Source organism: Pinus tabuliformis, chromosome J (genome assembly GCF_031772625.1).
Source record: "Pinus tabuliformis cultivar Carrire ecotype Pingquan chromosome J, CPIR1, whole genome shotgun sequence".
Lineage (NCBI taxonomy): Eukaryota > Viridiplantae > Streptophyta > Pinopsida > Pinales > Pinaceae > Pinus > Pinus tabuliformis.
Window position 1 is genome coordinate 714,868,068 of NC_142295.1, and position 72,089 is coordinate 714,940,156.

Here is a 72,089-nt window from a genome sequence, read left to right on the forward strand (position 1 = left end):
CTCCCTTCTTCCGGAATATGAAGAAGATACTCAAAGTGACCTTTATCACCCTTCAGTTTTTGAATTCCTAACAAATACTGTAAATACGTTGGATTCCGAGCGAAACTTATCCAATATTGAAGAGACTATAGCCATAAATATCTCGACTAAAACAAATGTTGTAGAGAATATTTATGTCAGCAAAGGTTGTTCCCCTTCAGAACTAGAAATATATAATGCTCTTTTTCACGAATTTAGAGATGTCTTTGCTTGGTCATATGATGAAATGCCAGGCATTGACTCGAGTATCGTTGAACATGAAATTAAAATGTATCCTGATGTCAAACTAGTAAGACAACGGCTTCGGCAGGTTCACCCCAAGAAAGCCGCTGCCATTAAGGCGGAAGTTGAAAAACTTCTCCATGCTGGATTCATCTACCCAGTTCCTCTAACCAATTGGGTATCGAATATTATCCCTGTTATGAAAAAACAAGGGACGATTAGAGTGTGTGTCGATTATAGGGATGTAAACCAAGCTTGTCCAAAGGACAACTACCCTACACCCTTCATCGACCAGATAATTGATGAATGCGCCGGATGCGAGATCTTTTCATTTATGGATGGATTTTCCGGGTATAATCAAATAAATATCCGCCCACAGGACCAGTCAAAGACTGCATTTATTTGTCCGTGGGGCACATTCGCTTATCGAAAATTACCCTTTGGTTTGAAGAACGCAGGGGCGACGTTTCAGAGGGCAATGAATTATGCCTTCCATGACATCAAGAACATCGTTCAACCTTATCTCGAAGACCTTCCGGCTCATTCGCGAAAGCGGACTGATCATCCGCAGCATTTAAGAGCGATATTTCTACGTTGCCGACACTACAAGATAAGACTCAATCCGCACAAATGTGTGTTTTGCATCGGTTCTAGTCGTTTACTTGGCTTTGTAGTCTCTAAGGATGAGATTCGTCTCAACCCCTGCAAGGTTCAGGCAATCATTAATTTGCCTCCACCTTCAAATTTGCTTCAGATTCAGAAACTCCAAGGGAAGGCGAACTTTCTGAGAAGGTTCATTCCAAATTACGCAGAACTTGCTAAAGGTTATACCCATCTTTTGAAAAAGGATGTACCTTTCGTCTGGGACCAAGTGGCGCAAGCTTCCTTTGATGCTCTGAAAGATTGTCTAGTAAAAGCATCATTAATGTACGCCCCAGACTATCAAAGAGACTTTAACCTGTATCTGGCTGCAACGGATATGACCATTGCGATGGTTTTAGTTCAAGAAGTCGATGGAATTGAACATCCTATATATTATTTAAGTAAAAACTTAAATGATACAAAAAGTAAATATTCTTATGTTGAAAAACTAGTGCTTGCAGCTGTTCAAGCGATTCAAAGGTTTCGACATTATGTCCTCTTTCGGAAAACTACTATTTTGTCATATTGCAACCCCATGACTTATATACTGTCGCGACAGTTACTGGGGGGCAAATATTCAAAATGGATAGCGATCCTTCAAGAGTTTGATCTGGAATTTGTAAAATCCAAATGAAAGAAAGCTCTAGTTTTCGCAGAATTATTATGCGATCTCCCATCGTCGTCCAACGATGAAATATCAGAAGAGTCAATCGTGGACGAAAGTTTGTTTCTGATATCTACAAGAAATGAGTGGTATGGAGATATCATAGTTTATCTCCAAACCCAAAAATTCAGGCCTAACACCTCTCACTCTGAACAGAAACGTGTACGATACCAAGCAAAAGACTACATGATCATCGGTGATACACTTTACCGTCGTGGTATCGATACAGTTCTGAGGAGGTGCCTTACCCATGAGGAGGCCGAAAAACCCCTGAATGAGTGTCATTCAGGCGCGTGTGGGGGGCATCAATCTGGATATGCAACAGCACAAAAAATCTTACGAGCAGGATACTTCTGGCCAACCATGTTCAAAGATTGCATAATCGCAGTCAGAAGTTGCCATGCTTGTCAAATTTTTGATAGCAAAACCAGAAGACCACCCGCACCTTTACAGCCAATAGTTGCTGTTGGGCCTTTCGCCAAATGCGGCATCGATTTCATGCAATTTAACCCCACCTCGACCGGGGGGCATGGGTATATTATAGTCGTTGTTGACTATTTTACCAAATGGGCCGAGGCGATGCCTACATTGGATAACACTGGTGAAACAGCTGCCCTTTTATTTTTCAATCATGTAGTCGCCAGGTTCGGCGTACCACAGGCTATAGTTACAGATCATGGATCGCATTTTCGCAATCACATGATGGTCGAATTAGCTGCCAAGCTAGGGCTATCTCATGACAGCTCTACCCCATATTATCCGCAATCCAATGGACAAGTTGAAGCAATCAACAAGGTCCTGAAGCGTATGCTGCAAAGGATGATCGGGGTTCATAAAAGAAGGTGGCACCTAATCCTCTACTCAGCCTTGTGGGCTTACCGAACGTCGGTAAATAACGCAACCGGGTTCACACCTTTTCAACTGGTGTATGGCCTGGAAGCAGTCTTGCCAATCCAGTGCGAAATTTCGTCGCTTAAACTCGCAATTGATCTCCTCCCCGGAACTTCAGAAGAAGAGGCTCGTTTCTTGGAATTAATCCAATTGGATGAAACCCATCGTGATGCCTCTTTGGCTAACGAAGCCCATAAGAAACGAGTCAAGGCTCAGTTCGAAAAAAATGTCAAACCCCGTGTCTTCTCAGAAGGTGATTTGGTCTTGCTTTATGACCAAGAATCCGATAAATTGGGAGCAGGTAAATTCAAATCCTTATGGATGGGCCCCTATATTGTTAAAAGTGTGTTAGCAAAAGGAGCCTACGAGTTAATGGATTATGATGGAATTCCACTGGCGCAGCCCCGTAACGGGTTGTACCTCAAGCGTTACTATGCTTAATAGTAACCTGCATGCTTTTGTTGTATTTTGTTTTCGCTAAAGTATTTGTTCTGGTCGAGTGATCCACCTTTTTCATTTGTTGCACATGTCGAACCTTCTGGAGACATGTGTGGGATATGCAGACGGAGCGAGTCGTAGTTCGCGGAACCTATCCTCCGCAGCCTGCGCCATTTTTGATCCAAGCGGCAAGTTAGTAAGTTTCAGAGGTGTGTGTATTGGGCAATCAACGAATAACATCACTGAGTATAGCGCGTTGATAGAACTACTCTCTGATGCCATCACACGTGGCATATGCCGACTAATTGTCAGGTTAGACTCACAGCTCGTAATACTAAAACTCAATGGTATATATTCTGTTCGCAATCCAGCTATTTATCGCATGTTCCTAAGGGTTAAGATTTTGGAAAGACAATTTGATTCGATTCAATACCAACATATTTCCAGAAACTTAAACAAATTAACCGACTCATTAGCAAATTATGTGTTAGATAGAAATTTGCGACATTTATAAAAGAGACACATCATCAATGATTGTACATATGGATCACATAACTCAACCAGAATAAAACTCGAAAATCAAAATATATATAAGTTGTTTATTGTTCATACATAATGTTCTGTAACCAAGACAAAATCGGTCATATGACCCAAAAACTCAAAAGTGCTAGGGGGCACCCTAGCCTAGTGGTGCTCATGATAGCACGTCACGGCCTGTGAAATCATGCGCAAGAGACGAGTCCATCGTCTAGGCACACCAGTAGTATGCCGCTGCAACTGTAAAGGTAACTCATCGATCCGTACATCCGGAATACCGAGAGTAAGGCTCTCAACCTGCTCCTGCACAGCTGTAAGGGTCTCAGCATCGTCAAGGTCGTGAAGAATAACTCTCCCAGCAGGCTCCACTGCCGGGGCAGCGACTGGCGGTCTCGGACGAACTGCTGGACGAATAGGACCAACATCTGCATGCACCCAAGAGTATGATTAAAAGTCTTGATAGAATAAAGCACAGAAACATTATGAATAAGAGCAGTAAACAGTGATATGGTCAAAGAGTTTACCAATAGCGCCCCACTGTTCGCCATCCGGTAACACCAAATCCGGATCACCTCGGAAATCCATACCCACATATGGATACTCGGAAAAGACCATCTCCTGGCGCTCGAACCACCTGAAGAAGGAATCAGTGAAAGTAATATGAGGTTGACCAGCATGCCTAGACATGTGATCGACCCACCTCTGCATGCGTGGCTCGGTCAGAGAAGGAAAGTCGAGTATAATATACTGAGGCTGCATCAGTGGGATTTTCTCCAAGGTGAAGGCAGTCAGAATAGAACCAAATCCAAAGTTCTTCAGCTTCCCGTCCTTTACCTTGGTCAACTGACTTTTCATCTGAACAAGTACTGCATCACACCAGTTGAATACTTTCGGTTGGAGATACTCCAAGGCGTGCTGCACATAAGATCTGTTGGCAACATGTAGAGCTGCGCTACCGGCCATCCTACCAATGGTATACAGAATGGACCTGAGAGACCTGTCAGTAATCTCACGGATAACAACCTTGCCGTCTCTGCTCAGCTGGGAACCTTCCCTGTAATACTGGCGGACATAATCTCTCACGGAGTTAGTCCCCCGGGCCGAACCTGACAAAGAAATGGGGGCACCTCGCCTTGACAATCCAGTCAAGAAGTAAATGTCCTCTATGGTCAAGGGGATGGATTTTCCCCTAATCTGGAATACTTGGTTAATGGGATCCCAAGCATCAAGCATATACTGCAACAAAGTGATCTGTGCTCTCATGCTAGAGATACGGAAAAACTTCAGTAGGCCACAGTTCCGCAGCACGTTCACCATGACAGGGTCATGGAGGGCAATCATGTCCTCCTCTTCATGCTCTCGTTCTCGCCATGTAAGGGACATTTTGTTCAAAGATCCCTGCAAAACAAACAAGAGAAGGAGTAAGTTCCTGAGTTTGATGAGAAACTGGCAAAAATTCATCAAAAAATGTGCTGAAAACTCAGTTTTCTGAGCCCAACGCAGGCAGAGAGTGTCCTACCTGCGTTGAAGGTCAGGCTGCCTTAAGGCAGCTTGACATTCAACGCAGGTTTCGAATGGGCAACCTGCGCTGAAGTTAGGGCGCCCTGGCAAAACCCCTGAGGCTCAGAAAGACTGGAAAACAGGCACAAAACTGAAAAAGGAAACCATGAAAAGAAAGAGCTAGAGTTTAGCTCCTACCTGGTCTAGACGGCACTGAAAATCGTCCGCAGAATCTCCCGGAATCAGTTGGTGAAAATCAAGGGAGAAGAGGCACCTCCAGAGCTCCAACAAACCAAATTCAAATGAAATGGTAAAATGAGAGGTAAAAACACCTTTTAATGGCTTTTTACATAGTTTAAAGTGAAATATTAGGGTTATAATCTCATTTTCATGCAAATATTATTCATTTTTTAACAAAGTTTGTTGCAGCAATTGAGAATGCAGTACTATCCTTGAAAAGAGAAAAGCTATTTATGGTAAAAATCAAAATTTGACTATATAATCGAGAAGTTTTAGCATAAAGTTCATGCTCATTAAAAAATAAATGCAAGATCCGAGCAGTTTTAACGCGGTCTTGATGCTCGTTAAAAAATAAATATAAGCAGTGAGCAATGTTTCCTCCAGAGTTTAAGCTCATTTTTAACTAAAAAATGAACCTATCCCAGTAAATAACCACTGTGATCATAAATTTATCAGCCATAAAAGCCTTGGTTGTGTTTGCACCTGCCACCTCCACTTTCATTTGGCCGATCGTTCACCTCCATATGATTGTTTACCCATTTTGAGGAACAGCTGCGAAGAGTGATTTCACCTAGCCATCCTTGTGACACTGCCGTGATTGGAAAATTCCAACCTGTACCTAGAATCAGTTGCTATCCTTGTTTATCACTCGTTCCTCAAAAGACGAGTCTTCTTTAAGCTCTTTTCAACTGACTCGTAAAATATGAAAAGATTGTCGAGTTTTGGCCTTCCAGCTCGTTAAAGGACCGAAAGATCTATCCCTCCTCTAGATTTTAATCTTTTTGGACCTGAGGGATTATTGCACAAAAAGGTCGAGCGCTTGTTTTATTCGGCTCGTTAAAGTTATCGAAAACTCATCCCTTCTGTATTGTTTTATACTTTTTCGGACTTAAGGGATTAGATGACGAAAAAGGAATTTGGGAGTTAACTTTATCTACCTTTTCAGACTCTCTAAAAATAAAAAGGACCGAGTTATCCTTGTCGTTAGACTCGTTAAAATGATTAAATAGCGACAAACTTGTCTTTAGACGAGAACGAGTTTCCCTATCGCTAAGCTCGTTAAAACATAGCGATAGGCTTGCCTGAAGGGCAGGTTATAGAACAAGCATATGTTATCCTCCTCAAGCTTGACAAAAATAAAGAGGTACTGGTCAGCAATGACTGGGGAAAAATTGTGAAAAATCAAGAAAACTTTGATGGTAGCAGGTCGCTCTTGAACATGACACTTTTCCTCCGTACCACATTCGGGTTGGGTTGTTTCATTCACCGGTCACATCACCATGGTCTTGCCATACCATCCATATTTGGGGTAATGCTACTGATCCATCACATCAGTGTCGCCATATGTTCAAGAGAAGTCGTTCAGAAAGATTCAACCGGGTCCCATCCACTGCCATACATTATCCTTCATCCATTCATGACCGCCACCCTGAATCATATGTCACAGATTGTTTTCACCTCCATTAAAATCATTAGCTCCGTTCCGTGTCACTGATGTGGGATTCATTAAGGCCCTCCTTTGACGGATCGCTCCTTGTCGACATCAGCTCATTATCCAAGGAGTTGATCTAGGAACAACCCCTTCAGTACTTTGAAGCTTGCATGCCTCAATGGGAAGTTTCTCACTTCCGGCGACAGGTATACATCAATGACCTTCGACCAGAAGATTTTGCGTGGTGTTCGACGCCAAGTCCTTTATTCACACCACGTGAATTGTACTGCAGTACCTTGAGGGTCATTATCATTATCGGTGATTCCTCTCGCGCTTGTTAGCGGTTTACATCATTGACCGGTAATCAAGCGATGTCTTTCCATGTTCGACTTCAGCGCAATTCTCACATGGATCGACTTGTACTTAGAGTGAAGATCGAACGAGTTTGAAGACCCCGGATCTAGTTTCATCCATCCGGGCTGTGATATATATTCAGAAAAAATAAAGACATTTGCCATTTACATCATTGCAACAGATGATCATCCTACTCAAAGGATGATAATTTTCACCAAAATTATCAGTCTACCATCAGACGATCGTCTGTTCTATGTACCAAAATGAATTTATAAAGCTGAGCATGGGAATGCCCGCCTCAGCTAGATCATGAAAGCAGAATGAATCATAATGTATTGTATTGTATTTTATTACAGGTCTCCTCCCAGCAGATGGATGAACTTCGGACCCTCCTGGATAAAGCATTTCACCCGATAAACGACCTCATACTTTAGGGGGCAACTGTTATAGACATTTTTGTGCCTTGCATCACTGAGCATGAAATGTCAATAATCAAGGGATCCAAAGTCCCTAAACATGTTGTTCCTACCCCTAGAAGAACAAGGCCAGCAAACCACAGCACTTAACAAAAGTTCTCCACCTGAAAACACTCAAAAACAAGGCAATTCTGGATCATGTCAACTGCTCCACTGAGCACCTGCGCTGAATGTCAACTGCTCCACTGTCTACCTGCATTGAATGTCAACTGCAAAGAAGGCTACCTGCGCTGGGCGAGTTTGGACAAGTGGCATAGTCATTCCTCAAGGTGTCAATGCCCAGGAAGCTTCCAAAATGACACTTGGATCAGAGAATTCGACTGGTGATGAGTAAGAGGTTCCAAATCTCCAAGTGGAAGCAAGAACCTCCAAGTGGACTCAAGAAATGAAGTGGGAGAGGACACTAGTCAGCTTCATACCAGCCTCAAGCTGACTCATCCTTTCTCCAAAACTCCTATATATAGATCTCTCTCATGAGGTCTAGGGAGGCTGGAATTTGGTATTTGCAAAGAATTGCTGTTGGTTTGTGGCTAGGAATATTGGGTGTGTTATGCTTTGAAAGGAGCTGAAGAAGGAATTCCATTCTACTGGGAAGGAGATGCTGGGTTGGAGCCCTATGGGTTGTATCTCTTCCTGAACCTTGTTACTTTCAATAAAGTTATCTCGATTCTTCCCTATATGCTGGTGTATTTTGTATAATTGCATTAGTATACTTGATTTACTTCTAATCCTGAATCATTTATGAATATGTATATTTGCCTTTGTATTGTGTTCTTCTCTTGTTGCAAGTAGTTGTTCTCTTGTCACAGGTAGCTGTTCTCTTGTGATCTCGTGGGATTCAAGTAGCTGTTCTCTTGATCGAGTGAGGAGGCAAGTAGCTGTGGACACACAAAGAGAAGAGGATCTAGTTCGAGGGACAACCGGAAGATAACGGTAAGTCTGCCGATCTCCTCTCTTTCATATTTCATAAAGGAAGAAATCATGATAGCTGTATTCGTTTGTTGCTAAGGCGCTGTCACACCTTAGGTGGATAGGATCGTCCTAAATAGGCATTTTTCCCCACAACACCATGAGAGGATTTAGTAACAAACCAGACAAACTAGTACAAAACTCTCCTAGTTTATGTTGAAAAATGCAAAGGGAGAGAGAGAAACCCACCTAATTTTGATGCTAAGAATGCAACCTTTGATGATAATCTCGATCCCTTAGCTTCCAAGCTCTCTCCTCACTATTCCTTGCATCTGAATACCTGTAAGAGAGATCAAAATACAACAAGAGATACAAGAGAATACATATTATAATTCAAACATAAACTACATGAAAAATAAAGGATCATCATGCTAAATGAATAAATATTTAGAAATTTATTGAAAGTAAACACCATATGTATATATTAATGAATAAAAATTTGAAGCATATAACCATTACCTTAATCTTTGAGACTTCCTTTGTAGTGGATTCCCAAGTCCAAGCCAAGACCATTCAAGCATTCCTTCTCCTTAGTTATATGGGTAGAATTTAGGCGTAGTTTCAGCATAGGAATGCAAGGAAACAATGATCAACCATTTGGGGATGGAAGGGAATTGATTTATAGGAAGGGAAAGGGACTTAGGGATCCACAAAATAGGGATGAAGGTCCACATCTCATGGGGAATATCCCTAAAGGTAGGATCAAGGAATCGAAACGGGAGAGCTCGACCATATCTCTATCCAACAACATACAACTCATTGTTCTCAAAGATTCTAGCAGGTGAAGCTTCTCATCCACTTTAGGAAAGCCTTCCAAAAGAGGTTCAATGCATTTTTTCATATCAAAAGTCATGTTGGCAGTGGTAGGTCAAAAAAATTCAACCTACTGTTAGTGCCTAAATCTAGCTCAGGCTGAAGGATGGCAGGTCTAGGGTAACATCAAACCACACTTAACCTGGTAGCTAGCCCTACCAGGTCAGGAGAGGGCTCTCTCTCGTTGTCAATCTCAATTAGGATATTGCAACTAGGGCTTGAGATTACTGAAATGAATGCTGATTTTAGGCTAGGTATATTAGGTCAGAGGGTTTTGTTTGATTTTGATGGTTGGTTGCTAGATCAATTGGAGAAGGTAGCTTGGACTTGGGAAATCAACTCAGGAATACAGTCATGTCCTATGGGGCAGGGAAGACAAGAGCTTCATGTACTAGCAAAGGATTGACATGGTAAAGTAAGACAGCTGAGGAGTTAAGGAGGGCATAGGAAGCTATGAATCCTCTTTAAACAACAGAAAACATTGAAAACTAAATGCAATCCCAGGACAAAGCACTGTAATCTAGTGTATTTTGTCTATTCACCTTGATTCACTTATTTTAGAAGAAAGAGATAGATGTGGATACATATAAACATTAGAAAAAACTCATTACAAAGAAGAAACAATACACAAAACTCACTATCACAAGAATCCCACAAAAATAGTTGTGAAACCTGGTTTTATTCCTTGCCAACTGCTGATACAAAATGTTCAGTGAGTCCAACACTTCTGCCAAAGTCCAACCTTTACAAATGAATCAAAAAGTACATGATATAGGCAAGGAAACTACTCAATCTAGCTAACAGGGTCACAACCATAAGGGGTGGTTTCAACCATATCTAAACTAAGAATAGGAATATAGGTAGTGGAACAACTTGCCTTTAAAACAAAGGAAACCAATTCATTACAACTCAAAACCACCTTTGACTTGATGTATCTACCCTATTAAGTGTTTTACATCCATAATTACATCAAGTTACATCATTTACCATGTTAATTTCACCAAGAGAGCAAGAAAAAGTCAATTGTAGATAAAACTACGCGAAATTTGGAAAATCAGGTAAAACTGGCAAAATTCATCCTATGTGTAGCGCCACTGATCCTATGCACAGTGCTTTTTCTAGGCCAATTTTGGAAGCCTTACCTGAGTCCAAATTAGGTGCAGGATAGCTCGTTGGAAATCTTGTCGAGTCTACTTTCTAGAACAACTTGAATTTCTAAATCTGGAGTCGATTTGCCCCTCCAAAAATTGATTCTCCCAAGACTTCTTACCGTGTGGCGCAAAAGAGGCAGAGAGGGCAGTTTTTGGGTGTTTTTTGCCCTTTTGGAGACCTAGAACTTGTCCAAAATTCTCAGCAATTTCTGATCTTTCATATTTTTCCATGTTGATTTCAAAAATATAAACTTTTTTGCAAGAAGATGTCCCCGACAAAAGCGCAACCCAACTTATTGAAAAATCATGTTTTTTACATTAAAAATTCCAAAATTTGACAAAAATTTCTCCAAATTTCTTGAAATTTGGCATGATTGACCTTTTTTAATTGCTTTGATGAGCCAATGATGCTTTAGCCAAGATCTTGCATTTATCTTTCTCTTTCTTGTTCTTTAGGACTCTTCTTAGTTTGGCTTTTAGCCTCTTTGTCCTTGCATTACAAATCCTTTTCCTTGATGATCAAATCTTTGCCACTCGTTGGATTTTGAGCATCCAAGTCCATGACACTCACCTCTTGTGCCACCTCATGGTCCAAAAGGAAAAAAACTCCATAATCATAGTCCATTGGCTTGATTGACTGTAAATTCTAGTGAGGAAAGAAAGGTAGTGTGAGTGAATGATGAGTATGAAGAGACTTTCAAAAGAAAGGGAATGAGTGGGATGAGACAAGGATATGAGTATGATTTGATCTAATGTAGGGTTTGATGGAAAATGATGAATTTGAGGGATATCAATGATGGGAAGTGTTTAATAAGGTACAATAAGGATAGGGGAAGGTGTATGAGCATCAGGATACAAGTTTTGTTGATGATTTGACCATACAAGAGAAATTACCTTCAAAACCCTAGGAGAGGGAAATGAGCCTTACCCAAGCACAAATGAAACACGAACAGGGTGTAAAATGATCCATTGGAGCCTGAAATGATGATGAAAACCCTTTGAATGATGGTACACTCAGCTGAATGGTGACATGGACCGACATTTGAAAACTTTGTAAGGAGTGAAAACAAATCCTAGACCTAATACCTACTGACCAAATTTTACTTGAACACTCACTGAAATGACAAAATTTGACTTTGACACCCTAATACCACTTTGGAAGAGCATATTTGATCATTGATGGAAGGCTTCAGAGACTGACACTAACACCTACTATCAACATGGGCCAGCATTAGTGCAAAGTGTGTTGGTTCTGAAAACTATGGTTTCATGTAGATTTCTCCAAAATTCTCTCAGGGCAACTCTTCTTCTATTCTTCAGGAATGTTTTTCTATGTGTTTCATAGTGACTATACTTCATAGTTTTCGTCACTTTATGACACTTGTGACATGGACGACACAAAGTGTGACACTTAGGATATGACTCTGGGAGTGCATCAAAATATTGTATTACAGATGCCCCCTAAAGCATGAAGGCAGAACAAGGAGTGATGGATGAAATGATTTATAAGTCAATGAAAGGACTTGGAGAAACACTATTAGGAGACCTACAAATTAAGCATGATACAATATACATATCTAATATCTCTTATACAAACATGCCTAATGGTACATCTCTGAATAGGTATATAACAATACACGAATCCATGGCATGGGCACAACCATCTGACTAGAAAGGATCAGGTGCATGAATCCATGGCATGGACATAGCCATCCAACTAAAAAGGATCATGTCTATGGATCCATGGCATGGACACAACCATCCGTATGAAAAGGACCATTTATACAATCATGAATACTCAATAACTCTTCGTAACTTGGATTTTGATAGATAAGATCTAGGGTCTTCATCTCTATCCCAACCAAAGTAGGAATCTAACCATGTGAATAGATGTGCTAACATCGAATATGGTATAAACCACCTGATTACCGATCAGTGATGTGAATTGTTAATAGGCACGAGAGAAACCAGCAATAATGGCGATGGCCCTCATGGTACACAAACACATCTATAAGTGTGAATATGTGATATGAAGTCGAACACTTGCAGAATCATTCGATCGAAGGCCAACGATGTGAACCTATCGACGAATGTGAAGAACCTACCATTGGGGCATGCAAGGTTGAAGGTACTGAAAGACTATTTCTAAATCATATTCCTAGATAATGATCTGAAGTCGATGGAAAGTGATGCGTCGAACGAGGGCCATAATGTTTCCCACATCATCGACATGAAACAAAAGATATCTCAAAATGATAGGAGTGATTCAGGATTGTTGCAGAGAGGGTCAAATAAGTATAGAAAGTTTGACTGTGTAGATAGGACTTCTCTTGAACATATCGGCGACACGACTCCGGCGTTTGGTGGCATTTGATTCAAAATGGGATTAGAGGTGATGGTGACAACATGGGTGATCGAATGAGAGGAAACCAGATTTCCCAAACCTAGCAAGGAAAGTGGCAAAGAGAGGGTATCCCAAACCTGACCCAAAATATAGATGAGTGTCATGTTCAAGAGTGACATGCTGCCTTTATACAAAATACATGAAATGTTTACTTTCATTTTCCCCCCACTATTTCTAGCAAGTACCACTTTATTTTTACACAAGCTTGAAGAGGATACCATATTCCTGTTGTATATGTTCATCCTTCAGATGAATCCATCCTAGTAACCTTAACGAGCCCTAGGAAGGAGTAACTTAGTCTCGTCATGGTGATAAGTCCTGTATCCTTTAATTTTTGTGAGTCTGGCCGAGGGGTAACTCGATATCTTTTTCATGTTTAGAGAGTTTGAAAAATAGGTGAAAAAGAAAAATCTAAATGTCCTTTTTCGTAGATAGTCCCTTGAATCTGAAAAGGTATAAAACAATATTCAAGAGAACCACTTATCCATGTTTTAGTAAGGTATTCCTTTTTAGTATCTAGTCTATCTCAGTCCGGAAAAAAGTTAAACTTATACTGAGTAGATGTCTGTTCATTTACTTTTATGAGTTCGGAAAGACAAGTGCTCGGAAATATTTTCATATATTGGGAGTTCAAAAAGAGTTGGAAGAGGATTCTTCCTGGAGGAACGAGTGGTATAAAGGATAACAATTGGCTCCGGTGATGATGGAACTTCTCAAAACATGTAAGGGTCAAGAGGCTGTCTAATAAGATCACACATTGTAGATGTTCCCAGGAAAAGGGTAAAACAACCAAGTGAAAGCGTATGATTGGCTAGAGAGATGGTAATGATGGAATGAAAATACCAAGGCTCATCCAACAAAGAAAGGTTGATAAAGATGGCAATGACGAGAGATGAAGTGTGAATGGTTTCATTTTTACACAAGCTTGAAACATGGGAAACTATGCTTGAGGATACCAGAAGATGGTTTCATTTTTTCACACGGTTGAAACATGAGAAAAAATTGTGCTTGGATTTGGTTTCATTTTTACACAAGCATGAAACAGAAACAAACTATGCTTGGATCCAGTTTCATTTCTAAACATGCTTGAAATGGAAACAAACTATGCTTAGATTTGGTTTCATTTTTGAACAAACTTGAAACAAAGATAAACTATGATTGAGATTAGTTTGCATTCCCCCATCACAAATACTCAATTCTAGTTACATGCCTCCCAAGCTTCATTTCATTCACTAAAGCATATTACTAGTTACTAATAGGTGGATGGAATGAAGGCTCACTTATGAGATCAAGTGAAATACTCGACTAGGATTTTATGAGATCTAATCAAAGACTCGAATTGGAAGGGGATTTGTTTCATTTTTTAACGAGCTTGACATGGGAAAAGAACCATGGTCATGTGACCTCATTGCATTTTTTAATGAGCTTGACACAAGTAAAATAACTCTATGCATGGGGACCTATTTCATTTTTTAATGAGGTTGACATAGGAAAAGAACTATCCTCATGACATCTATTTCATTTTTTTAATGAGGTTGATATACTAAAAGAACTATCCTCGGGAGGACCTATTTCATTTCTTAACAAGGTTGACATAGTAAAATAATTATCCTCCTGGGGACCTATTTCATTTTTTAATGAGGTTGACATAGTAAAAGAACTATCCTCATGGGGAATTATTTCACGTTTTAATGAGGTTGACATAGTAAAAGAATTATCCTCATGACCTTGATCATGGACTATAAGAAACCATGGCTTCCAAGGGGTTCTCGTCATATGGGAGAACAACACTCTGGAAGGGACACCTATCAAGACAACTAATGGAAAGATAGGGTTCCAATGTCCCCAGTACATGATGCACTATATCACTGACTAGATCATTAGTTGATGGAAGCATGGAACAAGTGGCCACATAATTAACCTATTGTAGGGCTGATACCACTTGCATAGATGGACCATTTAGGGAATATGGTTGATCGGGAGCCATATTAGGACCAACAAACAAAAGTTGATCAATGGCCACAATTATTCCTTCATGAAGGAAACATTATGACATGAAAGAGTGAAGAAACAAGAGCTCCCATGACATAAACATAGTCACGAACAAGGAGTAAATTAAAATACAAAGGGCCTTGGACACCCATCACGTCGAGGTAGACACTTTTTCCTCCCAAAGTAATAGGAAACTTAGGAAGGATCCCTAATGGTTGACTAGTTCCTCTGTTAAAAGATAATAGATTTTAGGTAACCGGCAAAATTTTTCGAGAAGCTAAAGCATGCCAAGTAACGGAGGATAGAATACTCACAGGCACACCTTCATCTATAATTATTCTAGGTGTTAGAGCCTAAATCTGCCCTAGGTTGAAGGAAGGAAAAATTCAAGGTAACCACAAACCACGCTCAGTCTGGTAGCTAGCCCTACTAGAACAGGAGAGGGCACTCTCCGAGTCACGCTCATTGAATAGATAAAGGAAACAGTCTGAGATGACTTACAGTGAAATATTGATCTTAGGCTAGTAAGTGAATATGGATACACGAAACAATTTTTATGAATGACTGAGCTTCTGGGATGTTATGGGACCAACGGACAACAATGAACAGAGAATTTAATACAAAGGCACAGATTACTCTGTGAGGCAAGATAAACGCAAAGTATAGCGATTTAGTTCGAAATAACGCGGAATGGAGAGATTTCTTAGGAGAGTGAAAAGGGCATAAGTACATGAATCCTTTTCAACAGAAGAAGAACACTGAACATGAAATTTTCCCACAGGCAGATCAATAAAATTGAATTCTACCTTATCTAACTCAGAAAATTTCACTGGAACTGAATATGAATTGAACTATGAACATTACAAAATACATATGAAACATAAGAGACACATTTAATACACTCACAACCACATGAATCTCATGAAACAGAGCCGCTGCCTTTCATTAATTCTTTGTCAAAAATATACAGTGAAGAAACAAAGTTTCTTTCCCACAGTCTCCCAGAAGTTACAAGCCAACCAAACCTTTGCAAATAGTTTGCATACAATATATAGAATGTTCCATGAAGAGATAGAACACCCAGGGGTTTGGGAGTTACTCGAATCATTACAAAATGGAAGTGGAAAGCCAACCATTAGCTACAGGTGCAACATTACAAACATGACAAATGGCTTGTGTGACTGTTTGCCTTCCTTTGCCACTTGGATAGAAGCCAATCTGGAGTGAAAATAATTTAAATGTCACCTTATGTGCCAAAAAATGGAAATGTAGATGAGCGGGCCCACTTGGAGAAGTCGCGAATCAAAATTTCGCGAAACGGAGGTAAAATTGGGCTTTTTTCCTGTATGCGCCGTGCCATTTTCTGTGTGCACCGTGCCACTTTGGAGCCTATTTTGAGGCACTTTCAGGAGTTCAAAATGTGCCCAAGTGTGCTTGTTGCAAGGCCTGTCCTGTCTACTTTCTAACCCAAGTAGAATTTCTAAATTTGGTGCTCATTTTTCTCTCCAAATCTTCATTCTCCCAAGACTGCTTCCTGTGTGTCAAAATAGGGGCAGAGAGGTCATTTTTTGGGTGTTTTTGACCTCCTGGAGACTCATATCTTACCCAAATTTTTTTTCCAAGCACCATTAGTCGTGAATTTGCATGATGAACCCAAAAATGCAAACCATTCTTCATTTGGATCTCCCAATTTTTAGCGCCGCGCCACAGAGAGAAAACCCTGTGTTTTGCCCAAAAATTTGTCATGTGACCAAAATTTCCCCAAATTTCATGAAATTTGGGCTGGAGGTTCTCTATGAAGTGCTATGTTGTGCCAAAGAAGCTTCCGCCAAGATTCGAAGCCGATCTTGCTCTTTTTCCTCTTTTGCCTCTTTTGTTGCTTTGCTCAATTTTGCCTTCAAGCTCTTTATTCGGGCCCTTGCACTCATGTTTCATGCCCTGTAATGGAAAGCCATGTGTCTCAGTAAGGCATGGCCCTTTTCGGCCTTGTCTAGCAGCCTCTCCAAGTTCATGTTAACTCTCTCGAGATGGTCCTCCCGATCCTCATTAATCTCTTGCTCCAATGATGTGAGCTCAACTCTTCTCCTTTATGCAACTTGGCGATGCTCACGAATGTTTTGTAGCTCCATGATCGCCCGCTGATCCTCAAGCTATTTGTTCCTCTACTCCAGATATTTCATGTTCCATTTGTCTCCTTCTAAATTATGGGACAAGGCTTCAATCTCTGATTGTTGCTCCCAGATGATCTCTCTAAGCTCTACATTTGTCGGTTCTATATCTGTCTCATCATCATGAAGGACAACGAATTAGATCTCTCATTCACCTGATGGCTCACCTGAAGGCCCCTCATCATTCATTGGCTCCTTACCTATATCCTGTTCCTGTGTCATTGATGTAGGAAGCGAGGCCCCTTCCACCTCGGTTGGATATAACACTCGCTTTGCCGCTGCAAACAAATGTCTACTGCCTCTCTGTTAGGTGATGAATACTGGCATAGTAGTAGTATCATGGCACTCATACTGATGAGAAGCACCAATTATCTCATGCTCTGCCTCTGATACTACCTGTGGAGTGCTGACGAAGTCACGGGAGATGAAGTCCTCCCAAGCAATGCCCTGCAATCCCAACTGATGATCCACCAAAATCCGGATAAGAGAAAAGTGATAAACACTATTAAGCTGCTGCTGAGGGGTCTTATGTTGCATGAAATTGTTCATCCTCTCTATGTTCCTGCAAATGAAAAATGGGAGGTTCATCATCCGCACCCTAGTAAAGTGCATGAGAAACTTGATGTGATAGGCATATAGGCGAGAGAATCTCACCTCACAACTGAAGTACTTCATGATCAACCTCACGAGTGGAGCATACTCATCTTTCAAATATCCGAATGGGAAGACTCTTGTGAGGTGCCTCAAACAACTGGCCTTAATGTAAGGCTCATAGTATTGCCTATACACCTTCTTCTTCTTATGCCACTATTCCCCAACATTTGGTATGCCTGTTGCCACTGACATAGTTTCGGGTGTTAATGTCAAGGTGACCCCGGCCAAGATAGACTGACCTCCATGTAGATGAAGCACAAAAAGACGGGCCAACTCATGATGAACTCTAACATTAGCCACCCTTTGACAAAATTCAAAACATGCTAGGTGCTAGAAACATGACATAGCAAGAGGGCATTCCTACAATTCAGTGAGGGTGTTTGGCTCATCCCTGACATGTTTTCCACTCATGTGATGTCTCCTGGGAGCCTGTTCTCCTAAAGCTGTATCACTGTGAGTCTCTACCTCATACTTTGATGAACCCTCAGATGCCATGACTGTTGTTTATGTACTGTGCTTGGACTGCCCTTTGATGATGGTGAAACTAGGTGTTGTTGTGATATCTGCCACCAAGGGGAGAAATGAAACAAAAGGGAGTATTAGGAGGGGAGTAATGTGATGGCAATAGGGGTTATGGGAAGAAGTTTGTTGAGGGATATGTATCGGGTTTGGGTATTTAAGAGGGTAGGGTTCTTGGAGTTTTGACAAGGTAGAGTTTGGGGTTTGTATTGACCAAATAGTGGAGGGATAAGGAATATGAGTTTGGTAGTATTTTAGGGTAGTGGGAATAGGAAACAATAGGATAGGGGGATAGGGAAAAATGGTAAGGAAGGAAAATGGAACCTTGGCATCAATACCACACTTATACAACTCTAGCAAGAATGACTTTTTGGAATTTTCTTGTGGTTGGTTTTATGAAATTTGTTGCATTCAATCATGGGCATAAACCACCATATCACTCATAAATTTTGATGAACAAGTGATGTTATAGAGCCTACCTGCCGATTTTATGGGCTTCACAAAAAATTTGAGGAAGTTTGGTAGTGTTTTGGCGCTTTGTCTGTGTGTGCCGCGCGCAAAACCCAGTGCGCCGCACCCTGGGTGTGCATCGCGCCCGTTGGAAAATCATTGCGGGTCGACTCTGTGTGCTCTGCGCCCTCTGTGTGCATTTCGCCCCTGTCTATATGTGTCGTGCCCTGTAAACCGCCTCCAACTTTTCTCCAAACACCACGATGCACACTCAAACCTTTGCAATGTTTCCTTAAGCACTTGATTTGCAAAATGACTTTGATTTTGGTGGGAACTTGTATATAAAGTCTTAGAAGTCATGGGTTAAATTTTTTCTTCTCCATAAACCCATCTTTCTAATGTTATGTTTTGACACTTTTTTCACTGACTTAAAACAACCCTGATTTTCACTTTTCCTCTGAAATTTTAGCTCAAATGATGAAATTTTCGGCACTCTTTGCAGGGATTGCATGACAGGGCATTTGGCCATGGAAACCATGACTGTGCCTGGAGAAATCAACTGTCGATCTCTTTGAAAATTTCATCACCAATGACACTGTTTGACTTTTCTTCAAAATAGAGTTTTGAAGAATAGTCGAAGTCTATCGATATGACGATGAAAATCTGTGAATCATTACTTTGTAAGGGTCTCTCTCTAGCATGCATGGCTATAATGGACATATTTAAAGAGGAAACTGATAAATCCCTAGACCTAATGATAAAAAATGACCTTTTTACAATAAAGGACTAGACCTTGACTGTCATGGACTTTGGTGATTGTTGACAAAAGACCAAAGCTAGCAGCAGCAAGACATGAGGGGAAATGACTAGCATGACCTTTTCTGTTAGATTATGGCATGCCACTAGTGGAATGCAGCTGAGTGAATGGAGCGGGACACCTAAAAATGAAATGCATAAAGAGTTTTGATCTCTAACAGAGGATTGACCAGACCGACTCTAACATTGGCTCCAATGGGGGATGGCAGCTCCTTGGAGGTGCTAAGAACAACAGATCTCTGGAAAATCTAGATAGTGCCTTTGTCCATTGGGCTATGGAGTCATTTTTTTGACTAAAAACATAGGACTTCGACTCATTTATTGACTGAAACTTGACTTAAACCGACTTAATTATGAAACCAACCTGACTGAAAAAACCGACTCAATGCAAAAGGAAACGACTCATGACTGACTTAACTAAAACAAGAACTGACAAAACTTATTCAATGACAGCAGTCCATCAATATTTGAGGGTTTCAAATCATGATGACAGCCACCTGTGTACTAATGCAATATGTACAATCATGTGTAATGTGTCTTCCAATGTAACCAATCAATTAAATGCCTCCTTGATTGATTATCTGGATCAGATCTTCTGGTCAACAACAGATACTGGTAACTAGGCCTCCAAAAACATAATTGACCATGATCATCTTCATCACTGAATACTGCAATAATCACCTTCACTGTTGACTGCAACAAATCTGCTATTGGATCCTAAAAAACATGAAGTCTTTCCTCCTGCTGAAAAAACAAGGTATCTTTTTCTCTTGATTCTGGTTTTTCTTCATAAAAAGGAGTATGCTCCTGGTCTTCAAAAAATTCTGAACTAATAGGTGAGAAGATTTCCTCTTCAAAGAACATTTCAAAACATGGGACATATGAGGAAGAGTCTGAAAGGGAATCCTAAATGGTCTGGTCTGCTGAAGTTTGAATATATTGTAGGTCATCTTCATATGATATGATAGCCAGATTGTCTTTGCATTCATCAATCATGAGAAAAGAAACCTCAAATGATTCTTGAAACCCAACACAATCATTTATATCATCTACCATAAATTCACCTAGATCTTTTTCACTTACTTGAACAAATATCTCATCTCGCTGTTCATAGAGGGAATGAGCTACCTCCTCATGAACGTCCAGTTCTAGTGAGATAAGGTCAGTTAGGTCTGTACCTCTGTTTTCTCCATTTGAGGTAGCCTCAACCATGCAACTCTCTTTTTCCTCCTCACCATCTGTCTCTTGATCTGATTTATCATCCCTATTATCTGAGATTGGAACATCATTATCTTGCATATCATCTTTTATTTCCACCAGGTCTGAAACAAAACTTCTTCTTTCACCATTTCCAGCCATATAGAAATCTTTAACCTGCTGATCTATAAAGTTGTTCATAGGATTGTCATCCTTTTCAAAAGAGGAAGAAGTGTCACCAACACTTTCTTGACCATGTGTGCACTGCAAATTTTCTTTAGCTTGAGCTAGAACATGACCGTGCAAGAGTTGATCTATCTCGTCTTCAGACAAAGGTGATAAGACCTTTTGTTTCCTTTTGCTCAAACAATGATTTTCTTCAATATTTTCAAGTGGAGGAGTGTACAAATTTTCCTCAGATTGCTGATCCATTTCATGTAATTCCTATTGACTGTCAAGATGCAAAATTCCTTCATCTTCCACCGTACTACAATCTCGATCCTGCTGCAAATTTTCATGATCATCTTCATGCTGCTGAAATGGGTTTTCACACAAGGCTTCCATGATCTCGTCATCCAAGAAATTATCATCCTCATAATATTTCTCAAGGCTTTCAATAAAACTATAAGCATGCTTGCAACAATCCTGAACTAAATTTAATGATGGATAAGATTCTTTATATCTCTCAATGAAAATGGCATGAAAATCCTTTAGACAGTAAATGCAAGCAGCGGGCAAATTTTCATACCAAGATTGGGCTTCACCTTCCAGAGTGGCCAGGAATATCTTCATTAAGCAATATTTAGGAAAATCAACCTTCAACTTGTAAATATGCATGTGAAATCGAACTAGATGTAAAGCAGCGTCCTTCTTACCATCATCTCTAAACATAGGCAAATTCCTTGACCAATCTACTTTAGGAATCTTATTTGGAAAGCCTGGAATGTGATCTCGACTCATGGGAGCATATCTTCTTGCAACCCGATCCATCTTGAAAATATCAAAGCTACTGACCTCTTGGCAGTGGAGTCACCATGAAGCACCGATTGCTGGATTCTTCAGTGAATGGAGTCACCAGGTGAATGATTTCAATCGTATTCTTATGTCTGATTGTTGTTCACCATAAACCATCAGATCTGAGCTTGATAGATGTAATGGGGCAAAACAATCTTCAAGCAAACCATTTTCTTCCCCATTATGGTAGCCACTATGTTAGAGCCTAAATCTGCCCTAGGCAGAAGGAAGGAAAAATTCAGGGTAACCACAAACCACGCTCAATCTGGTAGCTAGCCCTACCAGAACAGGAGAGGGCTCTCTCCAAGTCACGCTCAGTGAATAGATAAACGAAACGGTCTGAGATGAATTGCAGTGAAATATTGATCTTAGGCTAGTAAGTGAATATGGATACACGAAATAATTTTTATGAATGACTGAGCTTCTGGGATGTTATGGGACCAATGGACAGCAATGAACAGAGAATTTAATACAAAGGCACAGATTACTCTGTGAGGCAAGACAGGCGGAAAGTGTAGCGATTTAGTTCGAAATAATGTGGAATGGAGAGATTTCTTAGGAGAGTGAAAAGGGCATAAGTACATGAATCCTTTTCAACAGAAGAAGAACATTGAACATGAAATTTTCCCACAGGCAGAGCAATAAAATTGAATTCTACCTTATCTAACTCAGAAAATTTCATTGGAAATGAATATGAATTGAACTATGAACATTATACATATGAAACATAAGAGACACATTTACTACACTCACAACCACATGAATCTCATGAAACAGAGCCACTGCCTTTCATTAATTCTCTGTCAAAAATATACAGTGAAGAAATAGAGTTTCTTTCCCACTGTCTCCCAGAAGATACAAGCCAACCAACCCTTTGCAAATAGTTTGCGTACAATATATAGAATGTGCCATGAAGAGATAGAAAACCCAGGGGTTGGGGAGTTACTCGAATCATTACAAAATGGAAGTGGAAAGCCAACCATTAGCTACAGGTGCAGCGTTACAAACATGACAAATGGCTTGTGTGACCATTTGCCTTCCTTTGCCACTTGGATAGAAGCCAATATGGAGTGAAAATAATTTAAATTCCACCTTAGGTACCAAAAAACTGAAATGTATATGAGTGGGCCCACTTGGAGAAGTCGTGAATCGAAATTTCGCGAAACAGAGGTAAAATTGGGCTTCTTTCCTGTATGCGCCGCGCCATTTTCTGTGTACGCCATGCCACTTTGGAGCCTGTTTTGAGGCACTTGAAGGAGTCCAAAATGTGCCCAAGTGTGCTTGTTGGAAATCTTGTCCTGTCTACTTTCTAACCCAAGTAGAATTTCTGAATTTGGTGCTCATTTTCCCCTCTAACTCTTCATTCTCCCAAGACTGCTTCCTGTGTGTCAAAATAGGGGCAGAGAGGTCATTTTTTGGGAGTTTTTTACCTCCTGGAGACTCAGATCTTGCCAAAATTTCTTTTCCAAGCACCAGGCCGTGATTTTTCATGCTAAATATAAAAATGCAAACCATTCTTCATTTGGAGCTCCCAATTTTTAGCGCCGCGCCACAGGGAGAAAAACCCTGTGTTTTGCCCAAAAATTTGTCATGTGACCAAAATTTCCCCAAATTTCATGAAATTTGGCTGGAAGTTGTCTATGAAGTGCTATGCCATGCCAAAGAAGCTTCAGCCAAGATTCGAAGCTGATCTTGCTCTTTTGCCCCTTTTGCCTCTTTTGTTGCTTTGCTCAATTTTGCTTTCAAGCTCTTTATCCAGGCCCTTGCACTCATGGTTCATGCCTTGTAATAGAAAGCCATGTGTCTCAGTATGGCATGGCCCTTGTTGGCCTTGTCCAGCAGCCTCTCCAAGTGCATGTTAACTCTCTCGAGATTGGCCTCCCAGTGCTCATTTATCTCTTGCTCCAATGATGTGAGCTCAACTCTTCTCCTTTGTGTAGCTTGGCGATGCTCACGAATGCTTTGTAGCTCCATGACCACCCGCTGATCCTCAAGATATTTGTTCCTCTGCTCCAGAAATTTCATGTTCCATTTGGCTCTTTCTAAATCAAGGGACAAGGCTTCAATCTCTGATTGCTACTCCTGGATGATCTCTCTAAGCTATGCATTTATTGGTTCTGTATCTGTCTCATCATCATGAAGGAGAATGAATTCGGTCTCTCATTCACCTGATGGCTCACCTGAAGGCCCCTCATCATGCATTGGCTCCTTACCTCTATCCTGTTCCTTTGTCATCGATGTAGGAAGCGAGGTCCCTTCCACCCCGGGTGGAGATAACACTCGCTTTGTCGCTGCAAACAAATGTCTACTTCCTCTCTGATAGGTGATGAATACTGGCATAGTAGCAGTCTCATGGTGCTCATACTGATGAGAAGGACCACTTATCTCATGCTCTGTCTACCTCTGATACTACCTGTGGAGTGCTGAAGAAGTCACGGGAGATGAAGTCCTCCCAAGCAATGCCCTGCAATCCCAACAGATGATCGACCAAAATCCGGATAAGAGCAAAGTGGTAAACACTGTTACGCTGCTGCTGAGGGGTCTTATGCTACAAGAAATTGTTCATCCTCTCTATGTTCCTGCAAATGAAAAATGGGAGGTTCATCATCCGCACCCTGGTAAAGTGCATGAGCAACTTGATGTGATAGGCATATAGGTGAGAGAATCTCCCCTCACAACTGAAGTACTTCATGATCAACCTCATGAGTGGAGCATACTCATCTTTTAAATATCTGAATGGGAGGACTTTTTTGAGGTGCCTCAAACAATTGGCTTTAATGTAAGGCTCATAGTATTGCTTATCCACCTTCCTCTTCTTATGCCACTGTTCCCCAACATTTGGTATGCCTGTTTCCACTGAGATAGTTTCGGGTGTCAATGTGAAGGCGACCCTGGCCAAGATAGACTGACCTCCATGTAGATGAAGCAAAGAAATACAGGCCAACTCATAATGAACTCTACCATTAGCCACCCTTTGACAAAATTCAAAACATTCTAGGTGTTGAAAACATGACATAGCAAGAGGGCATGCCTGCAATTCAGTGAGGGTGTTTGGCTCATCCCTGACATGTTTGCCACTCTTGTGATGTCTCCTGGGAGCCTGTTCTCCTGAAGCTGTATCACTGTGAGTCTCCACCTCATACTCTGATGAACCCTCAGATGCCATGACTGTTGTTTATGTACTATGCTTGGATTGCCCTTTGATGATGGTGAAACTAGGTGTTGTTGTGATATCTACCACCAAGGGGAACAATGAAACAAAAGGGAGTATTAAGAGGGGAGTAATGTGATGGGAATAGGGGTTATGGGGAGAGGTTTTTTGAGGGATATGTAGGGGGTTTGGGTATTTAATAGGGTAGGGTTTTTGGAGTTTTGACAAGGTAGGGTTTTGGGTTTGTATTGACCAAATAGTGGAGGGATAAGGAATATGAGTTTGGTAGTATTTTAGGGTAGTGGGAATAGGAAACAATAGCATAGGGGGATAGGGAAAAATGGTAAGGAAGGAAAATGGAACCTTGGCATCAATACCACACTTATACAACCCTAGAAACAATGACCTTTTGGCATTTTCTTGTGGTTGGTTTTATGAAATTTGTTGCATTCAGTCATGGGCATAAACCACCATATCACTCATTAAATTTGATGAACAAGTGATGTTACAGAGCCTACCTGCCGATTTGATGGGCTTCACAAAAATTTTGAGGAAGTTTGGCAATGTTTTGGCGCTCTATATGTGTACGCTGCGCGCAAAACCCAGTGTGCCGCGCCCTGGGTGTGTGTTGTGCCCGTTGGAAAATTACACTGCGGGTCGGCACTGTGTGCGCCGCGCCCTCTGTGTGCGTCGCACCCCTGTCTATATGCGCCGTGCCTTGTAAACCACCTCCAACTTTGCTCCAAACACCACAATGCACACTCAAACCTTTGCATTGTTTCCTTAAGCACTTGATTTGCAAAATGACTTTGATTTTGGTGGGAACTTGTATATAAAGTCTTAGAAGTCATGGGTTAAATTTTTGCTTCTCCAAAAACCCATTTTTCTAATGCTATGTTTTGACACTTTTTCACTGACTTAAAACAACCCTGATTTTCACTTTTCCTCTGAAATTTTAGCTCAAATGATGAAATTTTCGGCACTCTTTGCAGGGATTGCATGACAGGGCATTTGGCCATGGAAACCATGACTGCACCTGGAGAAATCCACTGCCGATCTCTTTGAAAATTTTATCACCAGTGACAATGTTTGACTTTTCTTCAAAATAGAGTTTTGAAGAACAATCGAAGTCTATCAATATGACGATAAAACTCTATGAATCATTACTTTGTAAGGGTCTATCTCTGGCATGCATGGCTTTACTGGACATATTTAAAGACCAAACTGATAAATCCCTAGACCTAATGATTGAAAATGACCTTTTTCCAATAAAGGACCAGACCTTGACTGTCATGGACTTGGTGATTGTTGACAAAAGACCAAAGCCAGCAGGAGCCAGACATGAGGGGAAATGACTAGCATGACCTTTTCCGTCAGATTATGGCATGCCACTAGCGAAATGCATCTGAGTGAATGGAGCAGGACACTTAAAAATGAAATGCATAAAGAGTTTTGATCTCTGACGAAGGACTGACCAGACCGACTCTAACACTAGGTATAGCCATATTATAAGCTTGCACCATGATCTGAAAGGGCATATAGGAAGGAAGAAGATATCCTTCCAGTTGACTTCAATCAAAGAAAGTCACAAAACAACTTGGAGAGGGTGCCATCGGAATGGGAGGACTGCCCTCTTGCATTACAGGAACATGAGGATCACCCCCTGGATCGTGGGAATAGGAAGATCGCCCCCCTGTACTGTTAGAATAGGACGATCACCCCCTAATTCTTTGGAATCTAAGAAAACTAGAGGAACTTTAGTGGTATGAACTTCACTATCTATAGGATGGATATGGTTAACTAAAAGCGGAATCGGGTCAACCATTTTTTCGACCAATAGTTGGTTAGGAACAAACTCATGGGACTCAACTTCAGAGAGAGTGGGATTGACCATAGATGAGTTCTGACTAATCACGTGATCAACTAGTGGAGGACAAGTGGAAAGATTTTGATAACCAATCAGAAGGCGAGGTTGAGAAGTAGTAATGTTATCCAGCACTTTAGAGGCATCATCCATATAAGGAAAAAAGTGAATAGGATTATTCCCTTCACATAACCTATAAGGAAATTTAATTTTTCCATTTTTCCCATGGGTTTTACTACCACTAGTTGAAGGTTTATCACTAGCATGATCTCCAGTGGCTGATGACAAAGGATGACGAGAACGTTTGGACCACACTTATAAGATCTTTGGAATACTAGGGAAATATCTAAGAAGGTGGCCACCCTTACATTGCATGCAAGGGAATTTCACTTTTCGCGGCTAATTAGAAAATGTTTCAACATCAGCTGCAATCGGTAGCAATGACTTCCTGGTTGGCCTTTTACTTATTTTTATTCTTCTTAATCTTCCTTTTCTTCTTCTTCTTATCCACCAGGTTACTAGCTTGCATGCTTTCACTAGATGAAGAGGAAGAAGAGGAACAATATTGAAAAGGAGAAGAAGAAAAAGCATCAACTTTAGGATCAACTGGAGGTTGATATGCTTCAGGTGGAGGAGAGCCCGGTTGAGGAGCCGTTTGGATTTTCAGAACCATAGGGTTCCAAAATAACCAAACTAGCAAACCAATCATAAATCCAGGACGAAACAACATTGCCATATAGGGAGCACCAATATTTCCAAAAGAAGGAAAGGGACTAGGATTATTGTCAGAGGGGTTTCCTTGGTTGGTAGACTCAGGAAATGTTTCCATTAGACTCAACCGAAGACCTACTAAGGAGTATTTCCACAAGAAGAATATTGTTCCACATTCAATTAATTGATTTTATAAATTAACAAAACAAAATAAAATGGGTAAGCTAGGAAAAAGCGTTTACCAAGTATCCATGAACCACAATATACACCTTTCCGGAACTAAAGACTTAAAATACGGTGGCAAATCTCCCTAAATGTTGTGTTTGGTGTATCACTTTTACAAGGAAGCTGACTCAGTTACCTGTGGCTAAAAGATATCAACCTAGTGGGGTATCCCAATATATATGCGATGGTATGGGGATCACAAGTCCATGTTAGCATTGTATAATGCATAACCATTTGATGAGAGTGTTCCCATATAATTATGATACATGGAGCATCTTCGATATACCCAAAAGTACTAGAGGACGATCCTATATAATTTCATATGTGAAATGGGATATCATCCCCGGGATACAATGCTAGCAGATAGTGACAACTAATAGGTTTATAGATGCCAGAACATGTCTCTAGCCTAGACCTCTAAATTTTTTCGTTAATTTCCAAATGTTCCTTGAGTTAATTGGGTAAATTTTAATGTTTATCTTAAATTGTGTTTTAGGTTTGAGCTCAAAATGATGTTGCCTGAATGCCTAAGATGAAACTATATGAGGAAAGAAAAAATTTCCATTTCGATGAAATCTAGACTAATCAAGGGAAGAAGTTTCAATAAACAATGCATCAAAAAAAATGAATCAAACCAAAATGCCTTCTACTAACCTTCACTTTTACTTTCACTTTCCAAATGCAATGCCAAAAAATAAAAATGATTTTTCACTTTCCACTATCCTGAATGCAAATTTTCACAAGTAAAATGATTTTCACTTTTACTAAGATGCACTTATATGACTTATGATTTTATTTTCATTTTGAATGATTTAATTCACCTAACGCACTCTTTTGCTTTCAATCACCAAAAAATGTAATATATTTTCAATGATCAATCTCAAAAATTAACTTTTAATTGCAACTAATCTAATGCATTTTTATGAAAAGTAAATTTTGAAAGGCAAGCTAAAACAAATGCACAATGATGTTTTTCAATAATTTCCACATAAAAACAACACTCAATCAATCAACAAAACTAATATCCCAATGATACAAACAAGCATCAAGTGACAACCAATTGACTAGAAAGCCTAGAACTCAATTAGATTGGGAAAAAGAAAAATAATTTCAACAAGTAGTCCAGACTTAACACTCTAAAGTAGTAATCACTCAAAGTGTAGACCTATACAAAATCCAAATGACTTATAATGCGACAGCTGAAAAAATTGATCAAAAGTCCAAACACAAGAAAGATATTGAAAGGGCTATAGGCTCCGTAGTAGAGTCGCCCTTTTTTGTGAAGATAAATCCCTTCACAGACAGAAGTAATCTCTCTAGTCCTATGAGAGGATCTAGAAACAAACCAGACAAACGAGTGCAAAACTCTCCTAGTTTATGTTGAAGAATGAAAAGTGTGAGAGAGAAACCTACCTCACTCCAATATTAAGCACTCAAAATTTGATGATAATCTCTATCCCTTAGCTTCCAGGCTTGGTCCTCGCTATTCCTTGCATTCGAATACCTACAAGAGAGATCAAAAGACAACAAGAGATACATGAGCATACATAGTATAATTTAAACATAAACTACATGACAAATAAAGGAGCATCATGCTAAATGAATAAATATTTAGACATTTATGGAAATTAAACACCAGATATATATATTAATGAATACAAAAGGGAAGCATACAACCATGGCCTTGACGTTGGAGACCTCCTTTGTAGTCAATTCCCAAGTCCAAGACAAGGCCATTCAAGCACTCCTTCTCCTTAGTTAGATGGGCAACATTTGGGCATAGTTTCAGCATAGGAATGCAAGCAAGCAATGACCAACCATTTGGGGATGGAAGGGACTTGATTTATAGGAAGGGAGAGGGATTTAGGGATCCACAAAAGAGGGAGGAAGGTCCACATATCAAGGGAAAGATCCCTAAAGATAGGTTCAAGGACTCAAAATGGGAGAGCTTGACCATATCTCTATCCAACATCCAACTCATTGTTCTTGAAGATTCTAGCAGGAAAATATTCTCCTCCACTTTAGGAAAGACTTCCATAAGAGATTCAGCGTGGGTTTTCATATCAAAAGCCACACTGGTAGCACTAGGTCAAAAAAATTTAACCTACCATCAGCACGAGCCAAAAATAGTGCAAAGCATGTTGGTATTGAAAACTAGGGTTTTAGGCAAATTTCTCCAGAATTCTCTCAGGGCAACTCTTCTTCTATTCTTCATGCATGATTTTGTATGTGTTTCATAGTGAGTACACTTTACAGTTTTCATCAATTTACGACACTTGCGACATGGATGAGACAAAGTGCGACACTTAGGATATGAGATTGAGAGTGAAACAAAATATTGTATATGAGGAGAAGGCTCATAAGATTCAAAAAATGAGGAGGAACCATAAGACGAAGACATGGAAGATTAGGACATGGATTGGATGGCCCAAGGGCCACTCGCTCTTCCAGATAACCTTGATAAAATTCTTAGAAATTCAAAGAAGCTATTATCTATATTTGATCCTAACAAGAAAACAAGACAAAACACCATATCAATTATTTCTACATGCATCTACAGATGTTAGAGGTATGATACAATGATTTTTCTTGTAGGATTTTTCCTTTTAAATTATAAAATAGAGAAGCAACATGGTACCATAGTTTTCATGTTAATTCAATCCATTGATGGAGGGAGTTTCAGAAAAAAAATTGGATAAATTTTCCAATGACAAGACTCCCACCATGTTATTGAAAGAGCTTGGAAATAGAAGATGGGGGAAGAGGATAAATTTAATGACTTCAATCCAAATTTCATTAGCACATTGAACAAGTTCCCTATAGACATGCAACCTCATGATTTTATCACTATTGACTATCATACATCTACCTTGTCAACAAATATTTCTACTTTTTTCAAAATAGATGCAAAGGAGACACTACATTTAAACTTGCAGAAGCGATCTCCGTAGAGAGAGACTTTTGTGCCATTGGAGGTGTTACTGATGATGATAAACCTAAAGATTCCTAGGACACTGGTAAGAAGTCTTAGCCCTCTTCAAGTAATGCTAAAGAAAAGGAATATTTTTATATTAAAAGCTTGAATATATCCTCAAAGGCACTCACCAACAAAGTTTCAAAATTAAAGAGGAAGTCAAGTGAGACCTCTACTAGTAGCAAGCCTCCCAATTCTTTCCCATTCAAAAGGAAAAACAAAAAAAACAACCAGCTATTTAAATCTTCCCAAAGTTGAAATGTTGTGTTGAATATAGAAAGTATATGCATGAATAACTATTTATCCTTCCATCAGGAATGGCATTTAGAGAAAACATGCCCACAGTGGAACCAAAACATGAATTCTTTGGCAATGCATATTTTTGACACATTATTAGTAGATGAGTAGTCTGAGGAGACAAAAGAAACAAATGAACCTGTTGTGGTTGAGGAAAGAACAAGTGTTGGACATGCAATGAATAATTTTAATTTTATTCTTAATACTGACAAGAAGAAGGTTGAAGCACTACCTTAAAGTGAAGCTCCTCCTCATAAACAAACTAGTCTCTATAATTTGAGGAGAAAAGGGGCCATTTCTGATCAGGAAGTATTGAGACAAGAATTAAAGAATTAATTGTTAAGAATACGCATACCACCAACCAATCCTGCTCAGAATACACAAAATGACTCTGGAAGTGTTACTACTTCTAAGAATACTTCCACTAGTAGTAAAAGCAAGTCGTTCACTCAAGAAGTTTATAATCAAGCTACACCTTTAGACACTTCAACACTTCCTGCTAAAAATGAAATAATTGATTATAATATCATTGAAGATTTGAAGAGATATCGCACGAACATTTCCATATTTGAGCTCACAAAGATAGTAGGCCAGCGTGAACTACTTATCCAAGCCTTTTCGAAACCTTGATTAGGTAGCAAAGATTCTACTTTTCAAAAGGTGTCTAGTATGTCTTCTGGTACTCTCAAATCTATGGTTAATGCTATAACTTTAGATGTTACTAATATTTTCCCCCCATTTTCGCTAAATTTTGAAATTTCAAATTATAATGTCCATAATTATTTGGTTGATTTGAGTGCATCTGTGAACGTAATTCCATTGTTTATTGCTAATAAAATTAACGCTAAATGGGAGAAAATTAATGCATAAATCATCCAACTGGATATATCCCTTGTCCAAACTGTTGGTGAACTCGGGAATGTTAATATCAGTTTTTCCTCTAATCACCAGGTACATCAATGTTTCCACAATGTAATTATGGATATCCCTGAGGCGTATGACATACTCTTGAGTCGACGTTGGCCTACTAAATTACAAGGGCATTTTTATATAGATTGGTCACACTTATGGCTTCCATATAAGGGTAGAAACAACTAGATTTGAGTGAAGAGTGAGCCATATATGAAATATACTGTGACACCACTTAAGGGTAATAATGAACCTATTTCCTTTCTCGATTTAATCTTTGGATTGTTTTTGTAAATTGATCATGTGTGTTATCAAGCACATCCATCACCCTACCCAACTAATACATAATTGGATCTCCTTCCTTTTACTCCAAGTGGTGCTAATGAAACCTATAATATAGATGTGCATAATAGGAATAGTAGTATAAGAACCAATTTAGTAGCTAATAATATATGGACTATGTACTTCAATGGTTCTAAAATGTAGGATGGCTCTAGAGTTGGTTTCATACTCATAGACCTACGTAATAAGAAGTACATCCTATCATCTCATTTGGAGTTCGAGTGTACAAATAGTACTTTCAAATACAAAACAATCGTACTTGGGTTAAAGAAAACCATCAACTTGAAGGTAGAGCTTCTCAAGGTAATTATTGACTCATAAGTGGTTACTTGACAGGTACGGGACACTATCCACTATGTTTTACCAAATATTAAAAATTATCAACAAGAGATACGGTGATTGACTAATTATTTTAAATCTTTTAATTATATTTCTATTCCTAGACTTAGAAATGTTGCAAAAAATACATTAGCTATTGCAATTTCTATAATGTTTCCTTTGAAGCATGATATTTATATAGATATTGTACATAAACCATGCCTAATAACGTCACTAATTTTCATGTTTTCAACGACATCCAATAGATACTGCATTTTATGGCTAATGCAAATGTGTTTAAAGATGTTTCCATTGAAGAGTATGAGCATGACAAGGATTTGCAGGAAGCATTTTATGCAATGAAAGGTAAAATTATGCCTAAAGGTGTAGTGCCCCTAGAAAAATTATATGACTTACAAAACTAGTTTAGAGGACCAATTAACACTAAGACTTAGAGTTTTAAGTTTTCATGTAAACAAGTCATTTGGGAATCGAAGATGATATGAAATATGTAAACTTCAATACATATTTTTTTCAATGAGAATGAAAAGCATTCATCTTCTTATTCAAACAATAGCGAGATGTGTTTGCATGGACATATGATGATTTGAAGACATATGATACTCGTATCATCCAGCATGTCATTCTGATTAAAGAAGGGGTGAAACCTTTTCAGCAGAAGATAAGGAAAGTTCATCCAAAGATGAAACCCCTAATTAACAAGGAGTTGAGCAAGATGTTGGATGCTCAAATAATTTTCAAAGTTACAAATTCTACTTGGGTTTTGAATTTGGTTTGGTTCAGAAATAAGTACAATGAGATAATTGTTGGCATTAGGACTAATGTGTTTTCCTTGATGGAAGCCTACTTGATAAATATGTCAACATGATGGTATAAGAATGAGTATACAAGACAATACAAATGTGACATAGATATTGGACAAAGGTATCATTTCAGAGACAGAGGAAGGATAAAGGTGATATTTTAAGAAGTATACGCGGGTCTAGTGAAAACAGGTCACGTACATACACATGTATGGTGAAGCAAAGTCACGTACAGTTTCTGAACTAGAATATTCTCAATATGAGGGGTATTTACCATGGTATTGGCCCATAATAATGAGTGCAACAATGGATATTGGATCCTGTCAAAGAATACCATCGGCATAACTATGGAATGGCCTAAGGTATTCACTAAGGCCTAAGCTATATAAGGATATGGAGATCAAAGTGCTAAGTGTACATGTATTGGGTTATTGATGATTGGTTTGATCTGAAATAGGTGTGAACCAAGGAATGTGATAATGGATCATATCTATTAGATCTGAAATGAATATGTATTGAATAATCTACTTATGGTTTGACAGATATGTGATGATGATTTTACGATGTGTATCTGTTATGGTGTATGTCAAGATTTGGGTTTGACAAGTCTTCTAGTGTGTAGCAAAGGATGAGTTAGTAACTATATACAGGTTTTCCTCAGAAAGGTTACATATATGTGAATCTTCTTCCGGGTAGTCGTGTATATATTCTACAATATGGACAGATCTCTTCGCAGGTGTCAAGTATGAAAGGCGTGTACATACGTGAAAATTATTTATAAGGGTCGTGTACATATACTAGGGTTTTGCAGTATAAGTTGATGATTGATTTGTTTTATTATGTTTTATGTTGTCTTTCAGTGAATTATTTCATGATAATTTATGTTTAACAGTGTTGGTTGTGTTGAACTGATGAATAGTATTGATGCTGCTATGTGATGATCTGTAAGCGGTTCGGAGATATGTGATGGGGTAAGTATGTGTTTCAGTGATTGTTTTAGTAGTGCAGTAATTCATATTGAAATTTATGTGTTTTGAGATATGTACGCAGGTCATGCTAAGGGAAAGCGCATATATACACGGGTATTTCTATTAACAATAATGTATATATTCTAACATGTGTTTAATTAGGGTTTGCAATGACAAGATCCGGTTTCTGTGATGAATAGTATGTTGTCTGGCATTCTGATGAATGAGTATATATTGTTATAATTTGGTATGGTTGTTTGAATAAGTTGTCTCAATATTTTATTTGGTGATCTAGTTGGTTCAGTGACTTGATACAACACTTATTTCAGTATTGCTATCTAATATTTGGAATGGATCGAGTTTGAAATATTAATGAAAGGGATCCATAAAGAACTGAGGATAAGAGGGTTGTAGCAACCTTCCAGTATAATCTAGAGAATCAAAGAAGGTTTTAGCCTTATTCGTGTGGGTTCCTGCGTACTGGTACGAGTCTGCGCCAATATAAGATTATAAGAAATTTCTATTTATAATAAATAAGACAAAGACAACAACAACGATGGTTTTTCCCAAATTGGGTTTCCATCTAAAAATTTAGTGTTGATGTGTTTCTTATGTGTGATGGTTTATTATTCTCTTCCTACACATGGTTACTATTTAATTAATGTCTAATAAAGTACATATACACTAGTTCAAGTTAAATAGGTGATGACTTAGCTTAATAGTTAGTTAACTAGATATATGCTACTTGTCTTCATTAAAGTCGTGTACATATGTAGGTTTACATCATAACAGTTGTTGTAGCATTTTTTGATTTTGATAAGTTAGAATAAATTAGACAAAAAATCAAAATGTATTTACAAAATGTTAAGATAGGATATGGACAAAAAAAATATTGAATAAAAACTGCTAGGAAAATATTTTGATAAATATGTCCATATCAAAGAAAATGTTAGGGTAGATGCTCTAAAAAATGAAGGAAAAATAAAATGTTAGGTTAGATAGAAAATAAAAAGAAATAAACTTTGAAAGTGTTGCAAATCTAAATTCCACTACTTTGTTCTAAATTCATTTTTAAAATAATAGTTGTGTGCAGTTTGTGTAGATGTTACACTAGGTTATTTTATCCAATTATACAGTTGCATCATGATTGGATCTGTTTTAAATTAATTCTTATAGGTAGAAAATAAATTGCCTCAATAGTTTAATTTGAGCCAATGGAAGAAATAAGGTATAGAGATAGATTTTTTATAAAAGGAAAATATTGGGTTGCTAGTTCAAATGCACTCTAGAAGGATAATTAAAAATGTTAGGAATAGAAAGGTAGGTAGAAATGTGAAGGTTTAAATGTAGAAATGGTTATTTCCTAAGTATCAGATCACATCGCATTATTCATAATTGAATGAACCATTGGGTGGATGAATGTGCGATGTGCGATACAGATATCAGCCATCGGATGACCACTGATTCCTGACCGTAAGATCATATCGCATCGCATTGTTCATGAGTGCATGAACCATTGGGCGAAGGAAAGTGTGATTTGCAATATGCCATCACTTCATTCATTAAATCACCTAGACCCACAGCCGCTGCATCCGCCTATCATATAGCGACCCCACCATTCATTCCCCACTCGTACATGTTAAAATCCCTCCACCTCACCTCTCATCCCGCACACTCCTCCGCAATCATACGGCCCACACTCCCTTTTAGACCTCATTCACAATCCAAAGCTTATCAACAAGGGGGGCACGTGGGCGAAATGGGAAGTCTATAATACCACCCATATAAACCACGAAAGTGCCTTTTGGTCTTTCAAGACTAAAAATACCAAAACCACAAACCGCTCTATCTTACCCATGAATGCGATGTCCTTCATAGCCGTTACTGTCACTCCACGTAACACTCCACTTCATATCTCCCGTCCAGTCATCGACCACCTATCTGTCGCCCATTCATTTCTGCTCCTGTGAATTTATAACCAAATGTCCATTAATTAATCCGTTGGATAATTAACGAACTTTCAAACGTTTAGCACCACATTTCCACTCCATTTTTCTCTTTATAAGCACTCTACCATACATTTTAGTTACCTGTCTCCACTCTATTAACTCCTTTTTATCATTCTGTCATTTACAGTCCGCAATTTCATTTTCCAAAATGCATCCCAAGGAAAAAGCAATTGTAAAAGTTTCAAATCCTCTAATTCAACCACAAATTGATTTACATCATACTCCATTAGTTGACAAGGATTGAAAAATCATTGAGACTTCTTCTCAATTTGATTTATTTGAATTTTATTGTTGGTGGGAAGAGGAACTAATTGACCAGAGTGATGAAATTGGGCTTTGGTAATCCCAATTAACCCATTATATTTTTCCACAAATACATAGAGCTCCATAGTTTGTGGGAAAATGCCAAGAATCTGATGATCCCAGCCAGAGAGCCATAATCTCACCTATTGGAGAAATCCTCTGTCCTATTAATGCTTCAAATCAATCATAAACAAATTGGACAAATGATTGCTTGAACCATGACAAACACTGCTATGACTTTGTCGAAATTGCAGGTTACATTGGCCAACATTCAGTCACAATTAAAGTTGGAGAAGGTCTCCTCGCTAGCAAAGGATACCGAGATCTAATCCCTAGAAAATCTAGTGCTAAGGATGGGATACGATCCATAAAACATAAATGCTACTGAGGAGCTCATTGAAAAAAAGAACACTAAAGAAACAACTGAAACTGCCAGCATCTAAAGATCCAATGGCCAAAGAAATTGAGGAGCCAGAAACTCAAAAGTCAGACATGATGAAGCTCATCATAGAACAAAATTTGCAAATAAAACAAATGTAGCAGCAGATGGAGAAATTGGTTAAGGAGAAGGAGGAAGCTATCAAGAACATTCAAACTTCAACAGATGCAGTTTCTCTTGCAGCAGTTCCCATCACAAGAGTTTCCACTACAGCGACTACATCAGCAATAGGTACAATAGAAGGAGCTGAACAACTTACTGAAGTTGTTCAGAACCTGTCTATCCAGACAGGAGAAACCAATAAATTGAAGGATGAACTCAAAGAATTGTGGCTCTTGAATTTTATATTAGAAAGTACACACACAACTAAAACAAACAAACTTAAAGGCCAAGTGGAAGTGTTGAAGAAAGAACTCATAGATTCCTTCATAAGAAACAAGTTGGGTATAGCAAAAGAAATTTGTGGGAAGAAATCACAGAGGCAATCAAGGATATTTGGCCCTCCATTAAGATAATATTCAACTAAAATTATCTTTTGGAGAAAGCTCAGGAAGTAGTGGAATCCATAAATAGGCAATTGGAGGATATGCCAGAGACTGCCTCTGATATAATCAAATTTCTTAATTCCAAGGATGAATATGAGCATGAGGAGTTAAGGATAAGTGACAAAACTACAACAATATTAGAAGTAAAGAGGATTATCACTAAAATAAATCTCAACCTTCAGCTACAAGAAAAGTGCAGAAATCTAAACAACATGGTTGAGAGATTCTTCAACAAAATGGAACCTTTGATCAGCAAAGGTTTACCTTCCATTATGGTTATTAATGATAAATTGATGCAAATTGAAGATTATGTCAAGAAGTTAATAGAGGTAGGCACCCACGTAGCTTTAGTAGCCAATATCAAAGGATCGACAACATCCGCTCTCATAGTAAAACCACTAAGGGATTCTTTCTTCATCCTTGATGAAATCAAGCACATATTTTTAGTAAAACCCACTTTTACTAAATATACTGAGATGGATGAAATCTACAGGAGGGTAACAATGATTTATATCCCAGATAAGAAACGTTGGGAAGAATTAACAGATTTACTGAATTGAGGATAATGGAACAACATTCAGTTTTTGTGGGAACAGTCAGCCAAGTCCAACCATTTTTCAACTTTTTCAGCATTACTCATCAAACAACACAACACCAAAGTAGTTCCAAATCATTAGACATTTTTATTTTTGATCGTGTAAATAGTATATTTTTGTAAAATTAATTTAGGATATTTTGGTCCTATTGCTGTATAAATAACTCTCTTCATGAGTTATTAAGGGTTGCACCCTTGAAGAATCATTTCTAGACATCTGATGTAATTAATCTTTCTGGATCATTAATACGAAGCAAAGGATTATAAATTCTATTTTTCATATTTTGTGTTTCCTGTAAGTGTTTCCAGTGTTATTCATTATGTTTTTCTTCATATACTTGTGTCTTGCAGAGATGACTAGGTAGGAGTAAATGTATTTCAATTTATTCCTATAAGATTTCTTAAGTGATAATCTATAAAGATAATGAATTAATGAACTGTTTGTTTAATTAATTCCCTCAAAATAGTAAATGATCAACATCTTTTGTAAGCTCATGTATATTTTCTCGAACCTATAAACATGGTTTAAAGGTTTTCATACTTATGGTTATCTAGCTTTTAATTTGAAAACTGTGACAATCATATTACTTTTTTTGTTTCTGCTCATCATCATAAAAGCTATTTCACTATGTAAATATTTATAGCAGCCCTCTATTGATATATTCATATTATTCAAGAGGTTAAGCACATAAGTTATATATCTGTTTCATCCATTGGTCTCCAAAATTAAAACAAAACCCCCAAAACGTTTATCTTAGATGCTCTAACCTAATAACTAACCATTATTATCTCAAAGGTAGAATATCAAACTAGCGCCATTGCCGAGGACTCAAATTTCATTAAGTTTTCATGGGGCAACGATATGTATTTTATTCATTTAAGGTGATTAAAGGTCTAGAAAGGTTAAAATCCTTCACCTGGCGACCCCACTCTCCCAAATTGGCACCTTTTAAACACACCAGATCTCGTTCAGAGGCTGACTTAGTTGATCCTCTGTCAGACGTTGATTTTTTTTTTAGAAAAGCCAGTTCTGAAATGGGACATAAACCCTCTTCTTCTTCTTCTTCTTGAGTCTTGAAGTATGAATATTTACCACCATTTGATTCTTATAGTAACATTCCATCCAATCCAGATTACTCCCACCTATCACCTACGGTTGCTGAACTCTTAAACGAGTTGATTTCAAAATAAAATTCCTCATTCATTCATTTGAAACTCATCCAGAACCCTCACTACCACTAGGATCACCTAAAACTGATTCTAACTTGGGTGTTAATTTACCTGAATACAAACCAACATATTTCGTATCCCCTACCACTTATTCATTTCCTCCCACTTTTGGACAACCTGAAGCTTCTACTTCTGAACAACCCGAAGAGACCTTTATGTATTCAAATCCACCTTTGAAACAAAGGAGGGTAGTCATCCATGGGTCCATAAGTTAGTTTTTAAGACTCCTTTGAAATAATTTAGGAGATCCCCTCCTTCTTCACCTCCAACTAGTTCTTCACCCCCTCAATCACCTTCTTCAAACCCTTTTTCATCTTCTTCAACCTCTTCATTCACCCAAACACCTGATACACCACCTCTCACTATGGATTTCCAACCTATTGTATAGGCTAGATATGCAGCTTTAGTCTTACCTCCTAATCTCAATGCACTCCGAGCTTGATACGTGAAATACCTTCCTAGGTATAATGGGGAAACTGACCCTTTTGCTAAAGACCATCTTCAAGCCTTTTTAGACTTTGTAGGTAACATGAATATTGAACAAGAAAATGTTTACATGAGGTTATTTGTACAATCACTTGAAGGAAATATAAGAATTTGTATTAGGAAGTTACCTGCAAATTCCATTAGAAGTTGGGAAGAACTTAAAAATATATTTAAAAACTAGTGGGGTGTGAAAAGAGATCCTCTTTACTTTCTTACTGAGTTTGATGAACTTAAAATAAATTTTGGTGAACCTGTATTAGACTTTATCAAAATATGCAATAAGCTTTATCATAAAATTCCCCTTGATTGTAAACCCCCTTGTAGCAGTAGCAAAGTCTAGATTTTCTAAAGCCTTTGGTGATGATTTTGCTATTATGCTGAGAGAGAGAACTTCAATAAGTCTTGAAGATATGCAAACAAATGCTATTGAAGTAGAAGCAAACAGGGCTGCTTCAACTTCTTTGAAAGCTAAAGAGAAAAAGGCCCAAATAAAACTCAAATCAATGCAAGATGTTTCTAGTTCCTTGAGACTCAACCTAGGAAAATTCAACAAATAGTTCCCAGACCCAAAAATCAAAATCAAGGTCAGTATAAAAGAAATCCACAATTACAAATTCTTAAGAGACCCAGTAACGATCAGCAGATTCCCACTTCTTTGTTGATAGATGATTAGAAACCAGATGATAATACTATGACCATCATTGAAGATATAAATAATATGAATACTTCCTTTGATTAAACAATCATTATTCCTCTTACAGAACAAAATCAGGTTCAAGAAGATCAAGAGTCTTCATAGGTTTCTAAACACCATGCCTTCTCTGAATTTTTAATTGCAGAGTTGAACAAAAGATATGATCTTAGACCTAGGCCTGGCTCTGGAAGACCTCCTAAGGAAACTCCAGTAATTGAACCTCATGCAAAAATACTCAAACTCAAACGACTTTTATTCGACCATTAGATCAATTAATTGATACTCCTCAAAATGAGAAAAATGCATTGACTACATTTAATGTTGAAAAAGAGTTAGAAAGAGTTAAAATTCCAATTCCTCTTTCAAAAATTTTTAAAAACCTCGGGTATAAAAATCAGGTCTCCAAATGGATACAAAATACCTCGATTGATGTTGAAGGTGATATCATCAGACTGCAAGATGAAAAAGCAGCAGTTGTTTTTGGCCCTAGCTCAGATATGATAGATGAAATAGTGCCTCCTTTCTATGTAACTCTTAAGACAAATTATTCCATGTTGTATAATTGTATGCTTGATTTTGGAGCATCACATAACCTCATGCCAAAAACTATCATGGATCATTTGAAACTTGACATTACTAGATCCTATCATGACTTGTATAGCTTTGATTCTAAAAGGGTGCCTTGCTTAGGATTGATTAAGGATTTAGTAGTCACCCTTGCCCAAATTCCAGTGAAAAGTGTAGTACTTGATATAGTTGTCATAGATATCCCTCCCAAATTTGGAATGCTCCTTTCTAGGTCTTGTTATGCCAAATTAGGGGAAACTCTTCAGATCGATATGTCTTATGATACTATTCCAGTTTATGGGGGAGAACAACTAAGATTATATAGGGAGGTGAGGTTTGTGCACACTGTTTGCAAAACAGACTAGCCAAGGAACCATCCCATTTATGCAATTGACCAAGATTTTGGATGCTTTCAACTCTCTTCAAACCAAGTGCATGAAACTCAAGTTAAAACTGAAGAGGTAATTGAAACTCCAGTACCAAATCAAACTGATATATGGAAACTATTCTTTGATGGCTCCTGTACAAAAGATGGATCAGGAGCTGGAGTAGTTTTAATATCACCAGAAAAAGAAAACATTACCCAATAATGTAAGCTAGACTTCGAAGTTACAAATAATGTGGTTGAATATGAAGCTTTCCTTTTGGGATTGAAATTAGCCAAAAGCTTAAAGGTTCAAAACTTAATTTTTTTTACTGGTTCAGAACTTATTGTCAAACAAGAAAGAAATATTTTCCAGACTAAACACCCTAGACTTAGGTCTTACCGAAATGAAGTATAGGATTTAGTTGAAAACTTCTTTGATGCTTTTAATTTAACTGATATTCCAAGAGATCAGAATATTCATGCAGATGCCTTAGCTATTTCTGCTATTTCATTTACACTTCCTGATCAAACAAATTTACTCTACCAAATAAAAGTCAAGTATAGACCATCTATCCCAGACAATCTAAAACACTGGCAGATATTTGAAGATGATGAACACTTGAAATATTTTTCGCAAGTTGTAGATCAATTTTATGTTCTACAAATTGATGAAGATAGATTCGAAATAAATGAAAATACAAGTGAGAATGATACTTCAGATTTCAGTTCAAAAATTGTTGATCATGACATTATTCAATTATCTAACAATTTTATTCCCAAAGGCTTGATACCTTTAGAAAAATTGTTTGATCAAATGATGTCCTCTGAAATCCTCAGTCCATTCATTCAGAAGAGGACATAAAAGAAATTAACATTGGAACAAATGATGATGTCAAAAGCGTCAAAATTTGTCCATCTCTAGATCCTGAGATTAAAACTCAATATGTTAAGTTACTTGAAAATTATAAGAAATGATGATGTCAAAAGCATCAAAATTTGTGCATATCTAGACCTTGAGATTAAAACTCAATATGTTAAGTTACTTGAAAATTATAACGATGATTTTGCTTGGACCTATGCTGATCTAAAAACTTATGACACTTCATTAATACAGCGTATGATCCCTTTGAAGCCAGAAGCAGTACCTTATCAACAAAAACTTAGGAGGATTAATCCAGCCCTTTTACCAACTATTGAAAAGGAAATTAAGAAAAATTCTAGATGCCTAGATGTTATAGACAATTTTGTGCCTTACAGCAACAAGCATGAATTGTCAATAATCCAAGGGATCCAAAGTTCCCTAAACATGATGTTCCTACCCCTAGAGAAACAAGGTCAGCAAACCAACAGCTCTCACATCAGTTCTCCACCTGAAAACACTCAAAAACAAGCAATCCTGAAATCAAAGCAGGTGCTCCACTAGGTTTCTGCGCTGAAACTCAGTTGCTCCATGGTGTACCTGCGTTGCAAAGCAAGTGGGACAAAGGCCACTTGCGCTGAGCGAGAAGGGACAAGTGGCACAGTGAGTCATTGCTTTGGAATCTTCCAAAAATGACACTTGGATCAGGGATTTCGCCTTGTGATGAGTCAGAGGCTTTGTTTCTCCAAGTGGAAGCAAGGTTCACCAAGTGGACTCAAGAACTGAAGATCAACTAAAGATTAACTGAAGAGAGAGAGGACACAAGGCAGCTACACATCAGTTGCAAGCTGACTCATCCTTTCTCAATTCATCTATATATTGAGCTCTCTCCTATGAGCTCAGGAGGCTGGAATTTTGTGCAAACTAATGATATGCTGTTGGTTTCACTATAGAGCTATTGGGTGATTGTTTGAGAGAGGTGAAGAGGAGAAATTCTTTCTGCTGGGAGGTGTTGCTGGATTGGAGCCTTCAATGGTTGTAATACTCTCAGAACCTTTACTTCTTCATTAATAAAAGCTATTGAGGTTCTTCTATGTGCTCTTGTTTCAATAATATATTGTAATAATTGCATGTTTGGTTTACACTAATCCTTGAACCAGTTATGATTGCATGCTTCTTGTAGTTTCCTTCTTTGTTATTTTGCAGGATCTCATTGTAGCTGGGCCAGCAAAAGAGCAAGGAGCTGGGAGCAAGCAGCCAAAGAGAAGAGTTTGGATTCGACATTAAGCGCAAGGCAACGGTTAGTGCATTTCTCCATTCTCTTTTGCTTTCATAAAGAAGTAAACCTTAAGTAGTTTGTTTTACAGTTGTTGCTAAGGTACTATCACCCTTAGAGTGGGATAGGGTCATCCGAGTCGGATACTTTTCCCTACAACAAACTGGCGACTCCGCTGGGGATCGTATCCGTTTGATTGTGTTTGTAGTATTTTGCTATTCATTTCCTGAACAAAAGAGTACCAAATCGAAAAGCTTTTGACTATATCAAAAGCGAAGTAGAAGGCAGCTACTCTTGCTCATTTTCTGAGCAAATTCATGATTTGAAGAGCTGATATACAAGGATCCTTGTAAGCTCTTAGTGATAGCTTTGCACCTTCCTAATCATCCCTTTGAGTGTGCTTGACTGATTGCTTTTGATTTGAGCAAAAACCGTGCATTTTTGAGAAAATTATGACCCGGAAACTGTGAAAACGCAATTCTCGTTTTCCAAAGCAGGTAGTACACAGGCTACCTGCTTTGCAACGCAGGTCCCGAAGGGGCTACCTGCGCTGAGAGCCAGTTTGGCTGTGCAGAGCCTGCGTTGGCCCAAATTTGCCTAGTGCATTTGGGGTTTCCTCCTTTCTCTTTCCTGTTTTCACTTAGTTTTGCTGCTAGGTGTCAGTCTTGTGCCTGTTTTGAAACCAATATTACTTGCCATCATTCTGCCTCTGTTATATAATGAAATTGTACTTGTTCTTTGTATTTCTTACTCATTTACAATTTCCCATAACGAAAAGTAAACTAGTCATGCTTTTGGCCTTTTAGATCTGAACCTGTGTTAAGCATTTTGCTGGTCTAAAGAGTTAGCTTGTTTGCTGTCCATAGCTGATTAGTCATTTTACTTTCGTTAGTATGGTTTGATTTCATGTATTTCCAGTGATTAAGCAAGTGAATCTTAAGGTGTCTTTTGATTTTGGACAAACTTGTTTACTTTCGCTTTAAATCGGAATCAAAGTTATATAACCACTTTCTTTTTGTAATCCATCCACATTAAGAAAGGAAAAAGAAAATACATGCATTGTGCATTTTGCATTTGACTGTGTGCTTGACGATTTAGGAAAGATTTGCATTTTAGTGTGTGCTCTACGATCTGTGTGAAAAGATTTGCCTTTCTTTTCCCTCAGTAGTTAAGGTTTTCAAAGTTGAAAGATTGAAAAGTTTGCTTCTCATCTTAGACTGCATTCAGGAATTTGTTATATACATCTCGTGGTGATCCTTAAAGGCAAACTGATAAGCAAGATCAACATTAAAATAAATCCAATTTACATAACAACGCTTTGTAACATAACGCAAACACATAGAGGTCTAGGTAGAGACGTGTTCCTTCGTCGTTAAACATAGTGACTGTCGATCTCTACGAAGGTGGGTGATTCCTCCTGAGAGTCGGTGGCACTAATACGGACTTGTGCTCCCACGTACCGTCGAGTATATATTGGGAGACCCCTATAGGCAATTATCCTTTATCCATAGGAAGCCGTGTCGGCCACCCTACTGATCGCGATGCAGTGAACACAGCATTCACGAAGATCGACCACCCGTACCGTAAAACGTATTCTGTGGTTTCGCGAAAAGTTTGGCACACCCTCTGCCTAGAACTCCAGAGCAGTTTCTTTTGGCCTTTTTCAAACTCTATAACTGAAAAAGTCCATCCGAGCATTTGTCACTTCGGGCTCGTTAAAACATCGAAGGCGACTAGAGTCATCTTTAGCTTTTTCTCGACTCTTAAAACATGAAAAAGCAAGTTTGTGTCTAAAAGCGTCGTTAATAAAATTTATTTTAAGCGGAACATAATCACCTGTTATTCCCACGTTGATCTTTCAGTTGAAAAGTATGGAGCCCACCAACCAAGGAAAGAACCTTGGTGGAAGTCCAAATCCCTTCTCCTCTTGGGGAGATGTTGGTGCGCCTCATATGGCAACATTGTCACTTCCAGGATTGACAATTGGCCTACCTGTATGGCTCTTTTCAACTAATGTAGTCCAGATCGCCACTAATCCTGAGCAGTCGAATCAACAATCAGAACAGTCTAGAGCTACCCACCAGCCTTCCACTTCTTACAATTCTTCCTCTGATCCTTCATCTTCACAGGGAAGAGCCGGCAAAAGTCAGCCTCCCATGGAGAGGAAGGAAAAGAAGAAGAGAGAAAAGAAGCAGAAGGGGCCTATGGCGAAGGCGACTGGGGGCAAGCAAAAGACAGCTGACAAAAACCCACACACTGCACCAACCGGGCCTAAATCGCCATGTGTCATTTGCAAAGGGGCCCACTTCCATCGTGATTGTCCCTGTATTCCCCGGATACTAAGGGACTGGTCCCCAAGGTTGCACAATCCGGTAGCATCAACCTCTGGTAGTCATGTTGATTGCAGTCCGTCAACTAGCGAGAGTGAAGGACGAAGAGGGAGACCAAGATCACCCTGTATATTGTGCGAAGGCTATCACGCCATCCACAAATGTCCATTCTTAGATGAGGCAAAGAGAGTTTTGGAAGATCGTCCGGTTTCACCGTTACGACTTCCTCCTGGATACCAAAAACTCGCGCCTAATCCCTCGGTACTTGAAAATCCAGCTGACCCGCTCAAGTGGTCAGCTGAAGTGTCGGTCATTGAAAATGAACCTACTGAATCCAGAACAGACGAAAGTCTAAAGGTCGAAACGGCAGTCGACCCCGTTCTTCCTTCGGAGGTTTCATCCTCCAATGACCCCGTCATTGAAGACCCATCTTCAAATGACACCCTCACTGAAGAGGATAAGGATGACACCGTCCATATTCTTTTCATCAACACAGACTCTGATGAGCATCAGGGCAATGCGCCCATTCCTTTATCGCAGGAAGGAACATCGTCAGGGTCGTATCCGGCCGTATATTTGGTCCCACCACCAAGCAACCTAGTTGTATCCTTTGATTGGAATCAACTAGGCAGACCCCGGTTACCAGCCAGTATCCCATTCAGAATCATAGTCCAAATCTACAGAATGGTGATGGCTGGAACTATCATTGATGAAGGGGCATCTGTGAGTATCCTTTCCTCTGTTTCTTGGAAAGCACTGGGTTGCCCGGCGCTTTTACCTGAGATGAGAAATCTATCAGGTTTTGATAAAGGAACCAGTCACCCGTTAGGGATTCTCCCCAATGTTCCAGTTACATTGAAAGGGAAGACAGTTCATATGAACATCATGGTCATCCAGGGACCCTTGGCATATAACTTACTCCTTGGACGAGACTATATATATTGCATGGAGGCAATAGTGTCCTCGCTCTTTAGAGTCATGTGTTTTCCGCACGAAGGAAGAATGGTCAAGCTCGTAGACCAACTTTCATTTCCAGGATCACGCATTGCAAATAGTCAAATACCATCCCTTAACGGTTTATTCACTCAAGGAATGCCACCGCCCCCGGTTCTACTTCCCGATGAATGCGAGTAATTCGAGAAGAAAAGAATGGGGACCCAGGGGGCATGCACCCTGGCCTGCCTCGGGCAGAGAAAACCTTAGGTATAAAGTTAATTTCCGCAGAAGAATGGACTAGTCCGTACCCCGTCCAAAAAAGGAAGAGAGGGTTGTTCTAGGATAAAATTCTTTTGTCAAAGTTATGTTGAAGCGGAAGAATCGCTCCCTTTGTCTAAAGAAGTGGGCTCTCCTAAGGAGGGGATCTATTTGTGGCAGCAAGAAGGCACCATCTTTGAATGTCAAGCCTCACCCATTAAAACAATATGTTTTAAAAGAGAAGTAGGGGCAGTCTTCAAAGAAAGAGAGGAAATTGCTGCAACAAGTAGTCACCATCCTTAGCAACCTAATGATAGACATCGCCGAAAAGAGAGTTTAGTTTGCGGCAGCAAACAAAACCATTTTTCGGATAATAAGTAAGAGGACCTCTCCCCCGTAACACCATTGTTTTATCTTTTGCGATCTTGCAAAAATCAAAAAGTGAACTGATGGGAAGACAAGTACCATCGGCACCGAAAAATAACGAGAAGACAAGTATCGTTAAAAATATAGCAAGACGACAAATAGAAAAACAAAGGTGGGACGGAGGAGAAGAAGAGCCTTGAAATTATACTTTATACCTGGGGGCATGCAAACCTTTTGGAGTGCAAGCACGGGACGACTATTTATTTTTTGTAAATTTTTAGGTCCTCCCTTTAAACCTGTAGGTGTAACCCATTAAACTCGTAGGATTAGCCGTTTCCAGCTTGCATAAAGAAAGGATGAAGGGCAAAAGTTAAAACCTGCCAAATTAGAGTAATTAGTGAGGTATCGCTCCTTAAATGAGATTACCTCACCTAAAGCATTCCTTGTATTAAGACTGGTATAATCGAGCAGTTTTAGCAATGTTCATGCTCGTTAAAAAATAAACGCAAGAATCGAGCAGTTTTGTACAGAGTTCATGCTCGTTAAAAAATAAACACAAGTTGTGAGCAATCTTTCCCTACAGTTCAAGCTCATCCAGAAAAAATGAACCGGTAAACAACCTCGAGAAATGTAACCTTTGAAAGCCATATTAAAAGCCCTTGGTCGTGTTTATATGCCACCACCTCCATCCATTCATTTGGCCAATCGTTCACCTCCATATGTTTGTTTACCCATTTTGAGGAACAGCTGCGAAGAGTGATTTCACTTAGCCATCCTTGTGACACTGCCGTGATTGGAGAATTCCAACCTGTACCTGGAATCTGCTGCTATCCCTGTTCATCACTCGTTCCTCAAAAGACGAGTCTTCTTTGATCTCTTTTCACTGACTCGTAAAATATGAAAAGTTTGCCGAGTTTTGGCCTTCCAGCTCGTTAAAGGACAAGAAGAGCTATCCCTCCTCTAGATTTTAATCTTTTTGGACCTGAGGGATTATTACACAAAAAGATCGAGCGCTTGTTTTGTTCGGCTCGTTAAAGAAATCGAAAACTCATCCCTTCTGTATTGTTTTATACTTTTTCGGACTTAAGGGATTAGAAGACGAAAAAGGAATTTTGGAGTTAACTTTTCGTACCTTTTCAGACTCTCTAAAAGTGAAAAGGACCGAGTTTTCTTTGTCGTTAGACTCGTTAAAATGATTAAATAGCGACAAACTTGTCTTTAGACGAGAACGAGTTTCCCTATCGCTAGGCTCGTTAAAACATAGCGATGGGCTTGCCCGAAGGGCAGGTTATAGAACAAGCATATGTTATCCTCCTCAAGCTTGACAAAAATAAAGAGGTACTGGTCAGCAATGACTGGGGAAAAATTGGGAGAACCTCACAGCATTAATGGTAGCAAGTCGCTCTTGAACATGACACTTTGTCCTCTGTATCACATCGGGTTGGGTTGTTTCATTCATCGGTCTCATAACCATGGTCCTCGCCACACCATCCACAATTGGGGTAATGCTACCAATCCATCACATCAGTGTCGTTATATGTTCAAGAGATGTGGTTCTGTAAAGAGTCAACCGTGTTCCACCCACTGCCATACATTATCCTTCATCCACTTCATGACCGCCACCCTGAATCATACATCACAGTTTGTTTTCACCTCATCACAATCACTAGCTCCGTTCCATGTCACTGATGTGGGATTCATTAAGGCCCTCCTTTGACGGATCACTCCTTGTCGACATCAGCTCATTATCCAAGGAGTTGATCTAGGAACACCCCCCTCAGTACTTTGAAGCTTGCATGCCTCAATGGCAAGTTTCTCACTTCCGGCGACAGGTATACATCAATGACCTTCGACCAGAAGATTTTGCATGGTGGTCGACGCCAAGTCCTTTATTCCCACCATGTGGATTGTACTGCCATACCTTGACGGTCATCATCCTTATCGGTGACTCCTCTCGCGTTTGTTAACGGTTTACATCATTGACCGGTAATCAAGCGATGTCTTTCCATGTTCGACTTCAAGAAATTCTCACATGGATCGACTTGTACATCGAGTGAAGATCGGAAGAGATTGAAGACCCCGGATCTAGTTTCATCCATCCGGGCTGCGATATATATTCGGGACATAAAGACATTTGATATGTACATCATTACAACAGATGATCATCCTTCTCAAAGGATGATAATTTCAGCAGAGAATTATCAGTCTACAATCAGACGATCGTCTGTTCTATGTACCAAAATGTATTTATAAAGCTGAGCATGGGAATGCCCACCTCAGCTAGATCATGAAAAATGTATGAAAAATAATGTATTGTATTGTATCTTATTACAGGACACCTCTCAGCAGATTGAATGAACTTCGGATCCTCTCAATAAAGCATTTCACCCGATAAACGACCTCATACTTTAGGGGGCATCTGTTATAGACAATTTTGTGCCTTACAACAACAAGCATGAATTGTCAATAATCCAAGGGATCCAAAGTTCCCTAAACATGATGTTCCTACCCCTAGAGAAACAAGGTCAGCAAACCAACAGCTCTCAGATCAGTTCTCCACCTAAAAACACTAAAAAACAAGCAATCCTGAAATCAAAGCAGGTGCTCCACTAGGTTTCTGCGCTGAAACTCAGTTGCTCCATGGTGTACCTGCATTGCAAAGCAAGTGGGAAAAAGGCCACCTGCGTTGAGCGAGAAGGGACAAGTGGCACAGTGAGTCATTGCTTTGGAATCTTCCAAAAATGACACTTGGATCAGGGATTTCACCTTGTGATGAGTCAGAGGCTTTGTTTCTCCAAGTGGAAGCAAGGTTCACCAAGTGGACTCAAGAACTGAAGATCAACTAAAGATTAACTGAAGAGAGAGAGGACACAAGGCAGCTACACATCAGTTGCAAGCTGACTCATCCTTTCTCAATTCATCTATATATTGAGCTCTCTCCTATGAGCTCAGGAGGCTGGAATTTTGTGCAAAGTAATGATATGCTGTTGGTTTCACTATAGAGCTATTGGGTGATTGTTTGAGAGAGGTGAAGAGGAGAAATTCTTTCTGCTGGGAGGTGTTGCTGGATTGGAGCCTTCAATGGTTGTAATACTCTCAGAACCTTTACTTCTTCATTAATAAAAGCTATTGAGGTTCTTCTATGTGCTCTTGTTTCAATAATATATTGTGATAATTGCATGTTTGGTTTACACTAATCCTTGAACCAGTTATGATTGCATGCTTCTTGTAGTTTCCTTCTTTGTTATTTTGCAGGATCTCATTGTAGCTGGGCCAGCAAAAGAGCAAGGAGCTGGGAGCAAGCAGCCAAAGAGAAGAGTTTGGATTCGACATTAAGCGCAAGGCAACGATTAGTGCATTTCTCCATTCTCTTTTGCTTTCATAAAGAAGTAAACCTTAAGTAGTTTGTTTTACAGTTGTTGCTAAGGTACTATCACCCTTAGAGTGGGATAGGGTCATCCGAGTCGGATACTTTTCCCTACAACACTAGATTATTCTCCCTCTTAGATATTCTAATTGGGTTGCAAATTGAGTTCCCGTCAGAAAAAAGAATGGATAAATCAGATTTTGTGTGGACTTTAGAAATTCGAACAAAACATCATTAAAGGATAATTACCCTTTACCTAAAATGGACCAGTTACTACCAAAGCACAAATACTTTCTATGTTTGATGCTTTTTCAGGTTATAATCAGGTAAATGTTGATCCAATAGACAGGGAAAATACAACCTTAACTACATCCTGGGGTACATTTATGTATGCCAAAATTCCATTTGGCTTATCAAATGCTAGAGAAAAATTTCAAAGAGCTATGGATGTAGCTTTCATGGGTCAGGTAAACAAATTTTTGGTTATTTATCTTGATGACATTACTGTCTTTTCTAAATCTGATCAGAAACATCTAAAGCACTTGATCAAGGTTTTTGATAGGTGTAGGAAATTTAGGATATCATTGAACCCTAAAAAGTCTATGTTTGCTATCAAAGAAGGAAAGCTATTGGGCCATATAATCTCAAAGGAAGGAGTGGTAATTTATCCCAAGCATGTGTCTTCCATTGAAACATTGTCCTTGCCTAGAAACAAGAAAGAAATTCAAGCTTTTCTGGGTAAGATTAATTTTTTAAGGAGATTCATCCCAAATTATGCAGAGATTGTAAAATATATAACTAACATGCTCTGAAAGGATCATGAACTTAAATGGACTATCTCTTCTAGTCAAGCATCTGATCAGATCAAGAAAGCTATCTTCGAAGCTCCCACCTTGGCCATCCCTGATTATACAAAACCATTCACTATCTTTTCTTTTGCCTCAACAACAACCCTTACTGTTGTTCTATTACAAAAGAATGGAGATTCCCATGACCATCCCATAGCCTTTTTCAGTAAGTTTATGAGATATGTTGAGAATAAGTATGACATAATCGAGAAACAAGCCTATGCCCTCATTCAATCCTTGAAATCTTTCAGGATGTATGTCCTACTTTCACCTATTACTACTTATGTTCCTAATTGTGTTGTAAAAATCGTTCTAACTCAACCTAACACTAATGGGAAAAGAGTTAGGTGGATCACTCAAACACTTGAGTTTGATCTAACTATCAAAACTAAAAATCTAGTAAAAGGCCAGGGATTAGCCAAGCTTCTAGCAGAATCCAATCACAAAGTGATTGGAATCTATTCTATTCTAGAAGTACAAGGGAAGAATCCACAAGAACCTTTTGTCCTTGTACAAGGGAAGAATCCACAAGAACCTTCTGTCCTTGCACAAGGAAAGAGTCCACAAGAACCTTCTGTCCTTGCATAAGGGAAGAACCCACAAGAACCTTTCCTAATTTTACAAGGGGGGAATCCACAAGAACCTTTACCTTTAGATTAGATTAGCCCTTTACATATTGATGACAAATTTCTATTGTGAGATTGGTATTAAGACATTGTAAATTTTCTGCTCCATTTTGAATGCCTAGCATCATTCTCCAAAGCCCATAGTAAAACTCTTAAATTGAAAGCAGTGAAGTACAACATCATAAATGCAAATTTGTACTGGAAAGATCCACTGAATATTTTTTTATTATGTTTAACAGAATCAGAAACTGAAGGAATCATTGATCAATTTCATACAAGATTTTGTGGAGGACATTATTCTTGGAGTGCAACAGCATACAATATTTTAAGGGGAGGATTTTATTGGCCAACATTGCTCTTGCAAGTAGGGGCAAAGGTTAGAGGTTGTGTTCCCTGTCAGATGTTTACTATTAACAGAAAATAACAACTCTTCCACTAGTAGAATCAATAATCTTAGCACCTTTCCTTCAATTGGGATTATATTTTGTTGGAGAAATCCATCCCACTTCAAGTAATCAACACAAATGGATCCTCACAACAACAAACTACTTCACTAAATGGGTAGAAGCAATTCCGGTAAGAAATGCTACTGATTTGGTAGTAATTAAATTCATTGAAGAAAATATCTTATATAGGTTTGGTTTCCCAACTCAATTTGTCACAGATAATGCAACAATATTCTATAGTGTTAAAATGATTTAGTTTTTCTAGAAATAATAGATTTTGTTACATCACTCAACTACATACTACCCTCAAGGTAATGGCCTCGCAGAATCCTCAAATAAAAGTCTAGTAAAGGTAATAAAAAAGACCCTAGAAGATCATAAAAAGAGTTGGGACTCACATTTAATTTATGCAATATGGTCAAACATAATAACTCCAAAACGATATACTGGGAAATCTCCTTTTTAGTTAGTATATGGGAAAGATGCAATTTTTCACACCAATTTGGCTTTCTGAGTTTTAAAATTCTTGCAGGACTCAATAGATGAACCTGAAGATTTTTCAAGAAGGATAAATCAGATTATTGAACTAAAAGAAAACAGAGATGAATTTCAATACAAATTGAAGAAATATCAGAATAAGATGAAAATCCTGTTTGACAGAGGAGCTAAGGAAAGGGACTTCAGGGAAGGTGACCTAGTTCTAAGATGGGACTCTAGGAGGGAGGAAAGGGGAAAGAATGGTAAGTTTGGCAACCTATGCTTTGGTCCTTTAACAATTGTTGAAGTAAAGAGTAACAAAACTTTTGTGCTACAAAATCTTGAGGGACTATATTCCACTTATCCTATAAATGGAAGGTTTCTCAAACATTTCATTCAATACTTAGAAGCTGGAATACATTTCATTGTAAATACTCTAGTTTCTTTTACTTTTAAAGATGTTAGTGAGATTTTTTACAAGAAAGGACTCCATAGCCTGAGGAGAAAGCACATGGATCTGCAAGTTCTCTCCATTCTATAGGAGAAAGCAGTCCCCAATTGGAGCCAACGTTGTAGCATTTTTTTGTTTTGATAAGTTAGAATAAATTAGACAAAAAATGAAAATGTATTTACCAAATGTTAAGATAAGATATGGACAAAAATAATATTGAATAAAAAATTCTAGGAAAATATTTTGATAAATATGTCCATATCAAAGAAAATGTTAGGGTAGATGCTATAAAAAATGAAGGAAAAATAAAATGTTAGGTTAGACATAAAATAAAAGGAAACAAACTCTCAAAGTGTTGTGAATCTAAATGCCACTACTTTGTCCTAAATTCATTTTGAAAATAATATTTGTGTGCAGTTTGATTAGATGCCACACTATGTTATTTTATCCAATTATACAGTTGCATCATAATTGGATCTGTTTTAAATTAATTCTTGTAGGTAGAAAATAAATTGGCTCAATAGTTTAATCTGAGCCAATGGAACAAATAAGGTATAGAGATAGATTGTTTATAAAAGGAAAATATTGGGTTGCTAGTTCAAATGCACTCTAGAAGGATAATTAAAAATGTTAGGAATAGAAGGGTAGCTAGAAATGTGAAGGTTTGAAATGTTGAAATGGTTATTTCCTAAGTATTGTATCACATCGCATTATTCATAATTGAATGAACCATTGGGTGGATGAAAGTGCGATGTGCGATACCGATATCAGTCGTCGAATGATCATTTACTCTTGACCATAGGATCATATTGCATCGCATTGTTCATGAGTGCATGAACCATTGGGCGAGGGAAAGTGTGATTTGTGATATGCCATCACTTCATTCATTAAATCACCTAGACACATAACCGTCGCGTTCGTCTATCATATTACAACCTCACCATTCATTCTTCACTCATAGATGTTAAACTCCCTCCACCTCACCTCTCATCCTCCACACTCCTCTGCAATCATACGGCCCACAATCCCTTTCGGCCCTCATTCACCGTCCGAAGTTTATCGGCAGGGGGGAAATGGGCAGCCTTTAATGTCGCCCATATAAACCATGAAAGTGCCTTTTATCCTTTCAAGACTAAAATTCCCAAAACCAAAAACTGCTCTATCTTACCCCCAAACGTAGTATCCTTCATAGCCATTACCACCACTCCACGTCACGCTCCACTTCATATATCCTGTCCAATCATTGGCCACCTATCTATTTCCCATTCATTTATGCTCCCGCGCATTTATGACCAAATGTCCATTAATTAACCCATTGGATAATTAATGAACTTTCAAATGTCTGGTGTCACCTTTCCACTCCATTTTTCTCTTTATAAGCACTCTGCCATACATTTCAAAGGTTACACTATTAACTTATGCGACCAAGAGTATTCTTCAAAGCTCGCCTGCTTAACAGCTCAGCCACTACCTGACATTCTAGCATCTATTTGTCATGTTCGCAAGCATAGCTTTCAAGTCCACTTGTCAGTTACCTGTCTCCAATTTGTAAACTCCTTTTTATCATTATGTCATTTACAGTCCGCAGTTTCGTTTTCCAAAATGCCTCCCAAGGGAAAAGCAATTGCAAAAGTTTCAAATCCTCTAATTCAACCACAAATTGATTTCCACCATACTCCATTAGTTGAAAAGGATTGCAAAATCATTGATAATTCTTCTCAATTTGATTTATTTGAAATTTATTGTTGGTGGGAAGAGCAGCTAATTGACTAGACTTTGGGAATCCCAATTACCCCATAATATTTTTCCAAAAAAAACAGAGCTCCAGAGTTTGTGAGAAAATTCCAAGAATCCTATGATCCCAGCCAGAGAGCCATAAGCTCACCTACTAGAGAAATCCTCTGTCCTATTAACGCTTCAACTCAATCATAAACAAACTGGACAAATGATTACTTCAACCCTGACCAACACTACAATTAGTTTGTCAAAATTTCAGGTTACATTGGCCAACATTCAGTCACAATTAAAGTTGGAGAAGGTCTCCTCACTATAAAAGGATACCAAGATTCAGTCACTGGAAAATCTAGTGCTAAGGATGGGATATGATCCATAAAACATAAATTCTACTGAGAAGCTCATTAAAAAAAATAACACTAAAGTTCCAGCACTAAAGAAACATCTAAAACTACCAGCATCTGAGGATCCAATGGCCAAAGAAATTGAGGAGATAGAGACTCAAAAGTCAGACATGATGAAGCTCATCATAGAATGGAATTTGAAAATAAAACAAATGGAGGAGCAGATGGAGAAATTGGTTAAGGAGAAGGAGGAAGCTATCAAGAACATTCAAACTTCAACATATGCAGTTTCTCTTGCAGTAGTTCCCATAACTCGAGTTTCTACTACAGCCACTACATCAGCAACAGGTACAGTAGAAGGAGCTGAATAGCTTACTAAATTTGTTCAGAACCTGTCTATCCAAACAGGAGAAATCAATAAATTGAAGGATGAACTCAAAGAATTATGGCTCTTGAAGTCTATATCAGACAATACACACACAACTGAAACAAACAAACTTAAAGGCCAAGTGGAAGTGTTGAAGAAAGAACTCACAGATTCCTTCATAGGAAACAAGTTGGGTTTAGCAAAAGAAATTCTGTGGGAAGAAATCACAAAGGTAATCAAGGAGATTTGGCCCTCCATTAAGATAATATTCAACCAAAAATATCTTTTGGAGAAATATCATGAAGCAGTGGAATCCATAACTAGGTGGCTGGAGGATATGCCAGAGACTGCCTCTGATATAATCAAATTTCTAAATTCCAAGGTTGACTATGAGCTTGAGGAGTTAATGATAAATGACAGAACTGTGAAAATATTAGAAGTAAAGAAGGTTATCACTAAAAGAAATCTCAACCTTTAGCTACAAGAAAAGTGCAGCAATGTAAACAACATGGTTCAGATATTCTTCAACAAAATTGAACGTTTTATTAGCAAAGGTTTACCTTCCATGATGGTTATTAATGATAAATTGATGCCAATTGAAGATTATGTCAAGAAGTTGACAGAGGTGGGCATCCATGTAGCTTCACTAGCCAATATCAAATGATCAACAACACCAGCTCATATAGTAAAAACACTCAGGGATTCTTTCTTCAACCTAGATGAAATCAAGCACATATTTTTAGTAAAACCCACTTTTACTAAATATACCGAGATGGATGAAATCTACAGGAGGGTAACAAATATTTCTATCCCAAACATGAAATGCTAGGAAGAATTAACAAATTTGCTGGATTGAGGATAATGGAGCAACATTTAGTTTTTGTGGGAAGAGTCAGCCAGCTACAAACATTTTTTAACTTTTTTATCATTAGTCATCAAACAGTGCAGCACCCAAGCAGTGCTAGATCATTACACAGTTTTATTATTGATTGTGTAAATAATCTATTTTTGTAAAAGTAGTTTAGGATATTTTTGGTCCTACTGTTGTATAAATAACTCTCTTCACGAGTTATTAAGGTTTGCACCCTTGAAGAAGCATTTCTAGACATTTGATGTAATTAATCTTTCTGAATCATTAATACAAAGCAAAGGATTTTGAATTCTGTTTTGCACAGTTTGTGTTTCATGTAAGTGTTTCCAGTGTTATTCATTTGTTTTTCTTCATATACTTGTGTCTTACAGAGATAACTAGGTAGGAGTAATTGTATTTCAATTTATTCCTATAAGCTTTTTGAAGTGATAATATATAAAGAGAACGAATTAATGAACTATTTGTTTAATTAATTCCCTCAAAATTAATAAATCATCAGCATCTTTTGTAAGCTCATGTATATTTTCTCGAACATGTAAACATGGTTCAAAGGCTTTCACACTTATGATTATCTAGCCTTCAATTTTAAAAGTGTGGAAATCATATTACTTTTTTGTTTCTGCTCATAATTATAAAATCTATTTCACTCTGTAAATATTTATAGCAGCCCTCTATTGAGATATTGATATTATTCAATATGTTAGGCAAATTAGTTCTATATTTTTTTCATCCATTAGTCTCCCAAATTAAAACAAAACACCCAAAACATTTATCTTAGATGCTCTGGGATAATAGTAGACCATTATTATCTCAGAGGTACAACATCAATAATGTACAAAAATATGAATGTTAAAATAAAAAGGTTAAGTAGTTTTAAAATAATAATTCCCTCCCCGCTCAGTATTTTTCCTAACAATTTGTATCACAATAAGTCCTTCATAAGAAGCTTGATCGGTTGAAGGAATATTTGTCAAGATGAGCAACCAAGAGGGAGAAACATCTATTAGGCCACCATTATTTAAAGGATCCAATCTAGTTTTCTCGAAAGTCAGACCAGGAGATTACCTACAGTCATTTAGAGTACATGTTTGGGGAATCGTTGAAGGAGGTTATCAATATCAACCCTTTATTCTAATAGATGAAACAGAAAAGAAAAAGTATGAGACCAATGCAAAGGTTTTCAATGCTTTGTTAGGAAGCTTGGCAGAATCAAAATTTGTTAAAGTCATCTAGTTGAATACCGCAAAGGCTATATGGGACAATATCATCAAAAGTTATGAAGGCGACACCAAGGTAAAAAGTGTCAAACTTCAAACACTTAGAATTCAATATGAAACTCTCAGAATGCATAATGTTGTAAGTATTGAAAGTTTCTTTCTTAGGATAGATGAGTGTTGGGTCTAAAATGCGGATGCAAATTAGAGTTTCATTTACTATCAATTCGGGTAAAGTAAAACTTCGAGGAACATCCACTGTATGTCGAATTAGAGACAACCTAAACTAAGCTAGGTGAACAAATGCCAAAGCTCCCTTATAGGAGGTCTTTCATTGGGATCTCCAACACCTATTTAGCCATTTAACAAAATGAAATCTAAAAATTAAAAGACATTATCACAAGTGTAAGAAATATTGAAGCTCCCTTACAGGAGACTATTCATTAATATTTCTAACCATCTTAATCAATAAAATAAGAAATCAAGGCATTTAAAGATGATTAAAATTTATTACATGAAATACTAAAGCTCTCTTACAAGAGACTATTCATTTATATTTCCAGCATCAAGATGTTTAAACTAATTAAATTAAAAACATAAATGAAAGCTTACTATACCAAAACAAGTATGCAAGTGAGGCAATGGGGGCCCTCCATAGCTCCACAAGCACACCTAGAAAGAAGTCAAATGTAGAAGAAAATCCAATCCACTTTACCTATCATCAATTGAGAATTGCAATTACAATCTCCAGGTTCTACATTCCAAGAGATTCTAAATCTCCATTACAATGATCCTAAAATATAAAATTACAAATGAAGGACTAAGTTTCTAAATTCTAAAAAATTAAGATTACAAATGAAGGAGATAACACTCTTATTTATACATCAAGATGAGATAACAAACTCGTAATGATGATCCACTATTCCCTCCTTTGATCCACATATTTCTTGACCAATGGTGACACATAACCCTATCCTCCACGATCTTCTCCATGAGGTCCATGATCTCGTCAAATTCGAATTTTAACATAGAGTGCCACATAAGGGTGCCTTAGAAGCTTCCTTTGTACCTACACATGTCAACAAAATCATTCTAATTGTTAGGTATAAGTATATGGATATTATTTTCTAAAGTTTAACCACAAATTCTCTTAAAAATAATAAGAATTAATAATGTTTTTGAAAACACAATGGTAACCCATTTAATGATGAAAGTGAAGCTAAAGTGATGACATGGTGGTGGAATAGAGGTGAGAAAACGTGTGAATGAAGAGAAAGTGAATGTTCAATGGAGTGAAAGTGGATCTATTTTAAGAATAATTCTTAGGCCCGACATACCCCCAAACTGGAGGTATTGCATGTCCTCATGCAATCTATTACATTACTTTTGATACTTGAGATTTGGCTTAAAATTTGCATGATATCGTTTACTTAACTTTTGCAAAGTGCTTTTGATGAATTGCAACTTGGTTGGTTCTTGTGTTTCAACCATATTTTGTTTGTTGCATTCAATTTTAATGTATGATCTTTTCATATTGATAATGTGATTTTTATTGCGAATTATTTTTGATGGAATGCATCATGGTTGGTTCTTGTGTAACAACCATGATTGTGTTGGCATCCAATTAACTTTTAAATACTTTTTACAAAGCTATTTTTATACTCATGATAATGTAATAGTAAATATATTTTGAAAGTATGTGGGTTTTATAATGTGATGTATGAATATGAAAAAATATTAAGGTGACAAAGTATGAATGTAAACGTATCCCCCCCCCCCCCAAAAAAAAAAAAAAAAAAAAAAACTAATGGTTTTGGCAATTTTGTGAAATGAGGAAAGGAAGTTTTTTTTTCCAAAAATTGTCATTCTAGTTTTTCAAGGAATTAAATGGTTAAAAGTTAGAAAATATCATACCTCAACTTACCCTTTCAAAAATTTATGAGAGTTGTGCATGTGTGGATGCAAAATTCTGATCATAGTCTTCTTCACTTGGTTGTGAAAATTGTGGATGAAGTCGAAAAAGTGAATCTTTTATTATTGTTGCATCCACTACTATATTTGTTATTGGATCTTCCGCTGAATGTTCAGAATCTGCTATTGAATGTGACTGAAAGTGTATAAGGCTTGGAAGGTATAAAAAATTTAGAATTTACACTTTCCCTCCCCAACCTTATTTATTGACTTGTCCTCAAGTCATTTACATCAAATACTGAAATGTAATGAAAGTAGTTCTACTTCCTCTGCTACAAAATGATTGGTCTTCAAGTCTTCAATAGAGCTAGCTCATTGGAACATTTCTTGTCATGTGAATAAATTTTTTAGTGTCAAACATAACAAGAAATTGTTAACTTATTGGCCTTTGATGGATGCCACTAGTCAACACGAGAGCTCCCATCTTTGATGTGGATGAGAGTCAAGATCCCATCTTTCTAGGTATCAACGAATTTTTTGTTGTCGAATACTTAGAAGATCCAATGAACAAGGGAGATTGGAATATTCCCTTTGTTTATCGGCATGATAGCTTTCCCTTAGGGCATGAAAGCTTCAAGGTGTTTTTAGAAAAATATTTAGACTCAAGGACTATGGACTCAATGGTGTATGGAAGCAAGGTTTTATTTGCAAGGGTAGGAAAAAGGAAACTAACAATGAATATGTAAAGTGGAACAAAAAGCTTGTAAATGAGCTTCATTGCTTTTATTGGTCGGTTAATATTGAAGAAAATGTAATGTAGTGTATGTGGGTATTGTGAAATGGATAACGACTCTTGCTGGGAAAAAGTGAATTATGGCATGGACAATCTCAAATATAGCAAATATGCTCATTAGTTCTGGAATTTCTGCTAAAATAGCCGAGTTTGACCAGTGCTGACCAGCCACTTGTAGACTTCGAATTGATGAGTGGATAGGTATTTAACATCCTTGGACATTTAGGAACAAACCCCAGATCTTCAAATTTCCTAATCTGTCAGGCAACATGTCAAACCATTAAGTTATTAGAGGAAGTTGCAAGAACTTGTAATTTTCTGGAAATTTCATTTACGATCATGGACTTGTTCTTTAGAATTCCTCATGAAATTAGTCTTTTTGAAGACCAATCGCTGGCAAAATTTAGTCTCCTTAATGATCAGTTGATCTCCCTAATCTTGCTAAAAGAACTTGGCATAAAGAACATAAGTGTGTTCAAGAAGAAATGGTCATTCCCTTCCCGATTCTTACACAAAAATTGTATTACAAAATGAAATGTATTAAGGAAAATTGAAAGCATAATTTTAGTCCAATTCATGATGTTGATAACAGTCCATTTTTAATAAATATCCATAAAAATTAAATTAACTCCCTGTATGTGTCAGAGGACTCATGGACTGTGCATGGCAAAAATCTTGGCATTATAGCTTTGTTGTGTCTTGCAGATTAGTATGTCACATAAAATATTACAACAAGAATACAAGCATAAATTTTAATGCCAACAATAATGCTCCAAATGTTAAATAAATGAATCCTCCTAATTTTTTTCCAATTGTGGAACCATCTGTGTGTCCAAATGTCAATGTAGTGAATCACTTTGCATTGTTGTTCAACTATACCGCAGAGCACTTGTCAACAATTCATTGTAGCCGATCAATGTGTCATTCACCTTTTATACACGGTTTCAAATTTTTGGTGCATGTCAATGTACTAAACATTAGATGACTTATTTGATACTGACTAAGCGATTGTCCAATCTTGTTTCAATTCTTCCTTAACTAAGTACCACAAACAAATTCGATCACCATGAAACTGGAAAAATGATTTTTCTGTGTGTAAAAGCAATGCTCAGGGAAATAAATCCACCAGATAAATTCAAAAATCAAGATGAAAACACAGCTTGAAATACCTTCTACTAAAATCAAACAAAGCAACCAGAATCAAACAAGAAAGAAATACCAACAACCAGAATCAAACAAGAAAGAAAGACCAGCAACCAGGAAAAAATCCAAATAAATTGTCCATCAAATTTTACGAATTGAACTCGAGGTGAATCAAACACACAACCTCAAACCCCAGAGGTGAATTGAACACACAAACTTCTAATCTGAAGTAAGACATGCTACCATTGCACCACGGATCCATGGATGAACATTCCCTTTTTCTATATAATTTGTCACATATTATTACGTTATAATCAACATATGATTCAATGTGGTGAGTGTGCATCGAACACACAACCTTCAAATCTTCAATTTGCGGTTTAGAGCTCAAATTTAGTCCAACACGGTGCTAAATCCCAATGAAAATTTAGGGGGCTATGGATATAATTGTCGACCTTATTTTAGACATTTTCACAACATCAAGTTTTTGAACCACTATACCACTACACAAAACAATAATGACTTTTGACGGGAAGAAACTTGATAGATAATTGAAATTCATTTTGTCTATGGGGTTTCATTTTGAAATTTATGTTTTAAGTAGACTTCGATTATAATCATGTGCATCGATGTCTTTAAATAAGCCCTCAATAGAGTTGCAACAATAGTTTCATATTTCGTGTGAATAGAAGCTTCAATTAAACTAGGAACAATAAATATTTTTCCAAGACTAGCCCTCAGTCATGTCTTCTCTAGGGTAGAACAACAAAATCTAGTGACAAAAATAATATTTTATGGACAAAACAATCTAGACAAAGCCTCAGATGTTGGTGCGAGTTTTCTTTGAAATGCATGCCCAGAAGACCTATGAAAAACCAAAACTAGGACAAATGTAAACCCAGAAAATCCTTGAACCTAAGCTAAAAACCCACAAACAAATTTTGACCTCTCAAGCTTATTACTTTTCTCCACAGGGTTGAGACTTTCAGAGCACAATACTTTTATATTAACATTTAATTCTTATATGAGTTGAGGGCTAGTCGAATTCCACAATCATGTATTGAATGCTACATTTATTTTCCTTGTCAAAAAGAAGCAATTACCATCTCGGAACCATGCAGAGCTTCATTTTAATCATGTGCAAATTCATGAGAACACAGATAAACTTGTTAAATGGTGATTTTCCTGTAACAAATCTGGGGCTATTGCTGGAAAGAACAATGCAAAATGTTAACAACGTAGATCACAATGCATATCATAACGCAGCTACTGTGCAGATCACTTACCTCGGCTGATTTTCTGAAACAGTCTTCTGAGCAGATCACTTACCTCGCATTCTTTCCCAGAGATACCCCTTGTTGTGTCAACTTCCTAGCATTGTTCATCACATTTTTAACTCTCCGCACAACTTCCTTCCTCACATTACAGTTTTTCCTTTTAAATGAAATCATGGAATGAATCAACGAATGAAGGGATGGAATGAAAGTTAATACAGTCGTTGAGAATCATCAAAGCGCTCACATCGAGTCACAAAATCTGCATGCAAAATTGCTCAAATCGCTTAAATGGATTCGTGCCAGATTGCTATTTTGGCACGTTAGGGTTGACTTATGAAGGATATACCTTGAATGCGCAGTTCCCTCCACTGCGCATTCATAACACATGTATGCCAATTTGATTGAGATAATTTGGGAGTATGTCTCCACTTGACTCCACACATGTATGCAACTCTACAACTCAGCTCCTATACATTACAGTTGGTAGCCTGTACATAGAGATATGCATAGTAGTTTGGGACAATTCCCTTGTTTACAGACAAGAGTAGTTAAGAGGTATCATTGCATGGGATTGTGATTGAGATTCATTGGGAATTTTCTCCCCCAATCCACCTACCTTCAGTCACACATGGAGCAGCTCTCATACACTTGGAATTCGATTTTCTAGTTTTGGATTTCCTCCTTCTCCACCTTTCATTGGGTTCCTCATTGAAATCTTCTCCATTTTTTCTATTGCAATGAGCTTTGGACTCCTCATTAAATAATCCTTAGATGAGCTATTGATCTAGCAAAGCTCTGGAAAAATTTGTGTGTTTCCAAAGAAATATAAATGCAACAAAACAAAAATGCATCAAAGCATTACAAATTAGTTCAACACACTCATTCATTCCATAAATTACAAGCCGGCCTCTCTAAGTTCCATAAATTTCAAACCATCCCCACTGAAGGAACAGGTAAATAATATGTGACACTTCCACTCATTCCCGTGCTTCGAATATTGTCTTTTCTTCTTGATGATGCAGCTATACCTGAGACCACATATACCCGCATATTAGAATAAATAGAAAATTTTGCAGTGAAAAATTGGTTTTTTTTTTAATCCATTAGAAGACATGGGCTAGTGAGCCTAAAATTCGAAGGTTTTTTCAGGAGAGAGTTTAAAGAATAATTTTATGAAAATATCATTGTGGTTGTAGGGGTTAATGTTGTTTGAGCCGTTGCAAGAAATATTGTAGTTGCCACAATGAGTTCGATGTAGTTATATGCTAGTATTATTGCTGCTTCCACTTGTTGTTCTATGAGCGTCGTGTATGTGGAGCAATATTATTGAGTTTAGGTGATTTTTTTATAAAGACTTGATTCTAAAAGTTTTTAGAGATTTTTACAAACAACATTTATTTGCTGCTTGTCCACTTCAATTTCTTTATAATTATTTTCTGTTTTAACTTGAAATTGTGAGACGGAGGATAGAGTAATTGTGTAAGACCTCCCTTGTCATGAAATAATCAGTTTCAAAAAGATTAAAAGCAAATATTTGTTTGCAATTAGAACAAGGCGAATGGATTTTTATTGCAGATTTCTTCCTCAAAAGGCTGACATCGAATTGTTTATATACATATTTGGCTTGTTTGAAGAAATGACCTTAGCACATTAAAGAAGAATATAATGAATATTTTGTACATCATGGAGCTGCAAATTGTGTTCTATTAGGAGTAAATAAACATATTAATCAAATCACTAAACTACAGATTTAATTTTTAAATTTGGAATGGAAAATAAATGAATTTAAAAAAAATGATTTCGATTTCTTATAAAGTTGTAGTTTTAATGATTTGTGAAAATTCCAAGCAAGAAATTTTTATTGATTTGTGAAAATAAATCAATAGATTTTTTGATCTCTCCTGGTCACTCGAAGCGCAAGAAGAGAGCATACTAACCTATTCATTTGTTTTTTTATTATTTAGCGTGGATGCAATGTAAATTTATTCATGAATGATGTTTTTTTTTTCAAAGAAAAACAAGACTAAAAGTCTAGCGAGATCTCATTTTATTTTTCTAATCTATTCTACCTTAACTTGCTCGAAAGATTTTTTTCTTTTGTTTCCTAGGTAAAAGAATGCTTCCAGTGAAGCCACCTACGAACTAAGAATTCAAATTTGCTCACATCAAGATAAAAAATATTTACCTGATTATTTGCAAGGATGTGAGTAACCTGTTTTATTCTTGGATTTGGTGCAAGGTTCTTTTGAAACCAATCTTAAATATTGTTCTTGCTCTCTAAGAAGTACCTGTTTAACATCTTCAAATTTCTCATCCATAGATGAATTAGTAAGAAATGGGGGGTTTGATAAAAAAATTGAATTCAAAATCAAACTAAGTATAAAAAATCAAAAATCGCAAACTTGAACACCTTTATGAAGATCTTGCCGTCACTAGGTTTCACAAGTTAGTCCATAAAAAGAAATTTCAATAAAAATAACTTCCTAAGTCTATCTCTAAATGATCATCCCTTACAATGGCGCCAAAATCTTGGCTCTAAAAAGCGGATGCAAATTAGATTTTCATTTACTATCAATCCAGGTAAAGTAAGACTTCGAGGATCATCCACCGTATGTGGACCAAGAGGCAAACTAAACTAAGCTAGGTGAACAAATGCCAAAGCTCCCTTACAGGAAGTCTTTCATTGGGATCTCCAACACATATTTAGTCATTTAACAAAATGAAATCTAAAAATTAAAAGACATTATGACAAGTGTAAGAAATATTGATGCTCCCTTACAAGAAACTATTCATTAATATCTCTAAACATCTTAATCAATAAAATAATAAATGAAGGCATTTAAACATAATTCAAATTGATTACAGGAAATATTAAAGCTATCTTACAAGAGACTTTCATTTATATTTCTAGCATCAAGATCTTTAAACTACTGAAATTAAAAAAATAAATGAAAGCTTACTATACCAAAACAAGTATGCTAGTGAGGCAATGGGGACCCTCCATAGCTCCACAAGCACACCTAGAAAGAAGTCAAATGTAGAAGAAAATCCAATCCACTTTATTTATCATCAATTGCAAATTGCAATTACAAGCTCCAATTTCTACATTCCAAAAGATTCTAAATCTCCATTACAATGATCCTAAAATCTAAAATTACAAATGAAGGACTAAGGTTCTAAATTCTAAAAAATTAAGATTACAAATGAAAGAGATAACACTCCTATTTATACAACAAGATGAGATAACGAACTCATAATGATGATCCACTATTCCCTCCTTTGATCCACATATTTATCAACCAATGGTGACATATAACCAAATCGTTCATGATCTTCTCCATGAGGTCCATGATCTCATCCATGAGCTCCATGATCTCCTCAAATTCGAATTTAAACCTAGAGTGCCACATAAGGGTGCCTTAGAAGCTTCCTTTGTACATACACAAGTCAACGAACTCATTCTAATTGTTAGGTATAAGTATATGGATATTATTTTCTAAATTTTAACCACAAATCCTCTTAAAAATACTAAGAATTAATAATGTTTTGGAAAACACAATGGTAACCCATTTAATGATGAAAGTGAAGCTAATGTGATGACATGGTGGTGGAATAGAGGTGAGAAAATGTGTGAATGGAGTGAAAGTGGATGTATTTTAAGGATAATTCTTAGGCTCAACAATGCGATTGTTAAGTCAATGAGAAATCTTGGTGACAAAGTAAAAGAATCATCAATGGTGGAGAAAATATTCTAGAAAATCCTATAGATTCACAAGCTAATGCAATTTTCTAAACCAAGAGACAAGAACCTACTTCTACTCTTTACATCAGAAGCCCATAATCATTGAGCAATGTCATCAATAGAGGAAGAGAATCAAAGGCACATAACACAATAAATATATGGGGAAAGCCATAGCTCAAAACCCCACTATCTGTTTTGTTCTAATCCAAAAAATAAAGATGAAATTACAATGCTTGTTCTCTCTAGAACAAACCCAACACTCCACAAGTTCAATCTCGAACTCATAAGCAAGCTCAAGGCCAAATCTTAGCCTATTCACAAGCTCTCCAAGTCTATATTCCAATTCATAATTCCTATGGAGGATAACTTGTATTTAAATGGAAATTAAGCCTCTAAAAGTTGCATAATCCCTCAAGGGTCAGAACTTGAATGCGTGCACTATCAGTGCAGCTCAGAAAAATCTAAAACAAATAGTACACTGTTCCTGCCCTATAGTCTCAACTGGGTCTTTCTCAAAATTGACATGCATGGTTTTCTGATGAGGGAATCTTCAATTAACTAGAGTAGCAATAGTTAATGCATTAGTGCACCAACTAACTATTAACTCACTATTACTTCCTCAAAAAGTTTGGAAATAATTTAACTGGACTTAACTCATTAGGTTGAGTTAACTAATTACAACTCATGCTTAACTCATCGCGGACCCCTATAATATAAAGATAACGTATACATGACTTCATAGATACTTCCAACTTGAAACTCCTAAGTTAACTAAGTCAACTCACTCTAGTTAACTATTACAAGTTGCTACGAGAATAAAATTCAATTTTAATTCTCAGTTTAATTCAAGGTCAAATTAAACTAGAATTTCTACATTCTATTTTTTACATTTATTGTTGCTATTTTCAAGACTCCCTCCAAACAAGAAAGGAATTCAACTTGATCCTGATCCTAAACCTTTGGAATGTTCGACATGCAACAATTCTCTCTAGTGTTGTTGCTCCAGCAACTCCAGAAACAAAAAACATCCAACCTAAATCAGAATGATGCCTCTATCATCAACATCTCTGACTACTATTATCTCTATCCACTGAAAACTCTACACTTTTGTAGACTATGCCTTTATGCATTACTGTCAACCCTTCTTTACACATATTTAGTATCTGACTTCCTTAGCCACTGTCACTTTTATCTCTGACTGCAACAATTCAAATGATTCCTCCCACCACTATGTACTTTTGGATCCCGTAGCAAGGTCTGATCCATGAGATAAAACCTCTCAATGGATCCTACTCAATTTCAACCCTCTTGGGACTATCACTTCACATTGCCCCACCTCACACCTCGAGTTATGACTACATGTGATCCCTATGCACCCCTGGCTCGAAATTCCCCTCTACTGGAGGTCTACGCATTACTGGATGCCTCCACTCGGTCTCCTCTTAGCTTCTCCAATTGTGGTTGCTCTACAATTGTGTGAGACTTCTTCTGAGACTGCCTCTTCTCTACTTGAGTGGAACTCTCCACTCAATCTCTTCTCAACTTCTCTAGTTGTGGTTGCTCCACAACTTCTTGAAGCTGCTTTAGAGGCTTCTTCTTGGGCTGCATGTTGAGAGGTAATTTACTCTACCTCCCAACCACCAAGTCTCTAACCTTTTCCTTGATCCTCAAGAATTTCCATGCATATTTTACCTCAAGTGCATACGGGTTCTTGGCTAGCACACTAATCTATTTCATATGTCCCGTCGTCATGAAATTTTCTGGAAAAAGAGTTGATTTTAAATCAGCGATAACTCCCATATCCAAACTCCGATTCGGCTGATTTTTTTTTTAATATGGGTATTTTTTCGCATGGAATCTAGATCTTCTATTTGTTTCTGAAAAGTTTGCACACAAATTTTTAGACCTAGTCTGCAAACTTAGGGCCCAAGAAAAAATCCTTCTTTGATACCATGTAGAAAGTTTCTACAAATCTAGCTTTGATACCATATAGAAAATCTCATAGATTCACACGCTAATGCAATCTGATAAAGCAAGAGACAAGAACATACTTATACTCTTTACAACGGAATCCCATAAACATCAAGTAAATAATAATCAATAGAGGAAGAGAATCAAATTAAAATAACACAATAAATATCCAGGGAAAGTCACAACTTAAAACCCCACTATCTATTTTGTATTAATCCAGAAAATCAAGATTAAATTACAATGCTTGTTATCTCTATAACAATCCCAATGCTCATCAAATTCAATCTCCAACTCATAAGAAATCTCAAGGAAAAATTTTAGCCTCTTCACAAGCTCTCCAAGTCTTTATTCCATTGCGTAATTCTTGTGGAGGATGGCTTGTATTGAAAGGGAAATAAAGCCTCTAAAAACTGTATAGTCCCTCAAGGGTCAGTTCCTGAATGCATGCACTATCAGTGCAACTCAAAAAAAATGTAAAAAAAATAGTGCACTGTCTCTCCACTAGGTCTTTCTCATAATCGACATGAATGAGTTTCTGATGAGTGAATCTTCAGTTAACTGGAGTAGCACTATTTAATGCGTTAACACACCAATTGACTGTTAACTACCTATTAGTTCCACAAATAGTTTGGAACTATTTTAACTCAAATTAACTCAGTAAAATGAGTTAACTAATTACAACTCATGCTTAACTCATCCTGGACCCCTATAATATAGGGAGAACATATACATGAATTCATAAATACTTCCAACTTGAAATTCCTAAGTTAACTAAGTCAACTCACTCTAGTTAACTATTACAAGTTGCTATAAGAATAAAATTTGATTTTAATTCTCAGTGTAATTCAAGGACAAATTAAACTGGAATTTCTGGATTCTATTTTTAACATTTATTGTTGCTATTTTCAAGACTCCCTCTCAACAAGAAAGGAATTCATCTTGATCCTGATCCTAAACCTTTGGAATGTTCTACATGCAACATTTATCTCTAGTGTTGTTGCTCTAGCAACTCCAGAAACAAAAACATCCAACCTGAATCAGAATGATGCCTCTGTCATCAAAGTCTTTGACTACTATTGCCTCTGTCGACTAAAAACTATTGCCTCTGTCAACTGAAAACTCTGTGCTTTTGTTGACTCTACCTTTATGCACTATTGTCAACCCTTCTCTATGCTTCTTAGGTATCACTGCTCTAGCCTCTATCACCTTGATCTTTGACTGCATCAATCCCACTGATTCCTCCTGCTACTATGTACTTTGGGCTCCCGTAGTAAGGTCTTATCCATGAGATAAAACCTCTCAATGGATCCCACCCAATTTCAACCCTCTTGGGACTACCACTTCACATTGCCCCACCTCACACCTAGAGGTATGGCTACGTGTCATCCCTCTACCCACCTGGCTCGAAATTTCCCCATACTAGAGGTCTCCGCATGACTAGATGCCTCCACTCAGTCTGCTCTCAGATTCTCCAATTGTGGTTTCTCCACAATTGTCTGAGACTACTTTTGAGACTGCCTCTTCTCTACTTGAGTGGAACTCTCCACTTAGTCTCCTCTCAGCTTCTCTAGTTGTGGTTTCTCCCCAACTTCCTGAAGCTGCTTTAGAAGCTTCTTCTAGGGCTACATGTTGAGAGGTAATTTACTTTCCCTCTCAAAAACCAAGTCTTTAACCTTTTCCTTTCTCCTCAAGGCTTTGCATGCATCTTTTACCTCAAGTGCATACAGGTTCTTGGCTAGCACACTAATTTGTTTCATTTTTCCCACCGTAACGAATTTTTTTGGAAAAAGAGTTGATTTTAAATCAGCGATATATCCGACATCTGAACTCAGATTCGGCCGATTTGTATTTTGAATTTGGGTTTTCTTTTCGCAACGAATCTAGCTATGCTTTTTGTTTTTGAAAATTTTGCATAAAAAAATTCAAATCTGCTCTACAAACTCGTGGCCCAAATAAAAAATCCTTCTCTGATACCATGTAAAATTTTCTACAAATCTAGCTCTGATATCATGTAGAAAATCTTGTAGATTCACAAGCTAATGAAATTTTCTAAAGGAAGAGACAAGAATCTACTTCAACTCTTTACGGTTAAAGCCCATAAACATAAAGCAAACAATAATCAATAGAGGAAGAGAATCATAGGCACATAACACAATAAATGTCCAGGGAGAGCCACAACTCAAAACCCCACTATCTGTTTTGTATTAATCTAGAAAATTAAGATAAAATTACAATGCATGTTCTCTCTATAACAATCCCATCACTTAACAAATTCAATCTCCAACTCATAAGAAAGCTCAAGGCCAAATCTTAGCCTCTTCACAAGCTCTCCAAGTCTATATTCCAATGTGTAATTGCTATGGATGATAGCTTGTATTTAAAGGGAAATATAGCCTCTAAACACTACATAATCCCTCAAGGATTAGTTCTTGAATTCACGCACTATCAGTGCAACTCAGAAAAATCTAAAACAAATAGTACATTGTCCCCACCCTCTAATCTCGACTAGGTCTTTCTCAGAATCGACATGCATGCGTTTCTTATGAGGGAATCTTCGGTTAACTGGAGTAGCACTATTTTATGCATTAGTGCACCAATTGAATATTGATTGACTATTAGTTCCTCAAGTAGTTTGGAACTAATTTAACTGGACTTAACTAAGTAAACTGAGTTAACTAATTACAACTCATGCTTAACTCATCCTGGACCCCTATAATATAGGGAGAACATATACATGACTTCATAGATACTTCCAACTTGAAATTCCCGAGTTAACTAAGTCAACTCACTCTAGTTAACTATTACAAGTTGCTATGAGAATAAAATTCAATTTTAATTCTCAATTTAATTCAAGGACAAATTAAACTGCAATTTCTAGATTCTGTTTTTAACATTTCTTGTTGTTATTTTCAACACTCCTTCTCAACAATAAAAAAATTCAAGTCAATGTTGATCCTAAACCTTTGGAATGTTATACATGCAACACTTCTCTCTAGTGTTGTTGCTCCAACAACTCCAGAAACAAAAAAAATCCACCTGAATCAGAATGATGCCTCTGTCAACTAAAGCGTTGTGTTTTTGT